The sequence below is a fragment of the Sphaerodactylus townsendi genome, linkage group LG01, assembly GCF_021028975.2.
Source record: "Sphaerodactylus townsendi isolate TG3544 linkage group LG01, MPM_Stown_v2.3, whole genome shotgun sequence".
Classification (NCBI taxonomy): Eukaryota; Metazoa; Chordata; class Lepidosauria; order Squamata; family Sphaerodactylidae; genus Sphaerodactylus; species Sphaerodactylus townsendi.
Window position 1 is genome coordinate 54,631,770 of NC_059425.1, and position 72,089 is coordinate 54,703,858.

Genomic DNA, 72,089 nt, shown 5'->3' on the forward strand with positions numbered 1-72,089 from the left:
CATGTTAACCTGCCCAAAGTTCTCAGGATAAGTCCCTAAATAGAACTTCCACAGTCCATAAATTGGCTACTGATTCACTAACCCTAAAATACCATAAACCAGATTAAATATGCCACAAGTATCAAACATAGCAATTAACTGACAGTTTGTGAAATTCAGCGTAAATAAACACCATTTACCCTTTGCTTTAATTAATAAATATGCACCATGAAATTGAGCTATCGCCTTTTTGGTGACATGCAGCCATGCTCAAGATCTCCTGACTCATAAAGAACTTAACAGGCCTGCTGGACTGGACCAGCAATAGTCAGTCAAATCCTCACAAGCAGAAAGAGCCATTTCACTTAAGTTTTTGGTGGGTCAGTGTCCTGCAGGGCCAGTAACAGCTAGAAGCTAGCAGACACAACCCCAGTGGCTCTGCCATGGTGGTTGCAGGGACCTTCTGATTTAGAACTGACCAGCAGCATCAACACTGAGTGAAGGCTCACCCCTTGTCTCCTCCTTTCTCCTGAGACAAGTGGCCACTGCAACACTGAACGGTAGCCCTGCAGAAACTACTCAACCTGGCCTGCTCCTGGTGGGCTATTTTGATTTCCCAATCTGCCCCTGCAAGACTTGCGGAGCCAGGGAGCAGCCACCCTCCCCCACCCGTGCGGCTGGGATTCCGGGCTCTAATGCCTCCCACACCCAGCCTGAAACACTTATCTGCCAGATCACAGCACCTCGGCTAATGCCTGGCCTTCCAGTCCGTCATCTGTTTCCTATCAATGGTGCATTCGCTGGGAGAGATGAAAGGGATTGCAGGCTAAAACTGCGAGGCTCCCTGAACAACAATGGGCTCCTTGATGAGGACAAATTAAGCCCTTTGCCCATTCAGCAAGAGAATGGCTTCCGCTTCTCGGGAAAGGGGACGAGAGTGGGTGAAGGGTCTCTTAACCTATGGCTTTCCTCTCTGCCCTTTCTCCTCGCTGGACCCCGAGCGTCGGGAGGCAAAGACAGGAGCTCTGACTCGCGCGCTCTTCTCCCTTCCCTTAGCCAGCCAGCTGCAGCTGCAGCAAGGGCCAGAAAGCCCTGGCGCTTGTCATATTCCCTTTCTAACCCTGGGGGCATCCTGAAAAAAACACACAACCTTTTTGCTATTATATTCAGGGGGACATGAATGTGCAGAAACAGGACTGACTGGTTTCACACGCTCTTTTGCTTAAGAGCGACCGAGCCTCTCTCTTCATTATCGTCAACCACAACAGCACGCCTGCACACCAGCCAGAGCAGGAGGGAGGAGACCGCCCTCACACCCCCCGGGAGCAGCAGCGGGCATTGAGGGCAAGCCTCAAAGAGGCCGCCAGCAGCGGGATCCTGAGGGAGGGCAGCGCCGCCGCCGCCGCCGCTTCTAGGCACACAGCACCGCGGGTAAGGAGAAGGAGCTCTGAGGCGGCGCTGGCGCAGCGGCCGGCGTAGCCCTTCAGCTGGGTCTGGGAGGGCGCAGGGGGACTGGGGGCTCCCTTTAGATTGGCCGCGCCGCCGCTCTGCAGGCTGGACGGCTCTCAGGCGCTGGCGATGGGGCGCAGCAGGCGGAGGCGGCTGTGGTGGTGGAGAGGATGAAATCGCGCGCACCTCCAAACTGGTGTGTGTATGTGTGTGTTGTGTAGGCGCGGTGTGTGTGTGTGTGTGTGTGTATGAACTGTGTTGTGTAGGCGCGGAGTGACCGACCCGCAGGGAAGGCTGTCCCGCTGCTGTCTCTGGTGCCGTTCCTGGAGAGAAAGGCGGGGAGGGAGGGGTGAGGTGGCCGGTGCCTGCTTGTGTGGGGTCTCGACTCGGCACCTTGGCTTCGGGTGGGTATGGAACGGGGGCGGACGGGCGGACGGGCTGCGGAACAGGAGGCTGGAAGCAAGAAACCGGCAGTCGCTCTCGTCTTTTGCGGAAAGACGAAAAACTAGCGGGAAATCGCCTGCTCTCCTAGCCCTTCCCCCTTCCTTTCTGGCTCGCCTGTGCCAGAGATTTCACACTGTGCCAAGCTCTCCATTAGGGAGAAGCTCCCGACCCTTTCCATTGGGTTATAAATAACCAGGCCACTTTAGTTTTAATTACACCCCACCCACCCCCCGCTCCGCCACCAGCCCTGCCTTTCAGCATCCTCCTCCTCCTCATCCTGATGGCTCTTTATGCTCTAGGCGGATAATACAAGCAGGTTCCCTTGGGGAGGAGAGAACTGCCTATGAGCTCTATCCTGAGGCTCTCTGACTGGCTGGCAGAGCCGCTTCGGTGCATTGGAGATGGCTATAGGTGTAAGAGAGTGTGTCTGCATCGATATAGAAAATATGTCTGTAGGTATACCTGTCTCCATATTTAACTTACACAAAAGCGAGTGCCCTCATTCATATAATCTGCATAATCAAATGTATACATTTAACTCCTCTATAGGGGAGAAACCCCTTTTCAGGTTAAAGTCACTCACAGCTCCCAAATGCAACCAGAGTTTACCATTGTCTTAAATGGGAAGTGGATTGTGGTGCCCATAGGTGGATATTTAAACAGCCCTTCCTAAAAGTGGAGAATGCTTACTATTTCCTGTCCAGAAAGAAGAATGCATGTAGCAAGTGGATGCATGCCTTATACATGTATAGAGGAGAAACATATGTAGACACACACAGCATTAGTGCAACTACTTATTAAGTGGTTGTCTTAAGCATTCCTGTTTTGTCTAATTCATGCTTCTCTCATGTAAATAAAGAACAAGAAAAGGGCAATTATTCATATGCATGTATCTTAATTTACTTCAAATGTGAATTATGTGTTTGCTAGATTCTACTTTAGACCTCCTCCCTTTTCTTGTTCCAGCCAGTTTATGGAGGTGTTTATCTATAATATTTTGCTGCAGTGCCTCAGCATATGAAGATAAATGATTCCCATTTTCCCTCCCTGCCACAATAACTCAGTCATTAAAAATTCCCAACTTTGAGCTAAAAATGGCATCTCAAGTAAAGCCCTGAGGGGGTTATAGGGGAGGGTGGAGATACAGAAGAAGCAAGAAACAAGTTGCTTCAGTAGCTCCTATACTTAATTTTCATTTGAAAAGTCTATTTTGAATTAAGTAGGGTTACTGAGCTGTTTCAGAGTTTTGCAAAGACTGGATTTAATTTTTGAAAGCCGGTTGCCAATATTTGTGAGTCATTTCCTTGGAATCCTACCTTTGGTGTTTAATTCCCTTAGAAGGAGTCTTGTAAAAGTGTATTAATAGCTCCTAAACTTCATATAAACTAGTACTGAGCTTAGTTGGAGATAAGTTACTTTTTGCTTCAAAACACTTATTTTGGTTTTGTTTGCATTATTCAGTGGACAGAAGAGAAGTCAGCAATATAATTAACCCATAAAACATCTAATTTATGGTATCAGTGACATTTGTGTACTGCCCCATTACAATGCAAAGCCAGTTGGAAAGGCAACTTTAATTGGTACTTCTTTTTGGAAGAATAATTAAAGAATCAAGAGAACTATCTTGTTATTTTAGAGGTCTTTGTTAGGAGGAGTGGTTGACTTTCTCAACCCACATGGAGTTCCTGACCCAATGTCTCTCTCTTAAGAGTTGTATAATTCTAGTATAATAATTTATATATAGCTATATATATATATATGCAGTGCTTTTCTCCAATATAAACCCAAATTATTGTGCAAGTTAGGATTTTTTCCCATTTAGTGTTCCAGCACTCAGATATATACTTTAAGCAATCATGTGATTTTTCCTCCACATGAAAACATTATATGAAAATTAGCCAACCATGCAATTCTTTCAGAATCGTATCCATAGTTAAAGTCAGGCAAAATTTAGGGAGCTTGCTAACAGATGCTCCTGGGACATGTGCTATTCACATGTACATTTCCACATGTGATGTTAAAGAGGTTGCATTAAAACCTGTGAGCTCAGAACATTTTATCAGACGCAACTTGTACACACATGACAATAATGATATGGCCATTGGCATAGTGGGAGGTTTGGGGCAGTTGAGAAAAAATAATCTTGAAAGAATATAAACATTTTATTGTTTTCCAGTACTGACAGGTTTTTGGCTTTTGCAGTCTCATATGGAACAATTCATACAATAAACTGAACAGAACCCAAGTTGCAGAATGCGAAAATGCTCTGACAATGAAAACGTTGTGCATTTGCATAAATCCTTGTCATGTGGATCAATTTAAGTTCTAAACTATCATAAAAGCATGCCCTCTTCTACATGTCTCCCCCCTCCCCCAGAATCATTCAGTGGGGGAAGTAGTTATCCACATTGGTATGGAAGAGTGATTTATAAGGGCAATCTGTTTATGCCTATCATGTCCCTCGGTCCTAATGTATAAACAATACAAACCTATATTGTATGGTTATTGTTGTAATATCTTTTCCTAATGGCAGTGTCTGAAAAGGCTAAATGGGAATGATGCCAATTAGTACAGCCCATTGCTTAATTATCACTTAATTAACCCCCAACATTTTAAAAAGAAAGTGCAGGAAATCATGATATTTAAAACAGCTGTTTCTAGGGGTCTCAGAAGAGTGGTAATGAGATCCTGGGGCCGTTCTCTGGAAAACTAGAAACACAAAACGCTGCTTAAAAAAACCTCACAGAATGATTTGTTCTCTAAGCTTAGTGAGCAAAATGGTAGCCTAAGGAAGTAGCTTCAAGATATATGAACTCTTGCATCCAATTCCATGTACATACAGGTGAAAGATACAGTTTTTTTAAAAAAAACTTTTCTTTTGATCCTGGGGACTACTGGTAATTGAAAATTTATTGGTTTGACTGTAGTTTCTTACACCTTTGAAAGAAATCTGAAATATTCCCATATTTAAAATACAAAAATGTGTTATGTGAATGCCAGTACAATAATTGTAAATGTAATACAGTGTATAAAAAATTCCTGACAAACCCAAGGAATTATGCTATGGAGCACTTCAATGTAAATGCTGTTTTTAAGCTTGTATCATTTACTTATTTCATATGGTTTTATTTTATTTATTTTATTTTTGTACTAAGCCATTCAACAATATCAGTGAGTGACTTGCGTGTTCTTGATAATGATCTAAGACTGTAGATGTCAAAGAAAATACTGAACTTCCTTAGAAGTTTATGTTTTTCAAATCACTGAAGCATTACATTTGATGTACTGACATCTGACTTGGTGATTCCGTAAGTAATTGCTCACACCTGATATAACCTTCTTGCTTTTTATAGCATACCATACATGTTATTAACTATAACTCCAGTGCAGTACTTAACAGGGAATGAATGGAGCAATGATTACATTGCCCGTCAGATCTTTGATATGGGAGAACTGAATAACAGGTGAACCTCCTTCACATATATTTACATTCTCATTTCTTTAGCCTTTTACTTTATAATCTCCCTCATTTCTTTGTTCCTATATCAGGTTCATGCTACCTGTCAAGCAGTGTCTACCTTTAAAAGATCTCCTTGTCTCCCGCTCCTCCTTTAACTTACTCTTCTGACTGGCATAGCCCCTCCCACCTCTTCCCACATCCCAACCTGTTCTTACTTGGATAGTATTATATATTTTCCCCAGAGTGTTGTTTCCCATCTTTTAAAAACCAAAAATACTCACTAAGAAGAATGTCTAATTTTTTTAAAAAAATTAAATACTCAGAGGCACAACATGTTTCTTTATTTTTAAAAAATAACAGCAGTAAAGATAAGGATCAGACCCAACATATTTCCATTTTGAACCAACTGTTTCATCATTCAGCACCACATTTGGGTCAGTCTTATTGCCCTTAACCCCTGGAAAACTTCTAATGACTTTATATTTGATTGAATTGGTTAACTAAGTATTATATAAATAACTTGGATGGTAATTGTACCACCTTGGTTAAGCTACAAAGGGAGTTCTTTTCATTCAGTTTTTGAAACTGTTTTACACAATGGTAACAAAGCAAAGACCATGTACAGCAGAATTGATGCATTATTACATATAATTGATAACATATTTGTATCTAGTACTCTATCAGCCCCATCCAAAGGAGGGGGAGAGTGAATCCACCACTGGAAGTGGTAAGGCAGCCATGCTGGCAGATTTGACCTGGGGCACTTACCCTGGTGGAGGGGTGAAACTGCTGCCGTGTGGCTGTCGCCACCCTATCCTGGTAGTGGGATGCAACGCAGGATGCTGCAGCAGTGTCCCTGCACCTCTGCCACCAGTGCCGGGATATCAGGAACGGGACAAGGGAGGAACTAACTCCTGGTCTTTGCCAGTGTTGCCACAGCTGCACTTAGGCCAGCCTTTTGGCTGGTATAAGTGTGATGTAATCCATTGAGGCTTCTTGGAGGCAGGGAGGCTTTTTGCCTTCCCCATGCCACTGGGAAGCCTCTTTGGGGGCAGCAATGGCCAGGTGCCTAGTGCATAGATGGGGCTGCCTGCCTTCCAATAATCTCTTTACCACTGAGTTATATATTTATATGAATTGCTACAGCCAGATTCAGCCAATCTTCTACTTTCCATTCTTTCTTAAATATTTTAGTGATCATTATGTGGTCACTGATACTTTTCCAGTCCACTCTTAAATCCAAGACCTGTGAAATAGATTGTCATGGAAATCTCTGGAGAATTTCTTTAAAATAAAATTATAATGGATCAGGACATACCAGTGAAGTTTAAATCTAGGAAACATTAAATCTAGGATCAGTCCATGTTTCACTCTCTATGCTCTGTTGGTTATGGCATCTCAGAAAGGCTGTTCTGCTTGTTATACAAGCCTTCCTACGGCATAGAGCTAGTTTTTTGCTATTCACCTGAAGGCACATCTGTGTAAGATTATCAGAACTTAAATGTACTGCTATAGGATATCAGAACTCTATGTAGATGCCCCCAGCATGCACAGCAAACCAGTCCATTAGGCTCATAGGGTTAATATTGTGTAATACGGAACTCAATGGAAACTATTACGGTCTGGTTATGTGTTTCCAAATAACTTCAAACTGGGAGTACCTGAATTTCTCCTATGGGCATACCCTGTGTTTTGGTCATAGGAAGAAGAGCAAGGATCTATGATGGGCACTCATCAGAACCTGACCACTGGAAAACTTACTCCATCCCTTCATCCTTTCAGTTCTGGGAAAGCATCAGGCATTGTCCGCAAACCTCTGAGTCTATCTTCATAGCCATAATTTTTTAAGGTGAAAACCAAGAATCTCAGAATGCCCAGTCCTCTGTCCCTTTCTCTATTCTATACAAAATTCCCCACTTGTGTTGAAATATGAAATAGATGTAGTAAACTAACTGTAAATAACCAAAGGTCATTAACGGAAATACTTGCTAATAGCAGTTTCTTTCCTAAGATTATCAGGTCTTGATGTACTGCTATGCAGATACCTATGTAGATTCCTTCCACCCTCCCGAATTCATAGCAATGAGAGCCAGAATGGCATAGTGGTTAAGAGTGGTGGACTCTAATCTGGAGAACTGGGTTTGATTCCTTACTCCTCCATACATGCAGCAGACTCTGGATTTGTTTCCCTGCTCCTACACATGAAGCCTGCTGATGAACTTGTGCATGAATGCAAGGGGAAAGGAAGGAATGCCAGGATTTTATGTGGTGCACTGTATGCAGCTTCCTCCATCATACTATTAAAGTCATGTACATACTGACAATTAACATTTCTGAAATTGTTAAAGGAGCAGCATCCCTGTTCCATATAGAATGTGGAAGTATTAAAAAGAGAACTTCACTGGAGAACAAGTCAGAATCCAGCTAGGATGACCCAGATTCATACATAGCTTGAAACCATTATTAAGAGCATTTGTGATTAATAAACAATTGTCAGACCATGATTCCATGTTGTGGTTTGATGACCCTAACTAACCAAAATACTTTAATAAGGCTTTCCAAAGGTACATATAATTTCTTCATATTGCTTCACCCACCCTGGGAGTTTCCTCACTCCTTTCTCAGACATGATGACCACACTGTGACCCAGACTTACTTGTTCACTCTGACTTCTCTGGTCGACCACCTTTAAAATCTAAACTAGTATTTTGACCCACTCCTGGGAACAGGGTCCACGGCACTCATTCTGGCGTTGCCATGCCCAGCATATACTCCCCAGCTGCACCTTCTCATAAAAGCCTCATCTTATGAGCAGGAATTGCATGTCAGTCTGTAACCACTTATACATCACATGTACTGTGTCAGTGGTATTGCTGTTATATTTTCTGTGAGCGAGTCTACTACTGGGCTGGAAGGTGGATTATAAATTTAAAAAATAAAATAATAATGAATATTAGTGTCAAACAATTATTATTTTTCTAGCAAAACAGGCCTGCTTTAACCCGCAGGCTCTGTTCCCTCTAGCCCTCTTCCAGGGTTTCTCAACTCCTTTTGGAGGGGTTTCTCTCTGTCTCTCTAGGGTAACTGCTTCCACCTCCTGACCTTTGTAGGAATTTCCTACTGGGGAGGGTCATGGTGCCCCAGCTTCCTTTCCAATTCTGGGGCCTTGCCTCTGTGTCTTCCACTTCCCCACTCCTGGGTACCACAGGGATGGTTTATAGCCTGGTGTGTGCCCCTGAAGGAATAGCTACTTGTCAACTGCCAGCATTCCTTTCTCTTGGTGTCCCCTTATTTAAATAGTGTGTCCAAGGTGGTAGAGGTCTATGTGGTGCAGAGAAATGCTATCAGCATCCTGCGTTAAAAAAATATTAGAAAGAGAATGTTTACAAGCATACAATGTAGAACAGGATCAGATGGAGAAAGGGATTGAAAAGAAATAAGAGAAAAACAAATTCCTCTGTCCCTTCCTCTATACATACCCTATCAGTTGTTAGAATAGACTAGGCTCTTAGGCTTAGGATGTTACAGCTGTCTACAGATTCTCCATTACCTGGAAGATGCCCTTCAGCTCCTTTGGCAAGCACATGGTCAAAACGGCTTCATCCTCCAGAACTATGACAAGAGCTCTGTCACCTTCAATGATCACAGCTTCCCCCTTGCTCCTAAGAATGTTATCAATTCCCAGTGCCCTGGTCAGTCTGGGTCAAGAAAGGTTAACCTGCTGGCTCCAGGTATCCTCTTCCTGAGGCACTTGAAACCCCAAGATCTGTGATCACCTGCTTGGAAAAAGAAAAGGAGGCTTAGAAACATAGAATCATAGAGCTGGAAGAGACCACAAGGACCATCAAGTCCAACCCCCTGCCATGCAGGAATACACAATCAAAGCACCCTTGACAGATGGCCATCCACTCTCTGTTTAAAAACCTCCAAAAAAGGAGACTCCATCAAACACCGAGTCAGTGAATTCCACTGTCAAACATCCCTTACTGTAAGGAAGTTCTTCCTAATGTTTAAGTGGAATCTCTTTTCCTGCACCTTGAACGCATTAGTCCTTGTCTTAGTCTCTGGAGCAGCAGAAAATAAACTTGCTCCATCTTCAGCATGACATCGCTTCAAATATTTAAACATGTCACCCCTTAAGCTTCTCTCCTCCAGACAAAATATACTTCCTAAGTTGCTCCTCTCAGGGCATTTGGGTTGCCCTCCTCTGGACCTGTTCCAGCTTTTCAATATTCTTCTTGAATTATGACACCCAAAACTGGACACAGCATTCCAGGTGAGGTCTGACCAATGCAAAATAGAGTGGTACTATTACATCCTTGATCTCTAGACACTATATTCCTGTTGGTGCAGTCCAGAATTGCATCAGGCTTTCCTGGCTGCTGCATCACACTTCTGACTCATGTTCAGTATGTGGTCTACTAAGACTCCCGGATCCTTTTCACCTGTACTGTTGTCAAGCCAGGTGACCCCCATCCTATATCTGTGCATTTTACTTTTTCTGCCTAAGTGTAGTATCTTACATTTATCTCTGTTGAAATTCATTTTGTTTGTTTCAGCTCAGCTCTCTAATCTGTCCAGGACATTTTGAATTCTGACCCTGTCCTCTGGGGTATTGGCTGCTCTTCTTAATTTGGTATAATCTACAAATTTGATTAGCATGTCCTGTATTCCATTATCCAAGTCATTCATATAATTATTGAATAGCACTGGGCCTAGGACAGAATCTTGTGGAACTCCACTACTCCTCTCCAGGATGAAGATGAGCCATTTGTGAGCACCATTTGGGTTCAGTCAGTCAACCAATTACCAATTCATCTAACAGTAGCATTGTCTATCCCACATTTTGCATACTTGCTTACAAAAATGTCATGGGGGACCTTGTTAAAGGCCTTACTGAAGTATGCTACATCCACTTCATCTACCAAACTCTATAAAAAAAGAGATAAGATTAGTCTGGCATGACATGTTTTTGAGAAACCCATGTCGATTTTTAATGATCAAGACATTCCCTTCTAAGTGCTTACAGACTGTCTGTTTAATTATCTGCTCTATAATCTTTCCTGGTATTGATGTCAGGCTGACTGAGCAGTAATTATTTGGGTTCCTTCCCCCCCCACCACTTTTTTTTAAAGATAGGGCCAACATTAGCCGTTCTCCAGTCTGCTGGGACTTCTCCTGTTCCCCAGGAATTCTCAAAGGTTATCACAACTGTTTCTGAGATTATGGTACTTTTGCCAGTTCTTTTAATACCCTGGGATGTATTTCATTAGGCCCAGGAGATTTGCATTCATTTACAGTAGCCTGGTATTCCTATACTACCTCTATTCATTCTGTGTTGAATTTACCCTACTGCAACTTCTGTTCTATTTCCCCAAGGGTAAGCACTGTCTTCCTTATGGGAGAAGACTGGAGCAAAGAAGCCATTGAGTAGTTCTACTTTTTCTCTCTCTGGCAAGCCTGTGCTCATTCTACAATTTAGTTGTTCTGACTTTCTCCCTACACATTCTGACTATTTGTTTGTATTCCTCTTTCGTTATTTCCCCCTTTTCCATTTCTTGTACATCTCCCTTTTAAATCTTAGCTCAGTTAAAAGGTCCTTGAACATCCATGCTGGTTTCCTTAGACCCCCTCTCATTTTTCCTCATTGGAACTGTTTGAAATTGTGTCTTCAAGATCTCACTCCCATCCATCATGCACTCCCTTCTCTTTTAATATTTTTAACTATGGGATCACACCCAGTAGTTTCTTAAGTTTACTGAAATCATCTCTCTTAAAGTCTGATGAGTGTCTGACTACACTTGGCATCCCCTTTCCACTGTATAAGGAGCTCCAGGAGAACATGAACACCCCACCTAAGGATCCTACCACTTCCATCCCATTAACTAGGATTTAAGTAATGGACTTGCTAACAGGTGTAATCATCACTGACATATAATACTACTCTCTTTTTTTGGCAGTTGGTATATTTTTCTGAAATTGGTTATACCCCTCAATTGTTACATTCTAATCATGCGACTCACCCCACCTATTATATAATATTTTGCCTATTATATAATATTTTCCTATTATATGCCTATTATATAATATTTTCTGTCCTGTGTTAACAGTTCGAGTTCATCTTGTTTATTTCCGATGCTCTGTGCATTAGTGTAGAGACATCTAAGGCCATGGTTCATTACTACTGGCTACTTATTTAAGGTTTTTTTTTCCTCCCACGGTTGGGTTCTTGAAGTATTTGCTCAGTTCTCTCTATTACCTTTGGTCTATTATCTCTAGCACTTTATGAACTCCTGTCCACTTGAATACTTTCTCCCTCCCCCACATTAACTCAGTTTAAAGTCCTCCTGATCAGTTTTGGAACCTCCTAGCAAAAATGTTCCTACCCACAGCCATGAGGTGCAACCCATCCTTTACCAGTTGTCCACCTTCGTGAAATCACAGACCATGGTCCAAAAAGCCAAAATGTTCCTGTCACCACCACTGTGAAGCCAGTTGTTCACCTCCACTATTCTTCTTTTGCTACCTGGGCCACATCCTTCAACTGGGAGTAGAGATGAAACAACAACCTGTGCATCCAGGTCCTTCCGCTTCATTCCCAGAGCCTCAAAATCCCTTGTGATGCCCCAAAGCTCCATCCTGCAGTGCCATTTGTTCCTCTGTGGATCAAAATGAAAAGATTCTGGTCAGTGGGCTTGACAAGTCTAGTCACTGTGACATAACTGATTTTTGCCCCAGACCTTTCGAGACATCTTGTGAGGTCTGCAAATCACTGCTTCTGTTCCCCTCAGCAGGGAGTCTCCTACCACAACCACTCAACTTCTCTGGGGTTTTGGAGGGGCCATTCCATGGGCTGAACCTTCTCTCACTTGCACAGTCTCCAAAGGCTGACTGATGCCCATGTACCTGTTCCTTATCCTCACTTTTCTTCATGACAAGGGAGAGAATTTCAAATTGATTCTGTAACTTCCCTGGCCTCTCTACTTCCATTTGTCACATTCTTCCAAATGCCCACCTCCTGTGTTTGTTTGGAGAGGAGCTGCCCTCCCTCCCTCAGAGAACCTCCTTGTGGGTGGTTCTCCTCCACCACTTCGCTGCCATCTTGCCTCCACTCTGTCCAGGAAACCCTCATTCTTAATGTGCTGAAGAATAGAGTAAATGCTTGCACCTCAAGCTGCTGGACCCTTCTCTCTTTCTTTGGTGAGAGATTCTCCAACTTGCACTCTCAGGCCTATCCTCCTGCAAAAAAAAAACCAAACATGGCTCTACTTGTGCTTATTGTGAGACTTGAGCAAGTCCCTGACCATCCCTATTTAGTCTTAAGTAGGTCTCCCTTTCAAAAAGTCTCCCACTAAACTCCTCCACAAAATGAGTGTTTGTCTTGCCTGTTAGCCAAGCTCCATCTCCCTATGCTCCAGGAACTGAGACCTAGTGGCTGATGCCTCTGCTCCCAAATCACCAATTCTTAACCCATCCCCTTGTCTCTCGCTACCTGTATTAGCACTCCTAAAAGATGGTTGGGCCAGGCTGCAAGCCCCCTGCTCAGAGGGAAAAGATGCTTAAAAGTTCCCTTCAAACCCCATAGGAGCTTTATTTCTTCTACAAATTCAAAAAACATTCCGCATCCGCAATTCTAGCGAAAATTCCAGTGCATTTTTTTTGATCCTATTATAAAATTGTGTAACCACAATGGTGTCATACAACTATATTCAAAATAGTTTCAGAATCAGCAATACTACATGGGCTGCATCCATACACGGTTGAATGCTGCACTATAGCAATCAGTTACAATTGGTTTCTCCTTTGCAGACAAGTCAATCTAGTTGCAAATGATTACTATAGGGCAACTCTAGCACAATATCCAATATGTGGATGTAGCTTTGCTATTTGTACAGCATATTGGGTAACTAATGAAGCCCTACCAATACCCAGTGCTGCTTCCACCTTAACTTTATTTTTGGCCTTTAGGGATTTTGGTCTGATTTTGCAGTATTATTGTAATAAGCATTTTAAATTTAACTTCTGTTTCAGTGGCATTTTGCATAAAGACTCTTTTTCATTGACATTGTGAATGGCATCATTACAGCTCTCTCATTAGCATCATAATGACTTAAAGGAATAGTGAGTGTAAAATGGAGTAGTAGTTGAAGGAATGGGTGAGCAAATGGAACAGTGTAGCATTGCACTGTAGCCTCTTACTGTGCAAAACTAGCTGCATGAAATAGAAGTCTGATGTTTTAACCTTCAGGCTACTTTCGATGCCTCAGGGTTTCCTCATCATGCATGCATTTGGCTGGCAACATGGAAAATCTATGGTAGCCTAAGGATTAAAGGGTGTGCTCAATAAAAATCTGGTCTGGCTTCCACAGCACTGAAGCCCACACCAAGCTTTGCAGATTTTTTTGATTTTAAAATATGGATGAAACCTACAGAATTTTAGATTTTTAAAAAATTGATGAAACCTACAGAATCTAGGCTTTCCTGCTGCAGTCCTGTACTGCATTCAGTTCTCACACTTTTTCATTTATTATCACTGCTTTCATTAAATGATAAAAAAATTGAAAGCAACATTAAGTTATATTAAGGCCGTTTCCGCACGGCCCATTAATGGCGCCCTGGGGACGGGATAAACGCCGTCCCCAGGGAGCCATTCGCACAGCGCCGACCTGACTCCGCTCCCCCTCCCCCAGGGCGGCGTCAAGCCGCCCTGAAAAACAACCCTTTAAAGGGTTGTTTTTCCTTCCACAGCGCATTCGCCGATAAAAGCGAACAGCACCGCTGGAACACGTTAAAGCTTTCTCGTTTGATTACCAGCCAGCCGGCGATGAAGCTCGCTTCGACGCTGTCCTCCGACCCTGGAGGTCGGAGGGCAGCGGCGGGCTGCAAACGGCCAGCAGGCCGACGACGGACACGGGTGAGTGGAACGGTAGAGGCGTCTATGAGCGCCTTCGCCATCTGCCGTCTTCTGGAGGCCGCCTCGCGATGCTTGCATGTTCGCTTCCACGCCAGCGAATTCTTGTCGGGCGTGGAGGCCTCCACGGCTGTGCAGAAACGGTCTAAGAGTAAATAAATGTAGAAAATGGAATTAACATTTGATAGAAGTGATGAAATAGCCATAAATCTGTCTCTGTTATTTTTACATTTTACAAATGAATCCAGGACACTAAGATGAAGGGACTGTCTCAGATGAAAACAGATGAAGAGACTGTCTCTGTTCTAAGTGATTTCTACTGAACAAATTACATAGGCTTCCATCTCTTACATTAGGAGGGTAAAACTTGCCTTTCCCGCCAGTCACTGGTTTCATCAGGCATAGGACACAGATTTAGTTCCAGGACAATAATAGTGTACTTTAGTGTGCTCCAACTCATCGAATTCCATGGAACCACAGTAACTTCAGATATTCCAGAAATAGCTTGTGTTGTCTTTGGCATACTTTGGCATACAATTGTGCTCTACTTCATCAGTAAAATTCCTTGGAAACTTACCTCTGGCTTGCACATGCAAAGAGAATGAGGTGGTAGCATGCTGAGGTGGTAGAAAGGACTAGAGCATTTCATACCGCAGATGGAAGATTTCAACTTGGAATGTTCCTTCACCTAAAAAACTCAATGCAGGTAAAAAAACTTGCACAGCAGGGGAAGATCTACCTTATCACTTTGCCTGCTGTGGTCCTTTTTGATTTTCAGGTTTTTTTTAAAATACAGTCACATTCCAAGATGAGAGTCTCTACTTGCTGTCTAAAGCAATGGAGTTCATTCTCATAAATCTCAGGTTTCTGACCTCTGATGTCCCTAAATGTGTGAAGTAAGAATTTTTTTTTTAAAAAAAGGTGAGGTTGACATCCACACCTAAGATAAAGTTGCTGACTTTTCTGGTACTCATTGACCCGAGAGACCCTATACAAGGTATTACTGTATTACTGGCGCTTCTTGCCCCTAGTCACTTGGAACAAGCCCCCTTCTTCAGTGTCATGCCTTAACTATAGGGGCTTCTGGCTGGTGCTGCTGTGTTAATGACTGCTGCTAAGCTATTTTAAATGAGGCTGCCAGAAAACTGCTACCTGTTCTGCTCTGGCAAAGGGATTGTAGACAATTTCATATGCTGACTGAACATTTGTGAAAGATTTTCAAACGGCGGTGTTTCAATTTGGGTGCAGTCAATAAACCCAGCCCCAGTTGGAAGGTATGTATGGACAATAAACAAGACATATTTGGAAATCCCACTTGTTTTCTGGGAGACACAAGTGTCTCCTGGAATGCCTGAGCTTCCATTTATTTTTAAACAGTTTTAATGTGGTCAGTTAATATTAATGTGGTGGGCCTGTGCCATGATTTTCCCCATGAATGTAGATCTGTCTTTCAAGTCCTATCTATAAAATAAGAATTGCATTCTACCTCACATGGCTGTTGTGAGGATATCAACAAAATCAGCAGAAGAGACTTGGCCAGGAAGAGCAGAGTGACCTGCTGGTGTTCATTTTGGAAGGCTTTTCTCAAAGCCACAGCTTTTAAAACAGTGTATTTTAACAGGGGTTATCTCTTTTTCTCCTTGTAAGGCTGCTGAATCTGAATCTGGAAGGTGGGGCTTAACAGAGGTTAACAGAGTTCATCTCTTGTTCCTCTTTGTCCTGAGAGGTGGGGCTTTTGTCCTAGAGGTAGGGCTTTAGTTCAGTCTCTGGAACCAGCAGCAATTTTAATTTAATTTTTTTGTTTTTTAATTAATATGACATACTTGACAGATAGTACGCAGATAGCCCAGGGGCAGTGACTAAAGCTTAATAATATTTAAATATTCCAACAACCAGATAAGGAAGGTAGAAAGCCAGCAGGGGATGGGGGCTTTCCCAGCGTTTTGCACTGAGTGTCACATGTATGACTATCTGCCAACCAGGACAGAAGTCGGGTGCGCCCCTCGCTGCAATGAGCTCCTGGCACTCCAGGAACGCGGTAGCGTTTCTCTTGAAGCCTGGTGGCAGAATCTGGAGAAGCTGAAAGAGGCAGAGAGAGGGTGACAGATTCAGGCTTTCAGGGACCTAACAGCCGGTCCTGACTTCCTGGCTGCGGAGATTCTTCAGGATGGCCAGTGGAGAAATGGGAAGGCCTGGATGGAGGGTGCCAGTTCGAGGGGTGGAAGATGCTCCTTTAGATGGGATCCCTTCCTTTAACTTCGGGTGATCAGCTTATCCCTCTCTCGCGACTTCGAGGATAATTCCTCGGGGAGGTGGGGCCCTTTGTAGTGGGGTGGATCTGAATTTCATTAGAAATGGGGAGAGTTTCGGCTTGTGAGAGGCGGATGACCGCATGGTGACTTACCTGCCTGGTGCGGGTTGCGATGTCACGCCGCCTAGGCTAGGCTTTTAGACAGTGCTGGGTGGAGTCAGCAGTTGTGGTCCACATTGGCACCAACGCATTATTGGGAAATGTAGCCGGAGGTTCTGGAAGCTGAATTTAGGCTGCTAGGAAACAGAGCTGGAAGTCCAGGACCCTCGGCGTACGCATTCTCAGAAATGCTACCTCGCTCCACGCCAAGAAGTAGCCAGGGCAAGCTGACATAGCTACAGGGTCTCAATGCGGGATGAGAAGGTGGTGTAAAGGCAGAGGGTTTCAGATTTGTCAGGAACTGGGGAACCTTGGGACAAGGTAGGCCTTGTACAAACGGGACGGGCTTCATCTTAACCAAAGAGGAACCAGGCTGCTGGCCAACATTAAAAAAAAAAAAGGTGGCAGAACAGCTTTTAAACTGATCACTGGGGAAAGCCGACAGGAGCCGGGAGGTGACTTCGTCTCGAATACAGTACTTATGGGGATGCAGACAGAGAGGGAGGTTTTTTCTAAATCAACCACATACAAGCAAGGAACATAGCAATGTGCATGTGGCAAGGGATAGTGTCTACAAAAAGACTTGAGGGTAAAGGCAACATAAACTCTGGTACATGAATAGTAGACAGGGTATAAGCAGGTGTCTCTATGCTAATAGTAGAAGCCATCTCACTCCAAAATGGGGAGCTATACAGAGTTTTGAAGGAGGACTTTGATATAGTGGGCATTAAGCAGAGACATGGTGGAAATGAGGAGGAACCAGTGGGATGCTGTTATACCTGATGGGTCACAGGCTCTATAGGAAGCTGATAGGACAGGGCTTATTGGGGGGTGGAGCTACCCCTTTACATCAAAGAGAGCATAGTATCACATAAAAATAGACAATGCAGAGTTGGTTCCCCTACAGAATCACTGTGGATATCAATAACAGTGTGAAGGACAGTTTAATATTAGGAATATATTATCGCCCCCTGACCAAAGTGCAACAAGAGGATTCTGAGATGGAAAAAAGAAATTAGAGAGGCCAACAACAAAAAATGTAGTGGTAATGGGTGATTTTAACTATCATCCCTATATAAACTGGAAAAATGCATGTTCAGGTCATAGTAAGGAGAGAGAGCATTCCCTGGATATGCTAAACGACTGTGGTTTAGAGCAGATGGTTGTGGAAACCAAATCCAGGGAGAGGTGATCCTAGGGATTTAATTCTATGTGGGACCCAGGACCTGGTGCAGGAAGTCAGTAAAGGTTGAGTTGAGCCAATAGGGGAACAGCCACCACAATGCTGTCAACAGATTCAGTATCTCAGCATGCGAACAAGTGGCAACTACTAAATGTAGTTAAGATTCACTTCAGAAAGGGAAATTTCAAAGATGAGGGGATAGCGCAGGGAAGCTGAAAAGGGAAAAATCAAGAGAGTCAAAACTGTCCAGGATGCTTTGGAGGTTATTTAAAACACAGTAACAAAAGCTCGTTTGAAAATGTGTTCCGGCGAGGTTAGAAAAAGGCAAGCTAACCCAGCTCCAAAAAAGAAAGCCACCATGGTTAACAAGAGAGGTTGAGGAAATTATCAGAAAAAGAAAAGGTAATGTCTTTAGAAAAAAATGGAAGTCCAGTTTAGCCTGATGAAGAATATGAGAGGGAAATCACAAATGGTGGCAAAAGAGAAGCAAGTTAGCTGTAAGGGGAGGCAAAAGGATTATGAGGAACGCGATGGCCATGCTTAACATCAAGAACAAAACAAACAGTCTTTTCAAGTACATCAAAAAGCAGGAAGCCAGCAAGGGCTGGTAGGCCCGTTAGATGACAAAGGAACAAAGGGTGTGCTAAAAGATGGCAGGAGATTGCAGAGAAGCCGAATGCAATTCCTTGCATCTGTCTTTACCCAAGAGGAGCAGTGAGGAACATCTCGCACCTGAACCAAGCTTCTTAGGAGGCTTAACTGCAGGAACTGGCTTAAGATAGTGATAGGACAAGGAAGAAGTTCTTGGCAGCCATTGATAAACCAAATGTTACCAAACTCCCTGGCCCAGATTGCATTCGCCACTCCAAGAGTTCTTAAAGAGCCTTCAAGCTATGAAATTGCTGATCTTCTTCACTTTAATATGCAACTTATCCCTCGAAATCAGGCTCCATCCCTGAAGACTGGAAAGATGGCCAATGTCACACCAATCTTTAAGAAAGGATCTAGGGGGACCCGAAATTACAGGCCAGTCCGTTTGACATCTGTTCCCTTGGTAAATTAGTAGAATCTATCATTAAAAGATAACATTAAAAAACATGTAGAAAAAGCAAGACTCTGCTGAGAAAGAGAGTCAGCATGGCTTTTGCAGAGGCAAACTCTGTCTTTACAAACTTCACTTCAGAGTTCTTGAGGGTGTAAACAGGCATGTGGACAGGGGTGAACTCCTGTGGACATTGTCTACTTGATTTCCAAAAGGTTTTTGACAAAAGTTCCTCTACCAGAGACCTGTTGGTAAAACTCAGCAATGAATGAATAAGAGGGGAAGTCCTCCCATGGATTAAAAAACGGTTGAGAAACAGGAAACAACGAGTGGGTGTAAATGGGAAGTTCTCACCAAATGGAGAGATGTTGGGAGTGGTGTCCCCTAAGGATCCGCTTTGGGACCTCAGTGCTCTTTAACCCATTCATAAAATGACCTGGAAGTAGGGGTGGTGGTAGCGCAGGCCAAGCTTCTGCAGATGATGTCACAATTATGTAGGGTGGTGAGAACTCATGTAAAGGATCATTAAGAGCTCCAAGCTGACCTTGATAAATTAGAGGTGAGAGTGGGCCTGGTGAAATGGCACCGCAGTTCAATGTAGCAAAATGTAAAGCGATGCACATAGGGCAAAATCCAAACTTCACATACACGCTTACAGGGTTCAGTGCCAATAGTCACAGACCAGGAAAGGGATTTAGGCGCCTTAGTTGATAGTTCCATGGGAATGCCAATTCAATGCACGGCAGCTTATAAAAAGGCAAACTCTATGCTGGGGATCAATTAGAAAAGGCGAATTGATAATAAAACTGCAAAGATTGTCACTGCCCTTATATAGTGCTGCAGCGACCGCGACTTGGAGTATTGCGTCCAGTTCTGGTCGCCACGATCTCAAAAAAAGGATATTGAGGAGATAGGAAAAAAAGTGCAGAGAAGGGCAACGAGGATGATTGAGGGACTGGAGCACCTTTCCCTATGAGGAGAGGCTGCAGCCAGCTTTGGGACTCTTTAGTTTGGAGAGGAGGCGGCTGAGGGGGGATATGATTGAAGTCTGCCAAAATTATGGCATGGGGTAGAAAATGTTGACAGAGAGAAATTTTTCTCTTCGGCCAACACTAGGAACCAGGGGCATTCATTGAAAATGCTGGGGAAGAATTAGGACCAATAAAAGGAAACACTTCTTCACGCAACGTGTGATTGGTGTTTGGAATATGCTGCCACAGGAGGTGGTGATGGCCACTAACCTGGATAGCTTTAAAAGGGGCTTGGACAGATTTATGGAGGAGAAGTCGATTTATGGCTACCAATCTTGATCCTCTTTGATCTGAGATTGCAAATGCCTTAACAGACCAGGTGCTCGGGAGCAACAGCCGCAGAAGGCCATTGCGTTCACATCCTACATGTGAGCTCCCAAAGGCACCTGGTGGGCCACTGCGAGTAGCAGAGAGCTGGACTAGATGGACTCTGGTCTGATCCAGCTGGCTTGTTCTTATGTTCTTATGTTCTAAAATAACTGCTAGCATTTTGCAGATTAAAGGTACTATATAAATGATAAACATTAATATATTGTTGAAGGCTTTCACAGCTGGATTCAACTCAGTTTTTCTGGTTTGTTGTGGGAAAAGCTGTGGTTCAGGGTCTTAACGACAGGTTGGCCAGATTTGGCCTGGAGTTGGCATTTTTCAGAGGTGTATCCCAGACTTCCCTCTGTGATACACCTCTGAAGATGCCAGCCACAGATGCAGGCAAAACGTTAGGAACAAGATCCACCAGACCACGGCCACACAGCCCGGAAAACCCACCAGAACCAAACATTAATATGTTTGGAGATGATAAGCCAAAGGGAATGAAATGAGACACAGCTGAAACATTGTTGCTAATGAGCACACTGAACTCAGTGAAATATGCTTCTGAGTAAACATGATGAGGGTTTCAGTTTGTGGGTGAACTAGACATCCCAAATAGTTATAGAAGAACAAATTTCAGAGCTGAATTGAAACACCAGAGTCTTTTATGGGATCTCCTAAGATATCTCACATTTCTCCATTTAAGTTACAGGAACAATCAAACATTTGAGAGAAATAAGTTGTCATTTGCATACTCAGACAGACATGTATGTGCTAGACTATGATACAAACGTGGTGAATCATCCATTTTCCCCAAACCAGCAAGGAGATCCAAGCATGAAAACAGGTTTTTGCACAAATATTATCTGGACTCCTCCCTTCCTTCTCAAATTCTGCACTGGGAAACCCCCTATGTCCAATCCCAGAGTTAAATATGTGCATTTGAGGGTGGGGGTGGAGATTAAATCCTGGTTCATTCCAGCCATGTCCTCCAAAAAGTGATCAGCCTGATAATTTGTTCAGTGGGCGAGATGACTTCAAGTGTCCTTTCTTTGGCATTTTCAAAATTCTTCTTTATCTTATTTATAGCACCTTTCTTACTGACTCAATGAGAATTGCAGAGTACAAAAGAAATTTAAAACCATGAAAGTAAAAATGTAATAATACATTATGGGACATCTTTAGTGAATGGTCTGCTATATGAGACTCTTTCTGTAAAACTTGTATAACACAAATACATCAAATCAACCCCCCAAATAGGAATCCAATCTGGGAAAAGTTAACTCAAAACTAATTTTCTCCACCCAGCCCAAAACAGTGAAATACGTTAGTTGCAAGTGGTAAAAGACTTAGAGATTTCAAAGGGCTGAGGATCAAGATCACCAAATAGTCCTTAAGCAAGAGAGACTAGACTGCTGTTCAAGAGACAGGAAGGAAAGGAATATATTTCACATTAATAGCTTCCTGTGTGGAAAACATCCCTAGAAGTATGCAGTGAGTTCACAGATAAATGGGACTGCCACAGTTTTGCTGGAGAACAGAATAACTGGATTAAATAATATTCTGTTTAATCTGCAGTAGTAAAGTTGTCCTGGTTCCATTTTTCATCCTGAAATTATGGGAAATATTGCAAGTGCTGCTGGCTTGGGCTGCCCTTTCAACCATTGGCTTCTGGATAGTCTGAGAAATAGTCACGAGGTGGACACAGGATTCTTGCATCCCCTCTCTGTTTCCAGACAGAAATAAAGTGTGAAGTTCCCTAGATGCTTGAAAACCGTTCTCAGCTTTAAGCCTCCTAATTCATCAGTTCTATGCAGACTATAATTCTAAACTTGCTGCTGGCTTTCCATCTTGTGCCCACCCCTACCCATGTCTTCCTATAGTGGCATTGACTTGATTAGTGTATGAAAAAGGAACGAAATCCCTTTCTTGGAGAGCACATTGAAAAACGGAGGAGGCGCTTGGCTTGTGCGGCAAGGAATAGGTGAATTATTGGGAAAAGTGGATGCTGATGTGGATTGCCCGCCTCTTTTAGAAAGTTTGCTTGCGCTCTCCTCTGCCCCCCCCCTCCCGCCCATTTGGGTTTTTTTGCTTGGGACTGGATGATAGCTCAGGCAGCCCAGCTGCAGCTGTGGAGCCCCTGCTCCTGTTTAACATTCTACTTGCTCCACTGATGTTGTGCTTGGCTCCTATGGGATTGCAACTCACGGCTTGAAACCGGAGCCAATTTTCTGTCTTAATCTCAGTGTTTTGACTGGAGGCAGATCCAGTTCAGCCCAATCGGGGCTGATGGAAACAACTACCTAAGAGTCTCGCTCTGTTTCGCTTGGGGAGGGAAAGAAGAAGGGGGGAGGAGAGAAAGCCAACCAGCCACGCACAAGGCACACGCATACAATGTCGTTGCCGAGGTCGCTGTGTTTTTGCAAATGAGACCGGCAGAGTATGTGGAGCGAATAAAGTGATCCTCTTGCAATCTGGGAGCAACGGCCGGATCGGTTGGTTTGGATTTACTGTTTTTTCAGCATGGGAGAGGAAAAAACGAACTGAACAGAGTCGAAAGCAGAGGAAGGAATGCGGGTGGGAACAGAAGAGTAAAAAGGTTTGCCTTTATCTGGGGAAAGGTTGCGCCGCTAAGCGTACTTACCTGGAAGTAAGTGCGATTGAAATTAAAGGGGTTTACTTACTTCCAATGACTGTTTTGTGTGTGAGACAATATTAGTTCCCGGTCCCTTTCTTCAGCAGCATGTGGCCCAGGGGATTGTTTTGGCTCTTCTATGGGGTGTGTGTGTGTGTGTGTGTGTGTAATTTTTGGAAAGGGGCTACCGGCGGAAGGTGAAGGAGAGATATCTTGAGCTCGGTAAACAACGGAACAGAGAGAAAAAGTGTGAGAAAAGAACGCGGAAGCCGGAGCTGGAGAGCCGTTCATCTCCAAAGCGGCCGGGCGGGCGGGCAGGCGAAATGCCAGGGGTTCGGAGGGTGGGCGGCGTGGCTTGGCTGGGTGATCTGACGGGCCGCCTGATCTTTGTCTCCCGCTTGCAGGTCGGAGGCGCAGCGATGACTCTGGTGCTGCCCCTGAGCAGCTTCTGCGAGCCCATTGTCTCCTCCGAAGGAGCCGCCGAGTACCCTCCGCTGTGGGAGTCGCGCTGCTGCAGCAAGAGCAGCCCCGCCTCGGATGCAGCCGTCGCCACCGGCAGCTGCAGCAGTAGCAATCAGGGCCAGGCGCTGCAAGCTCCGGGCGACGGTAGGGCGGCAGCAGGGCAGCCTCCGGAGCCGGGTAGGTTCGAGTCTCACCTTCGGACTAATTTGCGAGATATGGAAACAGCTCACAACATTTTTTTAAAAAAAGCAGTAAATAAAGACGACTAAAATAGCAAACCCACAGCAGTTGCAACAGCAAAACTCCCCCCGCCCCCCCATCCATCTGCGAGATTGGGTTGTAATGATCGCAAGAAGGTACCCTGACCAGGGGCTGCCTGATCTTGTCGGTTCTCAGAAGCTAAGCAGGGCTGCCCCTGGTTAGTATTTGCATGGGAGACCGTCAAGAAAATCAAAGGTTGCTGCACAGGGGCAGGCAATGGCAAACCGCTTCTGAAGGTCTCTTGCCTGGAAAACACTGTTAGGTCATATAAGTTGCTGTAACTTGATGGCAAAAAAGAGAGCTTTGAACAAAACAGGGAGTTCTATAAATTATGGTGAGTACAAGGCACTAACACTGGCAAGAAGAATAGGGGTCCTGAGCTGATTCCACCCTATTCTAGACCTGCCACAACACTGGCTAGTTGGGTACCTCTGGAAGGGTCACAAGCAGGGCATTAAGGCAACAGCTCTCTCCTGTTATTTCTCCCCTGCATCTGATGGGGTACACTGTCTCTGTACATTGAGGTTCAGTTTAGCTAATGTGGGCAGTGGCTGTTGAAAGAGGGGGTTTAACTTCAGGGCTGAAGACTGTTTTTTGGGCAGAAGTCCCTTCTAGTTGTGTTAACTACTATTAATTCCCCCATTTACAAGGCACTTTGCCATGCCTGGTTGAAGACATTCTCTTTTTTGTTCATTCCAGATGGGCAGGGGTGTTAGCCTGCACTAGAAAAATCAAACAGGAATCCAGTATTGCCTTAAATAGCAACAAGGTTGGAAGGACCTTTGTTATATCTCTAAGGTGCTACTGGACTCCTGTTTTATTCTTTGTTAGAATTTCACAGACCTCTTCCAGGAAGCTAAAGTACCACTTTTGCAGTGAGAGAGAGAGAGAGAGAGAGAGAGAGAGAGAGAGAGAGAGAGAGAGAGCGCTATCACCAGCACTGGTTGTTTCTCATGGGTTAAAACTTACTCTTGTCTGAAATTCAACTCATGTTCTTAGAAGTAGGGCTGAATTCTGGAAGCAATGTTATGATGATGATAGTAAATGAAGTAACACTTAGGTCTAGTTCTTACTAACAGCAGGAGGTGGTAAACCTGTTTCTGTACTGTAATACTTCACACTACAGATGTGGACTCATGTTAATGAATGCTTTTCCATATGGGGTGGGGGGAACAAAACAAAAACCAAGAAATATCACTACACAAAGGAAACAAGATGCAAGGGAGAAGGGTAGCTGTAGCCTAACCTTCTATGTAATATGTTACCTTTCTGCGCACAGAAATATTTCCTCCCTTGGGGAGAGCATTTCAGCATGTGAACTCTCACATTTAGTATGAAGTAGAAGACCAGTCCAAATACAGATTAACTGCCTCATTTGCTACTATGAGACCTGTTCTGTGTGTACCAACGCATAGTACAGGGTGACATTCACTCTGAATTCAGGGTGAAAATTCTTGATTTTCTAAGGAAGAGAACAAGGCAAGTTTGAAAGATCTTCGGTGCCTTGATTTCGGAATCTAAGAAGTACTGCTTACATACCCCAGTTCTCTGAAGGGGATTATTTGATATTCATAAGACCGGGGTTAAAAAGTGAATTTACTTTGTTCATAATACCTGTTGCTGTGGTAGCAGGCATCTAATATGGTGTCTTTGATGACTGGCTCAGTTCAAACTAGCATCATTTCATGTAGTTTTACACAGTGGAAACTGTTTTATCTTTGCACCTGTGCAGTTCATCATTCAGAGATGCTATTCATGCTAAAATTTGTTCAGAACTTAGCAGATTGTACTACACTTCCTAGAGGGCTATGTGAGAACATATAACTGCAATCCAAAACTGGATATGCTCAGCTTTGTGAGTCAAGTATGGAGGTAAAATGAACAGGGCTAGAATAGAGGAATAAGCAAGGCAGTTATCACACTCCACCAAGATCAAAACTCTTCTTTTTAATCCATTAGGTTTTTGCTATATAACAAAGGTGATAGGTGGGAATAGTGGAAGCAGTGTGAGAGTGCACATGCATGTAGGTATAGTGATCCAATCTCAAAATGTTTGGGAAGGAGTGAACTTTGGGAGGAGAGTTCATGGGTTCTGCTCACACTTTTTGATTCCATTGAAGTTGGAGCAAAGGGGCAGTTAATAATCCTTGATTACAATGTGTGGCTTGTGATTATTAGGTGGAGGCAATTTATGGAATCACTCATGAAGCAATCTTATTTTGACTCTAAGGAACAGGATAACTGTTGTCCAGTAGCTCATATCCCTTTCTTGGACAAGATGCTTAAGTGACTGGTGGCCCAAACACCTCCAGGTTTTTTTGGGTGGAGGCGGTAACCATGTTAGAGAGAGCCAGCACGGTGTATTGGTTAAGGTATCTGACTGGTATCACATTCAAATCCCTACTCTGTCATAGAAACTAGCTGGGTGTTTTTGGACCAGTCACACTGTCTCAGCCTTGACCCTGGCAAGTGTTTATATGGGAGACCTCCAAGAAATGCCAGGGTTATGACGCGAAGGCAAGCAACAGGAAACCACCTCTGAATGTTCCTTGACTTAAAAATCCTTTGAGAATCACCATAACTGAGTTGTGACTTGCTGGCAAAGCCAGGTAGGCCATGTTAGTATGTAGTAACAGAACAAAATGCAAGTCCAGTAGCATCTTAGAGACCAACAAAACATTCCAGCTTTCATGAGTCAATGCTCACTTTGTCAGGGACAAGTAAGAATAGAGATCAATCAATCTTTATTTTCAGTTCAGAAGGTAGGAGGGCTGTTACCAAGAAGGGTAAATTGGAGCTTGAGTCCATGGCACTTGGGTTGTAAGATCCCACAAGATTCCCATGCTTTTCAGCATCTACATGAATCTAACAAGTGAGTTGGTCCAAGAATGTGGAGTGATGCAGCACATATGTGGACGACCCTGAACTGTATCTCTTTTACATCAGATTCAGATGAAGAAGATCTGAACAGTTCCCTAGAGACCGTAATGGGTTGAATAACAGCTATACAAATTGAAGCTCAATCCAGATCAAATAGAGGTGCTGCTTATCAATAACAGGGCTGTTCTGGATTGGGTTTCTTTCCTCTTGAAGGAGTGAATTATATCACATAATCCTTTTTATTGGCTTTGGAGGTAGACCATCTATGGCACTTTTATGAAATGCAGGATTTGGACATATCCATACACCAATAATAACTAGGTTATGTGTGTGTAAAATGCCCTCAAGTCACAACTGATTTAAGGCAACTCCATGGGGTTTGACTTGCAGAGGTGGTTTGCCATTACCTTCTCTGCATAGAGATCCTGGTATTCCCTGGTGATCTCCCATCTAATTACTAACCAGGGATGACGCTTTTAGCTTCTGAGATCTGTTTTAACTTGTGGCATCCCAGATTTTGAACACTTTTCCTTCTTTTATTTGCCTGTTTCAGAGACTTCTGAACTGGGGGAACTGGTTGATTTTTTTGACCACATTGTACTTTTTGTATTTAGTCTATGGAAAGTTTATTTACTGATTTTATATTTTTAAGCTACCCTGTGTTTTTAGATATTATCTCTACTTATGTGTGTATATGTTGGCATGCATATATTCCTAAAGCTGATTGTTAAAAAAATTGTTGATAAGGATTGTTTTCTTCTGTTGATGTTGTATGATGATGCAGATTTGATTTTAATTGTAACCATCTGGTTGGGGGCCAGAATTTAAATGTTTAAAATATGTAGTAAAGCAAATAATCAGAGGTACTTTCTGCTGTTCTATGTTTTGGAATGCCATTCTTCCAGAGGTCCAGCAAAACCTGTCTGTGGCCCCTTCCGCACACGCAAAATAATGCATTTTCAAACCACTTTCACAACTGTTTGCAAGTGGATTTTGCTATTCTGCACAGCTTCAAAGAGCACTGAAAGCAGTTTGAAAGTGCCTTATTCTGCATGTGCGGAATGAGCCTGTCCATATGTAACCTCTATCTGTGGGTTCTGTGGGGCAGAACTTGGAAGGAGTTGCAAAGAACTAAATTTTAAAACAAAATGGTTTACTTCCTTAACAAATAACACTTTTAACATTAACATTTAACATTGACAATTTACAGTCCTTCTAGGTTGCATTTCAAGTCCTTATCTTGACAATCTACTGATAAATGCCAAGTCCAATTCTTCCTGCTGGTGGTTGGCTTATGAAGACTTCAGAGGCTTGGTGAATGGGATCCAAGATGATGAAGGTCCCTCAAACAAACTCCCCATCAATTACACATACATAGTGCTAAGCTCCTGAAACAATAAATAAATCTAACATTTTACAAATATAGCAAAAATAAACAACTCCCTTCCCACTAGTTCCCAACAATCTTTGCAGTTACCTTAAACAAGGTGTTACGAGCTTATAAAGAATTAAATCAAGGTCCCAGCCTGGTAGCCTCGCTTCCTCCAACTTCTCCAGTTTTTGCAGCCTTCTGCGGCTTTGAGTCTCCACCCCCTTTCTGGGTCAACCCATTCTGAACATAGGGGTTACACATACATTTTGGGAGCAAGTCAAGACCCTTTTTATACTGTATGGGCAAGAGGTCTTTTAGTTGTATGTGTTTATATATGCTTGCTTGCTTGGATGTTGTTGCCGACTTTGAGCCTTCTAGGAAAAGGTAGATGAAAAGTCAAAATAGACCACAACAGTTAAAGGCTGGTTTGCTGTTGGTCTGCTGTTATTCAGAGGTTTTCATGCTGTTGATTGTTTTAGATGTTTTATTATTTTGGCTATTAGCTGCTATGAAGGCCATTGTTGGAAAGTTGGCAGCATATACATTTCTATATTCACACATTCCATGTCTCAGCTCCATCATCGGGAAGTGGGGGGAGGTTCTGATGCTAACTGAGACCAAGAGAACTCTGACTTAAAAGGAAGCTTTATGCCACACAGTTTGTCCTGTGCATCATTTGCTGGAGGTTTAAATCAATACTTGGGGAAAAAATGTAATAAAGCCCCAAACAGGTGGCCATATTAAATGCTAGACAATAATTAAATTTTCACTCTCTATGGTAGAATATGGTTTGATTGGTGTACCATGACCCACGCTAAGTTATAATATCCATTGATCTCCAAAGAGCTCAAAGCAATTAAATTTTCTGGCTACCTCTTCCAAATCACTTCCTTTCTATGAAGCTTAAGGAGCATCACATCAACTTGGTTATTATAGCAAATTATGCAAATTTTATACATTACTTACAAATAGGATTTGGTCTTCCGATCAGGCCACAGTTCTTCCTTGTAGGGTGATGTAGTATGTCTTCTGTATAAGATGACTGTTTTAAGAAAGAAATTTGCCAAAGGGAAAAAAGTGCCACAACATCTTAGGCACTAGGAGTTCAGTCTCCCTGTGCCACAAACAACTATCTCTGTTGAAATTTACTTCCTAGAAAGTTGGTTTCTGTGGCTTGCATTTTCATAGACAGCAGTCTAACATAACTGGATGCATTTATTATTTCCTCTGAAAGAACTTGGGCATAGATACTATTTTGACAGTATTCCCAAGAAAAGCAACAATGTACGCCATGAAAAGATGTGTTGTAGTGTCACCAAAAAAAGTTGTAGAAAGTTTTCATCTGACAAGTATATTTGTCTGAGTTATCCTTTGTTTTACTGAGCATAGTTGATGTTAAGACTGAACTTATTTGAAGTTAAGTAGTTAAGCAACTACTGCTAATGGATGCAATCCTAAGAACACTTTCCTGGGAAGAACCTCCATTAAATAAAAGTTGGCCGGCTGTACTTGACCAGGACCAGGACTTTCTCAGACCTGCCCCCAATCTGGTTCTTTTCTATGGTGAAATGTTCCATCAAAAGGATCAGGGCCCTGTGGTATCTGGTACAGTTCTTCAGAGCCTGCAAGACAGAGTGTTGGGATTTGCAAGTGTCTTGTCACTTTTCAGACATGAAGGGGTTAACTATGTGCATGCTAGTTAGTTACTGAGGTTATGGTTGAGGACAATAATGGCATTCCATCTATTTGGTATTCCATCTATGCCCTTCCCTTTCCTGTTTTTCCTTTTCCTTTCTCTGGTCCTATCCTTTTTAGACCAGTAGAAATGAGGTTGTAGAAATGGTTTTTATTATCCTTTCCTTAAATGGTTTTACAGTGCTGTTCCTTTTAATGTATGAACTTTAATGAGATTTTACTGTATTTATTATGTTTGATTTTGTACAACATCCATTTGGAAAAGGACATTTCATAAACTGAATAAAATAAATAAGATAGGACTTACTTCTCTGTACATATGCTCAGGCTTCTTCCCAGTGAGTCCTGTATTGTAAAACTTTTTGTTATATATATACAGATATATAGATATATAAACTTGTAGTAATCCCCAACTCCTCAAAGTAACACAGAGTGCAGTGATGGACACTATGAATTTATTAAATGGTTAGATGTGTGGAATGAAAGCATTCTGAGAGCCAAATACACAGAGTGACAAGTATGCTTAAATAAACAGCCTTGCTTCCTAATTTGTCTTGTAGCAGAGCCCTCCATTGCCCACAGTATTTTTCACGTGATCTATTAAAGTAGATTCTTAAAACCATAAACACATACAAAAATGTGCAGCAGAGATCTGCTGTACTGAAGAGGAAAAAGCTAAGTATTTTCTTTTGGAAACCTCAGGCAGACCACATATCACTTGTCATATGTAATTTATTTTCCGCAGGATCACACCACAGAGGAATTTCAAATCCTATAGCAACATCCAAGATCACATACTTTAAGAGGAAATATGTAGAAGAGGAGGACTTTCATCCACCACTCACCAGCTGTACACCCAAAGTAAGTTTTAAAACCAAACCTTACGTGATTCTGATATGAAGTTGCACTTGCTTGAAACAGCAAAATACTCCACCCAAAGTTATGACAGTGATTCAGGTGTTCCCATAAGAATTGATATTTTACTACCCTTTGAAATGTCTGGATTTTTCTATAGTTGCACCAAAGTGCTATAATGAACAAAGTTGCTTATCACTGATGTTTTATTACCACAGTCAACTAAAAGCAATAATGATATTGTGTCTGCTCTAATGAGTGAGAAAAGATAAGAGGATGAACATTTTCAGCTCATCAGTCAGTGTGCGTGTCTTCCTCCACAGTTCTAGGCACAGTGAGGTCATCCTGCAATATGTAGAACATAAAAACATGTAGGTTATGGTTATAATTGACCTGAATGTCTTTTTTACCCTGGATATTGAATACATGTTTTCTAGCAGGCAAAATTAGACATTTTAGTTTTTAAGGCAAAAAATCCAAAGTCTGCCAAACTGCCAAATTGAAGTTTATGAGAAGAATATTTTGTCTAGTCCTCAACATGTCAGATTATGTGACCAGTTTTAATAGGCGTTGCCTGCATAAACCCAGTATCTTTATACTGACTCTTTAACAACTTAAAGATTTCTTTTTTTGTTTGACTGTTAACAGTCCTTAACATTTAAATTCTATGGCTTTACATTCATCCAGTCTCCAAGGATAGAAAGGCATGCCTGATATTGGGAAGAGGGAAAGAGAGATTTCCCCTTCTTCCTGTGGGCAAAATTTTGGAGGACTCTGGGTGCAAGGAGAAGATGATAAAGTCCAACAACTCAATTTCACTTGCAGATCTTGTGAGGAACAAGTCAATAAATCTTTCCCACTTCTCTTCCCCCTTTTAAATAACAGAATCCACCTTTTTTCTTTTACTGAAAATAACTTTCAAATTCCAGTTGATTCACACATTTAGATTTCTAATACATTGAGAAGGATTCCTTTTTTTGTACTTTGACCAATGTTGTTCCGTTTGCCCTCAAATGTTTACGTTCTATTTCTCCAACACTGTGAGTTACATCAGTTATTTCTATACTGGCATTACCAACTAACTGCTGCCGAAAACAATAAGAAACAGATTGAATTTTGAGTAGCTTCATTTAAAGTAACAGCTTCAATTTCATAAGAGTCAAATTGTTTTAAAAACAGAAGTGCTTCTTCTGAATTTTTAAAAAATTATAATCCATTGCTGGTTAAAACTGAAATGCAACAGAAAAGGAACAGTCCACTTAAACTGAATACTTTCTTTGCTTTGTTTATGCTAGCAATTTCAACCATCTCTTTTTGCACAGTGAAATGAAAAAGAGCTCATTTCGAAAATGAATCAGTTTCCACATCCATTTGGTTTAATGATTCATGAATAAATGTTTAAGGTTGGTATTCTGAATAGTAACTACAACACATCTTCCAAGTTTCTTTTTTTTCTGGCAAAGTTAAAATTAAAATGGAAAGCATAATAATATATTATCTGAATCAGGACCAGCAAAAGCCAGAAATCTCGATCCAATTGCTCTGCCCCTCCCTCAGTCTGGAAGAATTCACAGTGACCAAATCCCATACATTGGGAATACCATGACAACAACTCTCATTCCTTCATCCCAAACCATCCCATCCTTCATCCCAAACCATCCCACCCAGCAGGCAGACAAGTGGGCCAGCTGCTTTGGGATCCCTCTAACAGAGCTGGCCTGGCTTCCTGCAGCTCAATACAAGCTGAGAGGGAAGGAAGCACCCATGCTTGAAATCACTGGCTTTCGACCCCTTCCAGTCCGGCTTCCGTGCTGGGCATGGGACGGAGACTGTTCTCGTTGCCGTCACAGATACACTCCGTATGCAGCTTGACCGAGGCGGATTGGCGCTGCTGGTGTTAGATCTTACTGCAGCGTTTGATGTGGTCGACCACGATCTTTTGGCCCACCATCTGGCCATTTCCGGGGTGCGGGGCACTGTCCTTCAGTGGATTATCTCGTTCCTCCAGGACCGGAGTCAGCAAGTGTGGTGTGGGGATCAAGCCTCCCGGAAGTGCCCGCTGTATTGCAGTGTACCCCAGGGGGCATTATTATCCCCACTGTTATTTAACATCTATATGCGACCCCTTTCTCAGCTGGTACGGAGTTTTGGGCTGACCTGTCATCAGTACGCTGATGACACTCAGCTCATCCTGTTGATGGAGGGGGGAGCGGTCGCCGCCCCTGTGGCTCTACAGCATTGTTTGGAGGTCGTTGCCAGTTGGTTGCGGCAGAGCAGGTTAAAACTGAATCCATCGAAGACAGAGATTCTTTGGCTTGGCCGCGAGGGAGTGGTTGGGAATTTTCAGCCACCAGTGTGGGAGGGGGTCTCATTGGCCCGGAGGCCTCCCTCTGATTCGCAGCGCCACTGGGGGGTCCCACGTGGATCTTCGATCTCCTTTCAATGGAGGCCCAGGTGGCCCTTACAACCCGGGCTGCTTTTTCCCATCTCCATCAGGCCCGGCAGTTGGCTCCCTTCCTCTCCCAGACGGACCTAGCCACTGTTATCCATGCAACGGTCACCTCCAGGTTAGACTATTGTAACTCGCTCTATGCAGGCCTTCCCCTGCAGTTGATTCAGAAGTTACAACTGGTCCAAAATGTGGCGGCTCGACTGCTCGCAGGTGGTGCCTTCTGAGATCATATCCAGCCTGTGTTACGCCACTTGCATTGGCTCCCAGTCGAGTTCCAAATCATCTTCAAGGTATAGGTTTTGACCTTTAAGGCCTCACGCGGCCTCGTACCTTCAGGACCGTATTACCCCATATGTCCCTACTCGGCCTCTGCGTTCAGCAGAGGCCAATCTGCTGGTGGTCCCCGGCCCCTCAATGATGCGGCTGGCCTCCACGCGGGCCAGGGCCTTTACGGCCCTAGCCCCGGCCTGGTGGAACACTTTCCCTCCAGCTGTCCGGGCCCTGCGGGACCTTGGTGAATTCCGCAGGGCTTGTAAGACTGAGCTGTTCCACCAGGCCTTTGTAGTAACCAGCCGCTGAGTGGTGTCCCCTCCTGTTCCCACCTCTGCTTTTATATCTGGAACTCTCTTTATTGACGGGACCCGCAGTCTTACCGTTTGGGGAGGGTTTTAAATTTGGGTCTTGCTAGGCGCCTTTGACTTTAAAATTTTTGTATTAATCGCTGTTTTTAAAAGGGATTTAGTAGTATATTTGTATTGGAATTTACTTGTTTAGCTTGATTTTGTTGTTTAGCTGTATTATGATTTAATTTTGTTGTACACTGCCCAGAGCCCTTTGGGGATAGGGCGGTATAGAAAATCAATCAATCTCAATCAATCAATCAATCAATCAATCAATCAATCAATCAATCAATCAATCAATCAATCAATCAATCAATCAATCAATCAATCAATCAATCAATCAACAGACAAATTAATAATTCAGCAATGGTTGGAGGCATCAAACTGGTTTGCTGGAGAGGCAGGAGGTGGATATAAACATGCCTGAAGATGCAAGGTTTCAGGGAATGCCAGATAATTGAGCATTCCTGATAATCAAGTACCAGATAACAAAGCTTTTTGTCATGGGCTGGTTGCCAAAAAAGCAGTCTGAAGTTAGCAAATGTCCACAGTCTTTATTTATCAGGCAAAATAGTCCCAAAACACTAGGCCAAGCCATGGTCAGAGTCCAGTCCTACTTAAGCAAGAAATCTCATCAGCCAACCAAGTAGTAAAAGTCCAAAATGCAAATCCAGAGAGCAAGTCTGGGTGGCAGAGTCCAGGGGTCACACCAAGAAACAGGCTTTCCGAAGTAGCACACAGGTCCGAGGCAGAACAGCAGGTTGAGGTGACATGTTGCCTTCTGCAAAGAGTTCGCTGCTGCGCTTTCCATCTTATTTGCTGTGGGGGCAGGAATTGTCCTAAGTCTTGCCTCATGGAGCTCATCCTGCAGGCTACTTACAGATGGTGCACAGATGATCTAGCCAAACTTCAGTGCTCAGCTAGCTCCAAGAACAGTCTTTGGCAGTGTTGCTCTAAGGGGAAAGGCAGGCAGAAGGGACTGCTTTCTTGAGGTGCTGGGGGCGGGCTGTGAGAGTGCACCAGATCACTGGAGGGCCAAGCAGACAGTCCTGGCACTGGGCTGTCAGCGCGGGGTGGTGCTTCCGGGTTGAGTTGCTGTGTTTGCACTTCTCTCCACTCTTCTATTGGTGGATCTAGGTGATCTGATGCTGCTTTGCTGCAGCCAGCTCCTCCTCCTCATGTGAGCTGCAGTTGCTATTATTCTCAAAGCCAGGAAATGTTCCTTTGCTTCTGGTGGAGAGATTGAGAGGGGTGTGAGGTGGGCTGCTTTCATTTTCAAACCCTTAAAACATCCCCTCACTTTCCGGCAGGGGGTGGGGACGAGGATGGAGGAGGGCTGGCCATGTCACTTTTACTGCATTACTTTACAGTGCTGTGTTCATTGTTGTTGACAATGTTGGGGAGTTCCTTACCATGTGCATTTTCAGTTGTGTATAAAATACGCATGTCAGAACTGCTGCTGCTAGGGTTAATGTGGCCCTAGCATGCATACTGTACATGCTGCTAGAAGGAACAATTTGCACTGCTTAACAGTTTGCTTCCAAACTGAATATGAGGAGCTTTCCTTTAAATCCCCTGGCAGCCTGGGGCTCACTTGCTTTAGTAAGTTCAGGTGAGTAGCTGTGTTGGTCTGAAGCAGGAGAAAAAACTTTGAGTCCAATGCATGCACACAAAAGCTTATACCAAGAATAAAACTTTGTTGGTTTTAAAAGTGCCACTGGACCCATTTTTCCCCTTATTAAAGAACACACCTCCCTGTATGAGACTTGCACCAGATACCCTTTGGGCAATTGCCTGGAGACTCTGGAACGCTTTTCCAACGTAGTGCAAAGTTGCTTGTCCCTCAGGGAAGGTTGTACCTGTTTCAGAAGGCAAATGATCCTTGTAATGCATTACATTTAACATTGTTGGTTGAAGTCTATCTTTTTGCTTTTAATGTTGTTAATTGCCTTGATTTGCTAAAGGCAAAATGAAATGTAGAGAAATAAACATTGCTTGTCTGTAGGGTACCAGTATATACAAATCCATTTCAGTAGCCGCTTTTACTCTGGTCACCAAGACAGTTGCATTTATTGTGAATGGATTTGCAGTCCAACTGGAAGCAGAATCCCTGTGAAAAGGGATTTTTATTGTATTATGTGGTTTTACTGAGTTTGCCTGAGAATCCTTGATCCGAAACGATGAGTAAAATAAATCGCTGCTTTTCATTGTCGAAGGCTTTCATGGCCGGATTCAACTGGTTCTGGTGGGTTTTCTGGGCTGTGTGGCTGTGGTCTGGTGGATCTTGTTCCTAATGTTTCGCCTGCATCTGTGGCTGGCATCTTCAGAGGTGTATCACAGAGGGAAGTGTAGCAGACTTACTCATGAGCCGCATTTCTGAAGATTCTGTCTAATCCCCAAATGCAGTATCAGGAAGAAGATCCACCAGACTACAGCCACAAAGCCTGGAAAACCCACCAGAACCAAATCATGACATTGTCTGGTTTGCTGTTCCTGGATACATGGTCAGAAACCTTAATATTTGCTGGACAATTGGTGACAATCTGTCTGTGCTCTGGTTCCCTCTAAGCAGATTTCATGAACAAACCTAACGAATAATGTTCAGGAGACTCAGTTTTGCAGAATACTTCCATTCAAGATCAGGCTTTGTAGTTTCACTAGCTGAATACCTGTCACAATTCAGAAGCCACAAAGCTATACAGATAATACTTATTTGAGTTTTATTCATTTGTCTATTCATTTTCTCTCTCCCTCACTTTTTTTCTCGCTCTTTCTGTCCAAATTAGTATGGGGAAAAGGTACCAGTATAACAGTTTTTGTGACTGAGAACTTTCTTTCAGCCTACAATAAAATACAGATAATATATTAGAGCACTGCAAAATTTCCATACCGCCTGGACATCTGGAAAATCAAGTTTTAAGCCCAAGGGAATGTCATATTCCAAGGTTCATATGTACTCATGACCTTTTTGCTAAGTGAGATTGCCAAATCTGATGGTAATTTTATTTTTTAGATAGGTTACCACTGGGAGCTGGACAGGGACCAGCAGATCATTTCACAGAAAGCTCGTGCCAGATACTTATCAGCTTCTAGTTACAGACAACAGTGATTGCAATTGAGCCAGAGACCCTGGGGTGAAAGATTATGCCCTTTTTAAATTGCTGTAACCATTCAGTCTGTCCAATGAGCTCGCTTTGTTGGAAACAAAACGCTTCATTTTTAAATAGGATCTGTTTCAGCTAATGATTTAATCCTGTCCTGTCATACAGCTACAAAGACCCAACTTAAATTGCCTAAAATATAAACCTGTACTTTTGAGCTTTTGAAGCTATTTTATCTATACTATGGGATATCACTAGCTGTTTGGAGAAAATATACTTGCTTGTAATCATACTATGATCCTTTGGTTGATTTGACACAACCTTTTAGGAGATGCTGAAAGATAGGATTACGAGATAGGTTTCAAAACTATGTTGGGAAATGTGAGGGTTGGGGGAGATGGCTATCAATCAGTGTTTTATTTATTAACATTTTGGATTTCACATATAAACCTGCTTGCAAATAACTTTCTTCAACCTAGAAATGTGCCCCTTATGAGCAAGTAAGTAGTGTGTTTCATTACGCTGTAGTGAGAACAGGAATTCTGCACATGCCCAGAGTACTCTCATCCCCTCTTTGCAGTCTTGGCATTAAGAGCAGGGATTATCCTTGGCTGAAATTTATTTAGAACCTACTAAAGATTTTTTTCCTCTCAGTAAGAGGCAATAGAGCTGACAGAGTAGTAAGCTGCACGCAAAGCTCTGCCCATGACCTCAGTTTAATCCCAATAGAAGTCAGTTTCAGGTAGCTGGCTCAAAGTTGACTCAACCTTCCATCTTTCCCAGGTTGGTAAAATGAGTGCCCACATTGTTGGGGGTAAAGTGTAGACAATTGGGGAAGGCAATGGCAAACAACCTCGTAAATATAGCCTGTCTAGTCAGTGTTGTGATGTGGAATCATCCCATGAGTCAGTAATGACCCTGTGCTTGCACCTTTTCCTTTAAGAGGCTTGGGACCTTAAGATTGCTTTGACAGTATGCATCCTTAACCCTTTGGGCCTCTGCAGAGAAGAGGTCAGCAGTTTAGGGCAGTCCCAGCATTATTTCTTTAGTCCTCCTCTCAGATTTTAGGGGGAGATCAGGGACCTGACAGTGTTTATTGATTGGTGAAGAAAAGGTGTCCTTCGCAAGTTCAGACTCATTCTTTCATGCAGACAGGTTGTAATAAGATGGCTTGTAGTTTTTAAAGATGGACACTAGGCTCAGTAAGACTGGGCACATTCGTTTTTTCTTGCTTTCCTATGATCCCACTCAAAATAGTGTTAAGTCTCACCCAGATTTTCTGCTCATTGCTATCATTTGTCATTTCTAACATAAAGAAAAGAAAGAAAGGTAGGTTAATAGATCTGGAACAAGAGACATGAGGATGAAGTTGATCAGTAACAGTCAACCAAATTGAGAGTTCCACATCTGACTGGCAGCTTCTGCGCCCTCATTGCAGTTACAAGACAGTAGGATGAAAAATTGTGCTTGCATTTCCCCCCCACCCCCATCAGTCTGTAAGTTAAAGGGCTACAGACTTGCCTTTTAAAAGTTAAAAGTGGAAATTCAGATATGGCCTTATGCATTCCTAACAAGGACATTGCCTTCTGCAGCTGCGGACCTGCTGGTTACATGGTATTAAACATATTATGATAATACTTAATTACTGTTAAATGTGGACACAGTTTTGAAACAACACTTACTTTTGTACATGCCATAAAAATTAGATGGAAGGAGCAGGGTGGAGGCCCAAATATCATAGCTACACCCCTGTTCTTCCGTCCTCATAGGACAATTTTTTTCACGGCTGATATTCTGTGGTCAAAAGATAAAAGAGAGAGAGAAATGGGAGTTTGAGAAGCTTTTTCGTCTTCACATATTGACTTATGTTTTGGCCTACTGATGTCCATTAAAAGAGTGAGTAATGGAGGTGTTTAATGTCTAGCCCAAGTGTATTCCCCTTCTTGGGGGTGTCTGACCCTGAAGAAATTTTCTGAAAACTTACTTTTTTTTATTTAAACTGCTGCACAAATGAAAGACTGTATTTTCTATGCTTTTGTCCTTTCTTTGCTTTAGTAGAATTTTCAGAAGGCCTTTCATTGCTCATGTAACAAAGAAAGGTCTTCTGTAAATGGAATGAGACACCTTCTGTGTGGCATCTGGAGTTGGGAGATTTTGGGGGAGGTGAAGCCTTCAGAGAAACTTCAGCAGGATATAATATCATAGAGTCCTCCAAAGCTGCCATTTTCTCTAGGGGAGCTGATTTCCGTAAACTAGTTGTAATTCCAGACTCCAGGCTCCACCGGGAACTTGCCAACCTTAGTGGTATTTTCATGCAGCAGAAAAAAACAAATGAGATGCCAGATGGCCTACAAGTTAGTTACAGAAGATGGTATGGGTCTGTATCTCATATTTGGAAGGCAAATTACAGAGCACCTTGCTGAAACTAAGCCAGTATGGGTGATATGTGCTGGATGGGAGACCTCTTGGTAAACCACTTATAGTTCCACAATGGAAGAAAGGCAGGATGAAAATGTAATGAATAAAGAACAAAAATGTATCTATTCAGAAGGCCTTACAGAAAATTGAGCTTGTCTTATGTTGAGCCCTATGGCTCTTGGAGAAAGAATATGTCCTCCATAAAGCTAAGCTGCTAAGGAAATTAGGTAGACCTGAGTTTTTCAGTGATGAATGAATTCTCAATTTGATTTAAACATTGCCTCAGTTCATTTATATTCCTGAATGTCTCAGAGGAAGTACTGTTGGGTGAATTTCTCTTCCCATAAAAGTATGGCGCTATTAGTTTATTTCTCCCCCTGTCTACATATACTATTCTTCACAATAACACAGTTTGGCTCAAATATACTCCATGCAGCTGTACTAGTCATAGAAAAAATAAACATTCCAGTTCTGGTTTCCTCCAGACTCTGACTTCTGACTGATTTTTCTAAATGGAGAAAACCCAGCTGTAATGAGAAGTATATAAGCTAGTAAACCACCCAGTTATTTGATGGGATTGTAGAAGATAAATAGTTGGTGGGTTTGCTTTCTAAAATATCAATAAAAGCAGTTTTTGGTGAGTGCCAAGCTTGACAGGCCTCTTTCAACTAACCCAAGCCTGCACTCCACTTTTTAGACTGCTGTTGTCTCCCCCCCTTTTTTTTTTGCAGACAATCTCTGTCTTTGAGGAGCGGGCACATATCCTTTACATGTCTTTGGAAAAACTAAAGTACATTGATGACCCTGAAGTGTACCTAAGACGGTCAGTTCTCATAAACAATTTAATGAAGAGAATTCATGGAGAAATTATCATGCAAAACAACTGGTGTTTCCCCACTTGCTCTTTTGGTAGCACCTCAGCCCAAGAATGGTTCATGTCTCATGACTGTCCTTATAGAAAACGTCTTCGGATGTCAAGGGAGGACTGTGAAAAGATCCATACCTGCTGCTTTTATCAAGAATGTGGCAGCCACTATTTAAGTTTACCATTATCTACAAATTCTGCAGTGGTAAATTCCTCTTCCTCCCCCTCTTCCTCCTCTTCTTCTATATCGTTGCCAAGCTGTTCTCATCAAGTGGAATATAGTGTCAGCAGTGCTCCTGTTTACCGGAGTGACGATCATATACAGGCCAATGACATTTTCATTACTAGTGCCGGGCCACATGGGAAGGCAGTGTTAACCAATGAGAAAGGAAGTCATGAACTGGAACGAGAACTGGCAACAGATTGGGAACCAATGAAAAGCGATCACAACCCTGACTGTAAAAGTAAATATTATGATTATTTTGAGACAGGGCGTGGTGACAAGAGCAACATGAATGAAACTTGGAAGAAATCCTTACGGAAAAGGGAATGCTTACCAGGTGGCAAAATATGTTGCAGTAAAGGAAGTAAAATATGAAGCACCTTTCCAGTGAGTGCACTTCTGAAGCATGCACAAAATATCCAGTTTATCAAACACTGTTTCATTCCAGATGGATTTTCTTACAGTTTTATACTACCAATACAGTCATGTTTTGTGGATAGTTTATAACAAATAGGGAGCAGACTACATCAAAGAGAATGTATGGTCTGCATCACAGAGCTATTTATAAATATAAGGAGTCTTCATCAAGAGCACAGTTGAATTGCAATGTATGAATATATTGTAGCTTTTGTTGCTGAAAGAACCAATCAACCAGACGAAGGAAACATGACCCTTCCCCAAAGGAGGCTGACAAGAATTAAGAAAAACCTCCTTTATGCTTATCAGTGGATTATGCATTTGATAAACAAATTGTTCCCAGCAAGAGAGGTGGTGATGGTGGCGGGGGGGGGGGGGGGGGGGGGGTCTGTGTCTTTCCCTCCAATAATTGCTGTTAATAAGACTGGATGTCATTGAAGAAGAAAAAGCCTATGTTATATGCTAGCATCAAAACTACTCCAACTATTAAATGTCTGGTTCAGTTGGCCAAGTAGGGTGCAATAATCTTTGTATGGAACTGTAATCAGAGATACCATGTGCAGCTCCAGCACACGGACAGTTTTTTCAGCAACGTTGTAAGAATGAACAAGCCTCATGGTAGTTTATTGCTATACAGGGCGGAGTTTCTTTGGTGCCTTACTTTTTATCTTAAATTTTCCAGGGTGAAAATTAAGTTTAAAAAAACAGTACAGCAGGGATGTAACCTAAACAGGAAAAATAATAACAGGGTGGTTCAAATATTAGAAACCTGTATCCTTTGAAATACTGAGTTTGATTTCTTATTCAAATGCTTCTATTCTTCCTTTTTGCTCAATTGCTTTTTGATTTGCCATCCTTTAGAAGGGATTGAAGAAGAAACAATAGAGAGATGTCTCTTGTAAACAAGCATTAGCTCCTTGAATATTTCTATGGCAACTGTCTGTTGCTGTGATTTTTCCTTCTTTCTGGTATAATGAAGCTCATGAACCAATGGCATGCTTTATACTTTATTCTATTTCACATCATTTCTCTCTTTAAAATTGTAAAGAGCATGTACTGGAGTTTCATATAATGTTAGGGTTCTTTAATTTTGGGGAAAAAGCACAATGTTAATAAATGATGTGGTGATAAGATTTTTATCTGAAATGAATGTAAAGATTTTCATGTTTTTAAAAAGATTATCTTGGAGAAACAGGGGGCATAATTGTCACTTGTCAGAAACAAAATTTGGTAGGTTTCAAGTGACTTCATTTGAACATGACCATTCAAGCATAGGTCATCTAAAAGTGAAACACTCTCAACAGCAAAAAGAGGGTTCAGCACATGGCCTTATTTTTTGTTCAGGACAAATTAAGAATTTCCTCTTACCTGGAACTCAACTGTGCTGTGGCCACCACAGTCCCACAAGTTAACAGAGCACAGTAGAGCACAGTAAATTTTTTGCTGTTGATTTTCAAATTCTATCTGTCCCCTTGGTATTTTTTTTTTGCAGTTGACACATGAATTCCTCAAATATAGTAGCCTTCAAATTCCATTTCTCACCAGCAAGTTATTCTTCCTCTGTAGGTATGCTTCTGCATGGGCATTTCCACATGCCCCAACTTTATTAGCAATCTTCCACAGACAGCATAGACACCTCTCCCACTCAAAGTTGTCTTATATTGTATCAAACAGTCTACCAAGATCAGTATTTTCTCCTTTGACTGGCAGCTGGATCCCAGGTAGAGGCCTTTTCTATCAATTACCACCTGATATTTTTAGTTGGAGATGCAGGAGACTGAAGCTGGGACTTACTGCACACTAAGCAGATGCTCTACCACTGAACCAAAGCCCTTCTTTTGGCCACCACTTTCCTCCTTGCTTGCTTCCAGAGTGCTTTTGCTGGGAGGAGGTGTTAATCAGTGGCATGGTAGTGATATATTACTACCAATTTTTTTAAAAAGCCATCAATGTCTGGGGTAAGGGGGGGATGTGGGAATGAGGTGATATGGAGGCATATAAAATTGATACGGAGGGAAAATTGTGGTAGATGTGGGCAGCAAGGTTTGGAAATATGTACCTTCCTGTGCACACTGAGGGCAAACCCACTTTGACTTCCACGTTTCTGGAAAGATCAGAGGAAACCAGGTCCCAGAAACATTTGAGCAAAACAGGGGAAACCATGGAAGGAGAAGGGTTGGAAAACAACATTGTGTGAATGTTCTGAAAATAATGCTCCAGTTTAAAAGTCAGGGTGGAACAAATGCTCCATGTAAAAGCATCGACAACTTAACTTGCAGCACATCAAAGAGGAAACCAGGGGAGTATAGATTGTGCGAGCCAAAAGTCCGTCTTCACAATCTGTCATCACATTATGTCCAGCTATGGTTTTGGTTTGGCATTATGTAAGAATTGACCTTTCATCCTGATGACAGATATGTGGGGACCAAGTATGCACCCTCACTAGTGAGGGAACGGCACTCTGTGCTAATCCAACTGTATTTTTATCAGACATTATATGTAACTCATTATTTCTGAGGAATCTCACAGTTTGTGTATCCCCTACCATTATTTCAGTAGTTTGCCATCTGGTTTGTACTTTTAATGAAAAAGTTTCTCAGCTCTGAGTAAGCATGTATCAGAAAAGAGTGCAGCTCAGTGGTATCTTTTCCTGTGTCACTCTTAGGCAATTCTGCAGTGAAGAACATGCCTCCATCCTTTTCCTCCCGAGAAAACCTGCAGCATCCACTGCAGACTTAAATTGGTCACCTCAGAATTTATCTTCTCTTTCTGTTGTGATACAAACCCAAGGATCTTCACCTCCAAGTGTACTCCTCCTGCCTCCTCCTGCATTCAACTCTAATTAGTTATTTCTTGGTTAGCCTAGAACTGTAGATTGTCATTACATCCAAGCCAGTGAACCAAACAAGGATTGCAAAATTGGAAACACATCATGGTTTGTAATTCATATTTGTGGGGAAAGCACAAATATGAATGTAACAACAAACTGTGGTTTGCCTCAAACCAAGCATTAACGAATTACATGGCAGTGCCTGAGGAGACCAGGCAGAAGAGGAATGAGTACACAAACCCAAGGAGCCCTTGTGATTGTTGAAGTAGTGCCAGGCCAAGCTTTTGGGTTCCAATGCCTCATCCAAGGCCTTAAGTTGTTTTTAAATTGTGCATTCAATAGATACATTTGAGATTATAACACAGACCTGCTGTTATCATCCTTAAAAACTTGTTGTTTGCCTCTGATGTAATTTTGCCAGGTTATCTCCACATTTGTAGCATACTTGGAAAATGCATAGTGACATTCTACAGAAAATTAACCCTAGATAGCCTATATCAAATTTAGAGAATTTGCGAAGATTATCAATGTTAAATATATCTAATTAAAATTATCCTACCTTATTTCTCCAAGACAAAAACATTTTTAATTATTGCTATCAATATTAAATATAGATCTCATTCATACAGTGTATGAGTAGGATCATTTAATCATTTGTCCACATGGACCATTTTTTAAAAAAAAACGTTTTCTTATGTTATATTCAGTTGAGAATAGACTCCAATGTTCCCCCCCCCCCCCAGTATATCCAAATATCTGATGTTTTAAGCTTAGATATTTAGGTACTTGTATACCAAGGTGGTGTTGTAGTAAAGTGAGTTTTTTTCTTGCTATATATTTATTAAAATGATTTAAAATCATTTTGATTTGATATCTTTCAAATGTGGTTATTGTTTTTCTTTTTTCCTTTGCCATCCCGAAAGAGCATTTAAGCAAAATGTTCCCATGATCAAGTGATACCTCAGTCTCTTTGTTAGGCCAAACCAAGATCAAAATCAGTTTCATAGCACTTTGATATTGGATTATATTTTGAAATGCTCACACTGTGTACTGATGTAAACATAGGTCATTTCTGTGTGCCATTAGAATAAGCCTTCCCTAGTGTGACAGTTATTAAAGCTCATTGTGATGTGTAGTTTTTCTAATTTTGGATTTATAGTTGTGGCTCCTGCAAAATGACATTTCCCAAACATCAGAACACTCATAAACAGAGGTGCATGGAAGAGTCTGTTGACTTCGATATGTAAGCAGTCAGATGCCCCTCAGATAGTTTTGGGATCCATTTTGTGTGTCAAGTGTGGGCTGGAAGGAGGCTGGCAGCTGAACTTTTTTCCTGGCCCTAAGGTGTGCCTGGATGGGCAATGGAGCTAGCTAATCTCCACTGCAATCAGCACTCTCAGCAGACTGTTACTTATCCTATCTGCATCCATCCCAGCTACCAATCAATATTCAAGAAAATAGTCCATGCATTCTATTGGGTCCTGATGACTCATCAAGCCTCTCTTATCTTATTGTTGGAACCCTGGAAAAGCAATCAATTCTTTGTCTCTGACTTTCCTGCTGGCTCATACCACCTCAGGACCCACTTTAGGTTATAAATATTGGTTATTCATAGTGTGTGTGTGTTCTGGATGCTGTGCATCCTTACTTGTGTGTAGGCTCTTTCTTTTGCCCATGAAAATGCTGGTAATTTTCAGTGCTTCTATTCCTGGATTTCTCTTCATGACTGGTAACTATCATCCATCCCTGAAATCCTATCCAATTTCCTCCTTTTTCTCTTAGTCAGTTCTTGTATGATGTCTGTGTGTATGCTCATTGCTTGAGATATCGTTCTTGTTTTACTACTTAATTCTTTAAACAAAAACCCCTTTCAACTGCCTGCTCATTTGAAAGTTTTCATCCAGGACTGTCCTGGTATACATTGGTTATCAATCCCAGTTATCACCCTCACTCTTTGTCTTTAGCTAATTACCCCCCCCCCCCAACTTAAGTGGAGATTATCTGCTTAGAATAACAGATGTTTTTAGAAGGGTATATCTCTGCAATATTTTTGGAACTACTGTAACTCAGTATTCTATCTGTGCTTTGGTTACCCATGTGCTGAAATGCTAACTAACTGCTAGAGGAAACTGTTGTTTTGTGTTTCAGGAAAAGAGGAAAAATTTCTCAGATCATTTTTGTAACAAAAATATCTTGGGACTATGTAAGCAAACTTTCACCCCATTCTGTACACAAAAACAGGCTTCTATGCACTGTCTGGATTGGTAACACAGGCATAAATAACACATTAATGGAAATGCAGATATATCCTATTCAAACTGTGATTTTCAATGGTGTACACATATGAATTCACATCCATCTTTTGATACAACACCTGATGTATAAAGGCTATTTCTACCCATGGCTAGGGTTAGATTGGAGTGTTCTGTTTTCTATGGATTATAATAGTTCTTTAATATTTTTGAGATATCTTAGGCCCAAACATCTTCAGGGACTGAGAAAGATACTATACAATACTGTAATGTACTCTGCTCTGCTCTACTGTACTAGAACATTAATTAAAATTCAGGTAATTTCAGTCTGCAAAGTAAAAAGACTAATGCTGGGGGAAATCCTCATTTGGAAAATTGAGTTTTGTTTAAAAGAGAAACGCTGACAATCTGGGACAGTTACAGCTATTAGAAAAGCATGCATGTACAATCAGTGGGGAAAAGCTGAATTAATTAGTAATGTTTTCCTGTTTTAAAAAATTTAAGAGGAAGCATGTCATTTTTAAAATATCAGATACAATAAAAGGGGACAATACTCCATTGTATCCATCAAAGGTATCAGAAGAGGTTCTAGATTCAAATTCAGAAAAACAGAACAAGGTCAAACATTTCAATAAACTTTCCAGATATAACAGTACTTACACCCAGCATGGTGTAGTGATTAAGAGTGGCGGAATCTAATCTGGAGAACTGGGTTTGATTCCCAACTCTTCCACATGAAGCCTAATTGGTGTCTTGGACCAGACACAGTTCCCTCAGAACTCTCAGTCCATGTGCAGCCAGGTAGTGGCAAACCACCTCCAAATCTCTCTTCCCTTGAAATTCCTATAGGGTCACTATGAATCAGCTATGAATTGATATAACTTTCCACTTCAGAATAGAGTATAAAAAAACCGAATGCTTTCAAAAATTGTTCTGATATGAGTAACTACACTCAAATCAGAATACCAACATGTCTTTATACACAATTTTATGCCTTCAAGTCACAGCCAATTTGTTTATTTTATTAGATTTCTATACTGCCCCTCTCCTTTTGAGTAACCCTGTAAGGTTTCCCAAGTAAGGGACATTCGTAGATGGTTTGCCATTGCCTGCCTCTGTATAGCAACCCTGGATTTCTTTGGTGGTCTGTCTTCCAAGTACCAACCAGGACTGATCCTGCTTAAGCCTCTGAGAGCCGTTAAGATTGGTATAGGGAAAAATGAAATTAAAAACTTTCATTAAAAAAATGACTGAGGCAAAGTTGTAGAATGTACATGACCTTTCTGCATCTCTTTTAAACATAACCAGATCTATACTCATTTCCTGTGCTAATTTATTTGAGATGGGGAAATGATGAATGACATCAGCACTGCAATTGGGAAACCAATAACAGTATTCTGATATTTAAAGCAACACAAAAACTGCAGTACATACTAAACAAATTTATTCTTTTCAGATTTAAAAAATGGAAGGAAATATAATCAAAACTATAACTAATTCTCAGTGTGGACAAATCTGTGAATATTTAAATCCGAAAGCTGGAATTGCACAAGATAGTCCTTTCTACAAACCTGTGGAAACCCCCTTTAATCTTTTAATCTTTAATCTTTTAAAAATGCATTTTTAAAAATCTGACTATTCTGATCAGAAAGCGGTGGGTGGAGAGGTGACCCCCCCCCACCTGCACACCATTATCAAGAGCTCAAATGCTGTGTGGGTTGGACTCTTGAAGATGGCACTGTAGGAAACAGGAGTCCCTCCCCCCATGCTGTCATCTTGATAAGGCTCAGGCTCCCATGACTTTTGTAAACGAAGGAAATCTCATCCCTAAAATGGTGGAGGTGTTACCAGATGGATCCACAGTGGGTGGGTGGGGGCTCTGTTTTAAGTCAACAGTGTCTCTACCCATCCTGCCAACCCCATCCTGCCAACCACAGATTCAAATGGACGTCATAGGTCCTTTGTCCCTTACTTTGTGTGGAAATAAATACTGTCTCACAATAATAGACCCCTTCAGTAAATGGATAGAAGCCTTTCCCTGTAAAAATAACAGCTGCCATAACTGCTAGAATCCTTTTTAATAATGTTTGGAGTCGTTGGGGTATCAAGGAGGTGCTACACAAAATGGTTTGTTGGGAAAAGACTGGGATGAGAAACATGGCCCTTAGAGGCACAAAAGCAGTTCATGTCTACACTCCTCACTTGGTGATAACAGGGCATAAAGTGATGCTACCTGAGAATTTCTGGCTTGACACTGACCTTCCCCCTGACCTGGAACCAATAGTCATTAATCTCGAATGGGTATGCTCCCTGATAAGCAAGGTTTCCTCCATTCACAAGAAAGTGGCTATCCAACTTGACTCTGCTCAGCAGTCCATGGACAGGAAGTTGGGCTGGGTCAGAAACTCTAGGGAACGTGAGGAAGAACAGCTAGTTCTCAGAGAAGGAGCATGTACTGGGTGCAAGATGGCCTGTGACTCAAAATATCAGCCTACCAGATCCAGATTCCCATGGAGGGGGGGGGGGGGTCTGGAAAAATTCCTTCCATTTGTCTCAGCTCAAGAAGTGGAAGGGCAAGTCACCAGGCACACCAGCTGCCACTTCCCCCACACAAGCTGATAGCTGAGATTCAGCATCAGTCAACTCAGTAAGGATGGTCTCTGGATTCTTGACCTGGACTTTTGTAACCTTGTAAAAAGAATAGGCACAATGGCATGCATTTTGAGGATTTTCATCATTTATTGAATATTTATCATAGCCTCTTCAGGAAAAAGGTGAGAATGTTCCTTGTTTCCTTCTGGATGGTTGTTTGTATGTCTTTTGGGGTAGGTAGGTCCCCTGGAAGGAACAGTTTTTGTTCGCTATTGGAGCTGCACTACCAAGTAGTCTCCCTTCAGCTCTACCATTTGCAGAATGACCAGACACTATCTAAACCACAGAACCCCTAATGTTTTTAATGGTCATTATTGATTCCGTGGGTGGGAAGCCACCACTGATTATTCCCCTGAATTTTTGGCTCACTGTATTCACAAGGTATCAGGTGAACCAGAAACCTCTTTGCTGTACTTGGAAGGATATTCCTTCCCCTCATAGTTCCACTTTTTTGTAAACCTCTGCAGGGCCAAGTTGCCCCAGGAAAACATCCACCAGCATTGCAAAATGCCACTAGTGTCAGCCACAGTCTGGAATGCAGCCCCGCCCCCTCAAAATTGTTGTTGTTATTGGTATCAGATACAATAAAAGGGGACAATACTCCATTGTATCCATCAAAGGTATCAGAAGAGGTTCTAGATTCAAATTCAGAAAAACAGAACAAGGTCAAACATTTCAATAAACTTTCCAGATATAACAGTACTTACACCCAGCATGGTGTAGTGATTAAGAGTGGCGGAATCTAATCTGGAGAACTGGGTTTGATTCCCAACTCTTCCACATGAAGCCTAATTGGTGTCTTGGACCAGACACAGTTCCCTCAGAACTCTCAGTCCATGTGCAGCCAGGTAGTGGCAAACCACCTCCAAATCTCTCTTCCCTTGAAATTCCTATAGGGTCACTATGAATCAGCTATGAATTGATATAACTTTCCACTTCAGAATAGAGTATAAAAAAACCGAATGCTTTCAAAAATTGTTATTGGTACATTTGAACAGCATTCCAAGGAAGATCTGTTAGCTGTTTTCCAGACTCCTCCCTCAGGCCTGTTACCATACCATAGTGTGTGTGTGTGTGGGGGGGGGGGGATGCTCATGCACAGGTACCCCTGCCCACATGCCAACCTAGAAAGGTGATGCTGGCATTACTTGTTGTCAGCATATTTTCAGTTTCACAGCTAAGGAAGAATGTGTTCTCAATACGATACAGTATCCCAACCGAATGAATACTCATTTTCAGCACAAGACAACTCCTGATGTCATTTCCTTCCCTGATTATCTTAACCCAAATACTCCTTTCTGAAACTAAGTTCTTCTGACCACCTCACAGTACACTCCATTATTTCTCAACAACAACCACCCAGTTACCTCCCAGAGGCTGTCCAGCCATCCCCTAAAGGTTGTCCTAACACTCCCAGAGGCAGATTTTACTATAAGGATCCTAACCCCACCCCCCAGAAGCCTTTGTCCAGCACCATTGATATCTTTCTATGGGCCTTTCCCCACTTTCAGTCCCTTCCCACCTGCTAAGATCGCAGCACTGCTCTCAGCCAAGCGCAGCATCTCCAGGCCTTGCGCACCAAGCATGTCCCCACGACCCCGCCATCCTGCTGGCTTTATCAAAAGGCCAGCACTTTGAGAAGAGCGCCTGGGATGCTGAAAGTGCGTCTTGAGGGAAACAGCACTGGCAACAGCAGCCAGGCAGACTGCGCTGTCGCCGCCCCCTCAGTGGGAGTGCCGAGGGGACCCAGCTTACTCTCCTCAAGTAGCCTTTCGGGGCTTAAAGCGGAAGTGGGGAAAGGCCCTATGCTTTGCCGTTGCTGTACCCACACATGCAGTACCCCTCGGAACCAGACACTGGCCGTTTGGCTCTGAACTTTGGATCTTTTTCACTTCACTATCAGGTTGTATCACCCATATACCCCATACCATATTTCTATTCCAAAATCTATTTTTCCAACCTATCTATATCTTAGGAACTCTGTGTGTGCATGTTTGCTGAACTGAATCAGATGCTTGTGAACCCCTTCTCCCTACAATAAAGATTGTCAAATTTGTATCATATTCCTCTCTGTGGATTTTCTTCTGAGAGCTGATCACTGTATACATTGGCACTAAAAATTCCTTACCCAAGCCTCTTGCAAATAAGCCTCTTGGAAATAGCTCTAAGCTATTTCCCCCACATTATTGAGAGACTGTGTCTCCACCTTAAGTAACAGGCCCCACTCACAATCTATTCTTTGTTGATTGGTAGTCTCTGTTATGGTCTCTCTCTGGCAAGGATCTTTTCAGACAAGATCCTCCAGACTGGGTGGTTGTCATGGTGAGATGAGCAGTCTCCAGCCATCCCCTTCTGCTCGCTAGGTATCATCACCTTTAATTCCACACACCAAGAGGGCAACTATACCCTCTCATTTGGCTTTCACAACCCTACTAAGCTCACTTTTGATCCTTTCATCTTAAGTGCTGAGTTCCACTGCAAAGCCGCTTACCTGGTGGTGGGTTCTCATGTGCTTACTACCGATATTCAAGAAACCATCTTTGTTCAGCCACAGATGTCCATGAAGGAGGTGTGAATCAGTCTCATCAGATTCAACACTTCCCTCATGCTGTCTGAATGCCCCCTACCTGCGTCCTAGTGAAAGAGGCTGGGAAGAATGGGTCGTCATGTGAGACAGCCCCAGCTCCCCTAAGCACCAAAAGCATTACCTGAAAGACTGGTTAATCCCAGTCAGAGCAGGAGTCTCTCTCATAGATGCAGCCAACATGGAAATCCTGGCAAACTGTCATATGCCACAGTGTATATGGCAAAGCAAGGAGATCCCATCACTCAATCTCTTAACTTCCTCTCTGACATCCAACATTTGGTGAGCTCTAGCTTGATGTAAGAGCAGCTCACTGCCACAGATTTCTCCTTGTTAACCCATGGTATCTTGTCCCAACAGCACAATATGTCTCAAGTGCTAGTATGCAAACTTGAATTTAGCCCTTGCTATGGATCTTATTAGACATTCATATGATGGACATACTCCAAAAGAGATCAAGCAACTGATGAAATTCAACCTCATAAAAACAAAAACTGAATTAGAGAACTCGTGGAGAATTGTTAACACTTCCTATGATTCATGCAATCATCAGTTGGTATCGTTCATTTCAACTGCTTCAGCCTATCAGTCTTTTCCCATTTACCTGGTTGTGCCCTTAGGCTTGCAAACAAACACAGGGGACATCCTCTATTTCTGTGTTTTTAGATAATAGTTTATAGTTTTAATCAATATGTTGTGTTTTAATTAGCCATGAATCTCCCTATGAGTTGCCTTCTCCCTTTCATGAAACGTGTTTTAGCTTTTTATCTATGAATTCTTTCTCCTCATATGAATTGTGTCTTGACCTAGTGTAGTTGTCAGTTTTACCTATGAAACTCTGCTCACTCCCGGGCACTCCCGGGCACTTCTGCTCACTCCTGGGCACTGAAACGACTCAACACTTAAGGATGATGTCTGCCTCTTTGTCTTCTTCTTTCAGAAGGTAAAGATTACCCTTTTGGCCCAACGTTACCGTACACTTAGGCCAAAAATAATGTGTTTTCAAACCACTTTCACAACTGTTTGCAAGTGGATTTTGCTATTCCGCACAGCTTCAAAGAGCACTGAAAGCAGTTTGAAAGTGCATTATTCTGCATGTGCAAAATGAGCCTTCATCTTGGGAGATTAAAGGCCACTCTGCATAACCCTGAGGGTTCCTCTTTCCCTACAAGTAGCCCCCTCTCCCAGTAGCCAGTGTTCAATATCTTGTTGATATTGTCCCCAATGTGTTGTTCTTTTTCTGCCAGGGCTATCACTGGTCACTCCAAGATCAGGTGACTATAACCTTTACTTTCCAAATTCCCTTAATGTATTTCAAACCTATTTTCTCAACACTGCTTTTTTTTATATATATATATATATATATATATATATATATATATATATATATATATATATATATATATATATATATATATATATATATATATATATATATATATATATATATATATATATATATATATATATATATATATATATATACACACACACACCCAACACTTTCTCAACACACCTCCCCACTCCCTTGCATGCCACCCCTCACTCACTCCCCTTCCCTCCCTCTCTTCCCCTCCCTTGCTTGCCACCCCTCCCCTCCCTCCCTCTCCGTCTGCTAGGGTGGGTGGGCCATGTCCAGATGTCAGGCCCCCTCCCTCCCCTCCCTTGCATGCCACCCCTCACTCCCTCCCCTTCACTCCCTTCCCCTCCCTTGCATGCCACCCCTCCCTCCCTCTCCCTCTGCTAGGGTAGGTGGGCCATGTCCAGATGCTGGGCCCCCTCCCTCCCTCCCCTCCCTTGCATGGCACCCCTCACTCCCTCCCCTTCCCTCCCTCCCTTCCCCTCCCTTGCATGTCACCCCACCCCTCCCCTCCCTCCCTCTCCCTCTGCTAGGGTGGGCGGGCCATGTCCAGATGTCAGGCCCCCTCCCTCCCCTCCCTTGCATGCCACCCCTCACTCCCTCCCCTTCACTCCCTTCCCCTCCCTTGCATGCCACCCCTCCCTCCCTCTCCCTCTGCTAGGGTAGGTGGGCCATGTCCAGATGCTGGGCCCCCTCCCTCCCCTCCCCTCCCTTGCATGCCACCCCTCACTCACTCCCCTCCCCTCCCCTCCCCTCCTTTCCCCTCCCTTGCATGCCTAATATGTTACCTGTCCCAATCTAAGTCTTTGTGTTCTGCTGCTTTGATTATTGTGTGCTTATATGCCCCTATTACCCCCAAATAAAATTATTAAACTTTATTTTGCTTTCTTATGAATTTCTTGCAAAAGCTTTGTATACATAGGTAACAAAGATCTTGAGCTTGCCTGATTTTTTGCTAAGCCAAGAGTCTGCTCTCTCTAATTCCCTCATTCTAAAAGGGACAGACTTCCATCATTTCAAGTAACCGATTGGTGGATTTGTGTGGATATTACCCTGTACTCCAGAATAACATGCACTATTCTGTATCACTGATGTAGAGAGATGCTTTTAAAAGAAACCAGTGTGTGTGTGTGTGTGTGTGTGTGTGTGTGTGTGTGTTTGTTTGTTTGTTTGTTTGTTTGTTTGTGTGGTCAAGCTCTGAGCATTTGCACCTTGTGGTGACTATCTTGGGTTGGGAGGTTTTTCCTTCACCACCTGAATCACCTTGTTCAGCCATTCACATCTGGCCATTAACTTTGTCAGTGAGCCAGTTTGTATTGCAAGGGGGCAAGTGTCAGACATATCCTAGCAATCCTTGCTGTTGGGTGGTAGTTCAGTTTAGGAGGACCGCGTGTGTTAAGTTTAGTAATTAGTTTAGGAGGACCACATGTGTTAGGGTTGCCTTGTAATTTGTTAGGGGTTTTGTAAGTTGGTAGTTTCCTCAGTGCTGTCAGAGATGTGCAGCCTGTGCACTGGGAGTGGTGATAGGTCTGTCGTAATTAGTTTCCTCATTGCTGTCTGAAAAGAGCTGTCTATGCACCAGAAGCAGTGATAGACATGCCATAATTGTAAAGGTTTGCGGATAATCCCAGACTGTGGAGCTTAGATACCCCTCCCCTCTGAAAATCCAGCCACTTTTAAAAGGACTGTGCCTCAGCTTGGCTCCTAAATCCCTCTACCCCTTCTGCTGTTCTGAAGTAACCCCCAGACAAATGGACATAAGTTCCAGAGTGTTTGTTTTTCCCTCTAGGTCATTCTAGTGTGTGTGTGTTCTGCTGCTTTGATTATTGTGTGCTTGTGTATCCCTATTATCCCTTAATAAAATTGTTAAACTTTATTTTGCTTTCTTGCAGATTTCTTGCAAAAGCTGATCTGAGTATACATAGGCAACAAAGATCTCGAGCTTGCCCAACCTTTTGCTAAGCCAAGAGTCTGCTCTTTTAAATTCCTCCCACTCTAAAAAGGACAGACTCCTGCCATTTTGGGTAATGGAGGCATCCCCATGGTGGACTCAGGGACACTGTTATGTCTTGGTTCTGTGCCACTGGAAAGCTTTGAGAACTAGCACCACAGTGAATGTTGTAGTACTTCAAAAACCCACAGTAGTTTTCTGTCTACACTTTCAGCACCAAATGTACAATTCGTGCCAGCATGGTTTTCAAACAATTGTGTCTTTCTGCTAAATGTGTGAAGCCATTATTTAAAGGTTTACTCCCTATGGTTAAAAAGTCATGGAGTCTGAAGGGATTCAGTGGATCAATCAAAGGACAAAACTAGGTATGATGGCAGAAGATCAGTCAACAGGTCAATAGTTCTCTATAATGTCTAGGCTTAAAAGAAACCATGTTTGGCAGGAAGGACTGATTTAGATAAGTACCATTAATGACTACTAGCTATGTCGACTAAAGGGAACCTGTATATGTTGAGGAAGCAAATCTCTGAATATAAGTTCAGAAGGCAGCATTGGAGGAAGTCTTTAGTCTCAGTGCCATGTGGTTTGCCCCCCAAGGTAATAGGTAGGCAACTGTGAAAGAGGATGCTGGACTAGATTGTCCACTAGTCTGATCCAGCAGGGACCTTCTTATGTAATACATGTTCCAATATGGTTCTTGTATATTTTTCCCATGGGGAAAATTGTATCTCTGGAAATGGGGGTTATTTGCACTGGCAAAATGTTTAACGGGAATAAAATTAAACCTCTCTATACCAGCACCACAGCTACTATATGAATAGGGCCCTATCACAGCTTCCATTTAAATAATGTCCCCTAGAGATCCATTCATGAATTGCCTAGTATCACATCTAATTTGGACCTAATACCATTCTCAATTATAAATTCCAAGGTAGGTATCCATAATCTTCTAGTATGACTCTGTTGTACATTTTAGTAATGAGTTGCAGGATAATTCTTACTCCTGCTTACAACAATCCTTAGTGGAGATGTTTGCTAGCACAGACAAAGGCTCAGATTATCTTTTAGCTTTTAAACATATATTTAGTTTAGTTTGGGTTTACTCCTCTAAATGCTATTGGCATGCTTGCTGGTGCCTGGGTAAAGACTCACACATCCAGAAGTTATTCATGGGCACGTTGTGTTCAGAAACTAGTCAAGGCCCTAATTAAGACTGAAATGCCCTTATTAATTACTGTGAATCATACTAGCATTTACAGGGTAGGTATAAAGTCCAGTGTTACTAAAATTAGATCATGAAGGCAATTTTTAAACAGATACATTATTTATATATTAGGAATTCCCCAAGCAGCATGCAACAAAAATATGTATGTGTCATTTTGAGAAAGAAGACTGGGTAAACTCTTGTAATGCTATGCCTCTATTAGAACTTATTATTTAATCATGATATGTATGCCTTGACTTTTCTCCCCTATGGGGTTCCAAAGTGACTTACAACATAATTCTCCTCACAGTCCTGTGAGGTAAAGCCAATTGAGGATGACTGACCCAAGCATACCCCAGGCGTTTTATGACAAGGTGGGGATTTTAACCTGGTCTCACAGACCCTAGTCTGCCATTCTAACTACTGTGAAGTACACTTTCAAATAAATTGTATGAGGGACTTTTAAAAATAAAAATTAAAGGTCCGAGCTGAACATGCTTTATTTCAAGTGACTCTACGTTTGAAGAGTGGATTATCATGCAAAATGAAAAGGCAGGTGAACTTGTTAAAATAAAATCCAAATGTGAGAGAGATAAGAAAGAAATGCTCGTGTTGTTCAACTACAAATTATTCATATAACACATACATATTCCAGCGTGGAGGCTAAGTTCAAAATGCATTTAAATAGATGCTTTCCTAAAGTTATTAAAACACAGAGCTCTTACAAGCTGTCATCTATAGGAATATTTAGCATATACAGCATTTCCTATAAATATATTATAAAAATAGTTTTGTTGTTGAGGCAGATGGAAAGAATCAACTGAACTGTGATACAGGGAGCGAGGTTTGCAAACTAATTCTCTGAGGTCCACTTTTACTTTAATGTAAACACAACCCTGGCAGTCTGCCCTGATCTTCTGAAGCAGTTAATCCAGCTCAGATTGATTTTGAGAATGTGAGAGATGCATCCAATACCATGTAAGGCTTGGTTGTAGCCTTAGTGAACTTAGGAGCTACTAACACTGGACAGGCAAAGGTCCATTAGGATGTCAGAAGAGGATTTCCCAAGGTTTTCCAAAGCATGAGTAATGCTGTGACTTCAAGGCCACATTGAATCAATTCATTATTAAAGTGCTGTCACTCAGATCAGACTTCCAGTGTAAGCAGATCATTATCTAGTCACTGATAATTCCAGGAGAAGTCCAAGTATGTTGCTTTCTTTGCCTTACCATCTCCTGCTCATTTCTAGCACCATGGTTGTGGTTTTGAGTGCTTTGTGGCACTTTTAATTTCCCAACTATCAAGGCGTTAGTGAGTTGAACTGTGATCATAACCCTTTTCAAACCCAGAGGGGAACAGCTATGTTCAGCAGCATCCTCTACGACTGGACAACAAAGTCAGTATGCCTGGTGATGGGGTTGCCTACTCTGGGATAGAAAATTCCTGGAGATTTGAGGATAGACCCTGGGGAGGGAATCCAGCAGGGTACAATGCCATAGAGTCCACTTTCCAAAGCAGCCATTTTCTCCAGGGAAACTAATCTGTGTAGTATGGAGATCAGTTGTAATTCCAAGAGATCCTTCTGTCCCACCTGGAGATTGGCAGCCTTACATTGTGTCAGCATAGCAGACCAGTAAAGTCAAGAAATCCATAAATGGCAAAGTAGCTTCCTTTATAAAGATAGAATTTTGTTCAAACAAGGAGAATAGGATCTATGAAAACAAATGCAGGCTAACAATAAGGCAAACAAAATTTGATAATAATATTTCTAAAATAATTAAAACAAACTAGAAGACTTTCTTGCACCAGAAGTAGAAAACTAGCTAGGGAGATACTTGAGCTGTTGGACAACAAAGGAGTAAAAGGATTGCTACTGGAAAACAGGGAGATTCCAGTGAAGCTGACAGAATTCTTTGCATCTGTCTTTAGCCATGAAGATATTACTCACCACAGTAATTAAAGAACAGAGTCAGCTGGGGTATTTGTGAAGTTTTAGGATTAGCTGACAAATTAAAAACACACAAGTCAGTGATCTGGATGATATATACCCAAGGGTTTTTAAGGAAATCAAATGTGAACTTGTTGATCTCCTAAAACAACATACAACTTTGTCATTAAAATTAGCTTTCCTACTAAAAATTGGAAAGAGGTATACTTAATGCCAATTTAAAAAAAAGAATTGGGGAAAATTCCAAATCAAATAGCTTAACTGCTGTCCTAAATAAAATAATTGAAACTATTACTAAAGATAGATGTATTATGTTTATAGAGGAACAAGCTCTAGTGGAAAGAAGCAGCATGGCTTTTGTAAAGGGAAGTCTTGTCTCACTAGCTTTTCGGTGATTGTTGAGTGTATTAACAGCCATTGTGGATAGAACTTCCAAGAGGCGTTTGAAAAGCTTACAAGTAAGCCTAACAGTGAAGACTATAAGTTAAACAATGCAATTACGGTATATGCTCGAGTATAAGCTGAATTTTTAAGCATATTTTTAATGCTGAACCCCCCCCCCCCCCGGCTTATACTAGAGAGAGGTGGGGAGGGGAAGCTGGCCAGGCTGCACCCTGTGCTGGGCTCGGATCCAGGCTGGATCCGAGGCTGCACAGACTGCAGCGATTCCCTCTCCACCTCCATCAGAGACCCCGCGGGGCCTCGGATGGAGGTGGGGAGGGGAAGCCGGCCAGGCTGCAACCTGCGCCAGGCTTGGATCTAGGCTGGACCTGAGCCCAGTGCAGGCTGAAGCGATCCCCTTGTTGTCCAGTTCTCTTCGCAAATGGTCAACGGTGATACTGCTGCCAGTGTCCTGATCCCACAGTCACTTATTTTGCTCCTTCTTCAGTTTCAGCTCCATTGGAGGGACACACAGACAGGTGAGCAGATGGATGGGGAGCAGCAGAGCAGGGGCTCTAAGTATTTTTTGCCCATAGATCCCTAAAACCTGGCCCTGGCCCAAATGCTTTGATGTTTTAAAGCAAAAGTCCCAAGACCATCTTCTAAATGTTGGAAGTGAAGATCTGCACAATGTCTCTTTGTACAGAACACGCCAGTACTTCAGGGGAGAAAGTTCTTCTGTACCCTTATATTAGATCAGGTTCTTCTGTACCCTTATATTGTCTATGCTGGTCCTGTTTCCTTGTTTTTAACAAGATCACTACTCTTGTGGATTTTCCTCTTTCCAGCTAACTCCCTCTTCCTTCTTCTTTTGTCTAATCACCATGAGGACAAGATGTGTTCTCTGCAATGCCTCTCCAACTTATCCTAGACAGATACCGAAAATGCTTATTCTTTACCCTAATATGTAGCTCCTGATCAATAAAGGACTTTCATTTCTTTTCCAAATAACAAGCCTCATGTGCATTTCCCACCCTAGGCTTATACTCAAGTCAATAAGTTTTTCCAGTTTTTTGTGGTAAAATTAGGTGCCTCGGCTTATATTCGGGTCGGCTCATACTCTAGTATATACAGTAAAATACTTTAATAATATTGATCCCTCTAGTTCTGCTTCTTAGAACAGGAGTTCCCTTCTGTAATACAAGAAAGTGGCTGTTACTAAAAAATGATTGTCAACTAGACTTGTTGATTTGGTAAAACTGAATCTGAAAAGACAACAATAGAAACAGCCGTATTCAGCTTTTTCAGATTTGATTCAGTCCTGAATACCAAGGTTCTCAAAAAATCCCAAGCTGAATACTTTAAAAACACCATAACCCAAACTGCTATTTAGATTATTGTGTTTTGTCCATTTAAAGTTTAAAGAGACTCTTCAAACAGTGGCTAGTCACTTAAAGTCACTAAGTTTAAAGTTCCTTACCATTGGTCTGAAAGTTGAAGTTGGTCCAGAATGCAGCGGTGTAACTTCTTACAGGTAGTCTATCGCGAGATCGTATCTTGCCCGTGCTGCACTGCCTGCACTGGCTTCCACTAGAATTCTGAATTGTCTTCAAGGTGTTGGTTTTAACCTTTAAGGCACTCCTCGGCCTGGGGCCTTCATATCTTAGGGACCGTCTGTCCCTATATGTCCCTGTTCAACCTCTGCGTTCGGCAGAGGCCAATTTGCTGGTGGTCTTGGGCCCCTCCATGATATGGCTGGCCTCTACCTGCCCTGACCCCAACCTGGTGGAACACTCTCCTCCTGGCCATCCAGGCCCTGCGGGACCTAGGACAGGTCCGCAGGGCCTGCAAGATGGAGTTGTTCCACCGGGCCTTTGGGGAGGTTGACTATTGAAGGTGCAGTCCTCTGTGTCCCATATTCCACCTTGGGGGCTTGTCCATATTATGCCGCCTGCCCGATGAGTCCATTGTTTGTGTCATTATCTGATTTTTAAAAATTTTTAATTGTATCATTTGAATATTCTATTTTATATTAATACTCTTCTTCATTCATTTTCAAACAATACATTTCCCCCTTTTCCCCCTCCCCCCTGTATTTTCTTCATAATTTTATCAAACAGCAGTAAGTTCATTCTTTGTAATCTCTTCTCCCATATCTCCTCATTGACTCCAGCTTCTTTCATCCAATCCACATATATTGTCCGTATCTTTAAAATTTCGCTCTGTTTATCTTGCCACAGTTTATTTTTTGTTATTATATCGAAAATGTCCAGTGTCACTTGTTCCCAGACATATTCCAACCATTTCTGGATTCTCCATTTTTTCTTTTCTTTCCAGCCTAAAGCTATTGTTGCATGTGCTGCTTTGATCATTATTTTATACATATACCCTGTTTCCCCTAATATAAGACATCCCCGAAAAATAAGACATGGTAGAGGTTTTGCTGAAGTGCGAAATATAAGGCATCCCCCGAAAGTAAGACATAGCAAAGTTTTTGTTTGGAAGCTTGCCCGATGAACAGAACACAGGAAAAATAAGACATCCCCTGAAAATAAGACATAGCACATCTTTGGGAGCAAAAATTAATATAAGACACTGTCTTATATTCGGGGAAACACGGTAGTTATATTTTTATCTACCCTTCTATCCTCCATTACACCCATGAACATTAAATCATTATTTATCCCAATATTAATCTTCACCAGTTTCTCAATATATAACATTATGGTTGTCCAAAATTTTTTCACTTCTATAATGCATTATATGACTATATAATATGCACTCCCTGGTCCTCCATACAGTTGCCAGCATTTAGGAAACCTGGGTCCCTTTTAACTTCATATATGTGCTACTTGTTTTGGTGTTCTATACGATTTCAATATCACTTTTCTTTCCAACTCTATATATTTCTCAATCTTTATATTTTTCCAACTGCTCTATTAAATTTTCCAGTTTTCCCAGTGTCTAAATAAAACCTTCCTTCTCTCCATTTTTTGATTCAATGTTCTTATCATAAAGTCTTTGTCATCAACCATATACTTATATATATGTCCCAAAATTTTCCCTTTACATTTTTCATATAGTTCAAAACATTTAGCCGTTCTACATTCTCCTCTTATTGGTGAAACCTTTATCCTTTCCCAAATGACCCTCAAGACCAACCAGTACTCATTACCTCCTAACTCTATAAAATTTTGTAATGTCATAATTTCTCCTCCTTCTCTTATCAGATTTGCAACAATTTGAATTCCTTCTCTTTTCAATATTTTTATCACTTTTTTCCATCTTTTATTTATTTTATTTATTTATACTTTGGGCTTCTAGACCGCCCCATCCCCGAGGGGCTCTGGGCGGTGTACTTTTCCGGCCACACTTGCCAAAGGTGCCACGTCTAGAGTGCCGGGCATCCATTTACCTCTCCATTTTTTCCATATATCTAGTAACACCTTTCTTGGCCCTATTGCAGTTTGGTTCCCTCTCTTCAACTCATTATTAAATATTCCATAAACACCAATCCCTTCATTTATTTCATTTTCAAACTTAACCCATCCTTCAACATTTTCCTCATTTATATTAATCAGACTTTTAATCTGGAATGCTTCATAGTACTCTTGCATTTTAGGTATCCCACAGCCCAAATAATTATCTTATTCATAATTCTTGGATTTTTTTGATTGAACACCCAAGCTTTCAGCTTTTTATCCCATTCCTCAAATTGCTTCTTCTTAATTTCTAAAGGAAGAGTTTGAAATAGATAAAACATTTTCAGCATTATACACATTTTTAATGTTTTGATTTTTCCTGTAATCGATAAGGTCTTCTTATCCCATTCTTTTATTTGTTTTAATATTTTTCCATCTTGCTTCATAATTATATTTAAACATCTTCTCCTTTCTATGTGTTATTATAATACCTAAATATTTAATCTTCTTTTTACTAGTCTTCTTTCTAATTGTCTTTTTTCCACATTAATTCCATTATTTCTTTTTTTTTCCATATTAACTTTTAATCCAGAATATTTCTGAAAATCTTCTAGGATAATTTTTAATTCTTTCATTGTATCCACTGGATTCTACCTGTTAAAGGCATTCCAAAATATCATACTGTGAATAAGTTTTAATCTTATTTCTTCTCTTGGATTCTCACTTCTTATAACTTTTTTTATCCTTCCATTATTATTAATCCTTTCTGCCAGAAATTCCATTGCCATTATAAACAAATGCGGTGATAGTGGCCATCTTTGCTTTACTCCTCTTTCAATATTTATTATTCCTGTCTGTCCATCATTTATTCTTATCTTTGCCTTTCCTCTTTGATATATCTCTCGTAGAGTATTTATAAATAGTTTTCCAAATCCAAAATTTTCCAAAGTTTGAAATAAATAATTGTGACTAACTGTATTAAACGCTTTATATACATCTAACTTTATCATTGCATATTTTTTATTCTTACCATGTTCTATTATGTTTAATATGGTCCTTAGCGGGTTGCTAATATCCCTACCTCTTATAAACCCATGTTGCTCTTGTCTTATTAATTTTGGAAGTATATTTTTTAATCTATTTGCAAATACTTTCGCAAAAATCTTATAGTCTTGATTTAATAAACTTATTGGCCTATATGACTCCACTTGCTCTGGATTCCATCCTGGTTTCACAATTGTTATTATTTCCGTCTCTCTCCATGTCTCTGGCACCTTCTGTACTTTTAGAATTTGATTAAACAATATTTGCATCTCAGGAATTAATACTTCTGACATTTCCTTGTAATATTCCGCTGTGAACCCATCTAGACCTGGGGATTTATTATTTTTCAACTCTTTAATTACATTAGCTATTTCTACTTGTGTAATAGATCCCCACCCACCCAAACCTCAGAAGTTGATTGGTTCCTGTGAGGATAGTCAGCAGTAGCTGTGTGCCAAATTTGATGCCCCCTACAAGCCACACCAGAGGCCCCAATAAAATATCCAGCTGAGTGCACGTGGAGCAAAACAGCAGGTCCCATGTAAGTCAATGTTGGGGGGGGGTGACCTTTTCCCCACACATGTATTGCTATGCTTGGAAATTTCCCCACACATAGACTTTGCTGTAGTCTGCCTGATTCTCTTGTTGTAACTGACTTGGCTCTATTGTAACCAATGGGAGATTTCTGGGGGTGTCTACAATGTGTGCATTTTAAGGTAAAGGCACCAAATTGGCAGGGTGGCTTTAAGAGACCCTCCTGATAAAAGCACAAAGGTTTGATGAAGTTTGGTTTATAGGACATCAAAGGGGTAGCCCCCATCTTCCACTAGAAACCCACTGGAAAGAATGGGAAATTAGACACCCCCTTTGAGGGTCCAGAAAATTTGATTCCTTGAACCAAACTTCACTGAACTTGGGTTCATCAAGAAAGTCTCCTGAAGCTATCCTGCAGTTTTGGTGGCATTGTTTTGAAAAATGCGCCCTTTGCAGGCATTAAACTGAAAAAAATGCCTGCAAAGGGGGGGGGGGTGTCAGGATTTTTTTTTCAAAATTCAAGTTTTTCAGGATTTGGGTTTTCTGAACCAGATATTCAGGTTCTTCAGGTTCTTCAATAATTTTAAAGCCAGAAAAACCTGAACCTGAATTTTACTGATTTTTTAAATATGCTCAAGCCTATTGTCAACTGTACAAACCCATTAAATATACTTAAACTGATGCAGGATGTACACACCTTAGCTGGTACCTCATTACTCAATGACTTGTGAATGTGTGAATTGCTTCCATTGAAAACTACTTTGTAATGGTATTAAATGATACAAAACTTCAGTTTGCGGTGTTTAAGCTAATGGCTAAAAGTCATCATTTTCTATTGTATTTAGTGAACTACAAGCACACGTGAATTCATAATAGGTATAACCTTCCCTAATGTTAATACTGGTGATGTGTATCTTTGCATCCAATAGCTAAGAGCTGGCTTCTGTGTGGACCAAAAAAACTGCTCAAAGGAGCCAGTCATATCATTGGCCCCTTCCGCACACGCAAAAGAATGCGTTTTCAAGCCACTTTCACAACTGTTTGCAAGTGGATTTTGCCATTCCGCACAGCTTCAAAGAGCACCGAAAGCAGTTTGAAAGTGCATTATTCTGCATATGCGGAATGAGCCATTTAGATTTTTGGACAACTAAAGAAACCTACAGGTTTGCAGAAAAATATGATTTTTTTTAAAAAAAATGGATGGGTAACACCTTTTCAAATGTTAAAATTGATTCTATGCAGACATAAACAAACCTCAGAGTTTGAGTGGCATACCTGGTTGCTAGGGCAATGCAAAATGGTACCTGGAAGAGGAGGAGGAGATTAGTTCTAGAGTCAGCCTGCTGAATATGGGGAAGGAAAACCAACAGTTAGGGAGGGATACTGGACTGGGTGACAGGGAGAAACAGAGCCAGCAGAGAAAAACAGGATCTATACTCAGAGGAGTGGGGATCACTTCAGAATAGTATTTTCCCTCCCCACAAGTATTTTTCTGTCCTCCTCTTGTGAACTTTAATTTCAATAAAAGGAAAATAATAATATGAAGTATGCTTGGTTGTAATTTTTATGGTCACATTATTGTTTCACTTTTATTTTTGAGTGCTATTTTTATGGCTTTCTGGTAAGATATTTAAAACGTGTGCCATTTTTTAAAAAAAATATATAAGGCAAATATAGTTCATTTGAGTCGTCAGCAGAACATGAGACTTTGAAAGCTGTCCCCATTTAAATTTTGTACCAGCTTTTGGGGAGGAGGGTAAGGAGAGAGGGAAAGGGAGAGAGAGATTAGGCTCTCCTTATATTCTGAACTCCATTGTTTTATCAGTGCTTTAAACACATTGCCACTTCGTTGTGTGTTACCAGTCGAGACTAGACCCATTCCACTTCACAGCAGCCATTCTAAGAGCCAACTGCCCTGTGGGGAGAAGAGTACTGGTACCAGGCAAGATTTCGGCACTACCATCAACAACTTTTGCTGCTTTTGCCAGCTGGGCCTGGCCTCCTTTCCCTCATAGCAGCTGCAAAGACCATAATGAGTTGGTCCCCCTCAATCAGTATCCTTTTGATGAATTCCCACCACTTTTTAAATTACCAAGAAAACTGAATATTGGTGTGTATATGTGTGGGGTGGGGGGAAGGATACTTATTTGAATCCATTGCAAAGGACTGCAATTTTAGAAGTGGCAGAGTCTTTTTAACAGAAGGTAAAGAAATCTGCCTTCTTTTTTTCACTTCTGTTTAATAGAGTTGGCTGGCTCTTGCCTATGATTGCAGGGCGGCTTGAAGCAGCTGGCAAGCAATTATTAGCATAACAAAGAACTGTACTGTAGCATTGTTCTGTACACTTGTGAGCATTTTAAATATCTTCAATCTGATGTAAGATTTACACACATTTGAATTTATATCCAGGCAAGTTAAAAGTACATTTTGAATATCTATGTGAGAAAAAAAATGTAAACTTTGCAATGTCATCATTTTTTCATGGAGATATTCTCCCCGCCCTCAAAACATTTGCACAAGACATTACCCCTCTGCTGATGCAACGAACTAAACGACATGTCCAAACTGATCTTCCCCCAAGTTTTCCTTTCCTCATTTACTATCTGTATCTATTGATGTGGCCACCTAGTAGAACCAGCATAATAGAGTAGAACCGACTTTGTCTTCTCTGTCTCTTTTGCTCCACAAATTCAGCCTGTTACCAGGTCATTTTTCAAAAAATGTGCAAAAATGTGGCCCCTCTACTCTGCCCCCTCAGCAAACAAATCAGTTTTACTTTCTGGTAATCTCTTGTCTTGAGATCTGCAATCTCTTTCTCCATCATTCTGACCATATGACACCTTTCCCTAAATTGGCTTCTGTCTTTTTCCAAATCCTGCACAACTTACTTGTTCTTACTTTCAAAGCCTTCGATGGTTTGCTCTTTGCTCTTAATATACTATGATCTTTTCTCCTCTACTTCCATCACCATCATTAGCTTCTCAACTGTCTCCTGCTCCCTCAATTGACTCTACCCTTTCCCCCTTGTTCTCTTTACTTAAAAAGTTTTTTCAGGACACTTGTATGATGTCATCTTTCTCAGCAGCTTCAAAACCCTCCTTCAAATTCATTTTTCCATTCTTTGGCACTAGTCCCTTAGTTCCCCTTTCCCTCTGAAATGAAACCTGAGCAGATTAACTATAATGAAGACATGGCGCTGGACCCAACCAGCATTACTTCTGGTAAAAAAGGAATGAAGGGTCCTTTTTGACCACTTCCTTCCCAAAAGATAGAGCTCAATGGATTTAGATGTACTAAAGTCCTGTGGAAGGGGTGAACAAGGAAAGAGAACTGCATGAAAAAGCTGACTGGATCCTGCCCTTAGGCACCCCCTATTTATTCCCATATCAGCCTCTTTCTTCTTTCTCTGTTGTCTTCCCTATGTCAGTCATTGATTATAACTTCCTTGGGACAGGAGCCTGCCTACTTCACGTACCATACATATTTGATGGCACTATACAAAATAGCATTATCACATGCAATCTGAATTGATTATTTTACCGTGCTTCATTTTTCCAGATCTCATAGAGAATGATTAGTTTATAGAAGGAAAAGTCAGCTTTGGGATTCAGATTTAGACAATACACATTCTCTGTGAGTGTGTGAGCAAGCATGTGTAGCCCTTTTTAAAATAAATGTATTCACTTCACATATTCTGGGACTCAGTCTTGGCAATCAGAATAGGATCCTGGTTCAAATTAAGTCCTGCTCACAGTGGAATCAGCTAATCCATTCACGAGACCATCAGTTCATTGTGATTAGCTCCCCACAATGATAGATATTACCTTATGTATTTGAAAAGCTTTCAAGGATGTATCAAATGAGTTTCTTAGAACTGGCTGACTATGGCAATTGCAATCAAAACTTGAAAAACATTGTGGATTAGCTTTCTGTGATTAAGGAAAGGTAAGTCTCGTTGAAATGTATAGTCATTTTTAAAATGTTACCTGAACCAGAGCAACCAGAACAGGGATAGGCAAGGTTTTTGGCCCAAGTATTTTAAAAAACCTGTGAAGCTGTTGGTGTGAGAGAGACAATGATTATTCTTGTACCCAAGCACTCTGGGAATAAGCCAAGGCCAAGGGTGAGAGCTGCCGCTTCATGGGCACATCTTCATGTGGTCCAAGTAGTGATAATAGGAGGCATGCCTATCACTTACCTCTTGCCACTGGCCTCAGCACTACTCGAGTTATTACTTTGGTTGCTTGGACAGAAAACCAGACCTACAGTCAAACAATATTACCCAGTGTGCTGCAATTCAGCACACAAAGTCACAGGAAGAGCGAGGGGAAACTGCGCCTGGGGCACATGCATGCCCTGCGCCCCTGCCGCAGCCCCACCCACCCCTGCCCCGGAATGCCCCCATAACACCCTCGCCACAGCCCGGCCACTCCTCCTCTGTAGCTCTGCCCAGGGCATCCCCCCGCCCCATTGGCGCTATGCCACTGGGTCTACCCCTGTTCTAGAAGTTCACAAATGGAAACTTTTTGAATATATGTATTGTCAAAGGCTTTCATGGCTGGAATCACTGGGGGTTGTGGGGTTTCTGGGCTGTATGGCCGGGCTGTGTTCCAGTAGCATTTTCTCCTGACATTTCGCCTGCATCTGTGGCTGGCATCTTCAGAGGATCTTTTGAGTACAAGTTTGCTAAAAGCACAAGGATTCGCTTCAAGATCAGATCAAAGGCTCATCACTTTGTCTCCAAGGGTGGCCTGGCCTGCTAGATGTTCCTTGCAAGCTAACAAGCAGGGCATTATGGATTCAGTCACTGCATGTTGCTTTTTCTCCAGTGTCTAGCAAACAGCCTCCGAACATGTGTGTTACATGCCTTAAGCTAAATCTAACCTCCATTTGCTTATGTAATCCTTTAAAAAGCCACTTATTCTGTTAGTAACATAGTATGCTGTTGCAAATAATATCACTGCTCACCATTTAAAAAAATCCAAATTGCATGTCAAAGTGGATTCTGACTTGCAAAAGTATGCAGTTTTTGACATGCAATTTGGATTTTTTTTAATGGTGCGCAGTTTTACCTGTGAATGTTCATGCTAGTTCATAATAAATTCCATCATCTGCCTCTAAGCCTAGACACCCTATCATGACTGCTAGCCAACACTAGCCATATCCTTCATAAATCTATCCAAGCCAGTGGCCATCTCATCTTGTGGCAGTAAATACCAAAAGTCAACAACCTGTACAAGATGGACTGCTGGTCCATTTATCTGAATGTTTTCTTCTATTTGGACTGGCAGAGGTTCTCCAGGAACTGTCCCAGACTTGTTTTCTCAGATCCTTTTAACACGATATGGTGAAAATCAAACTCAGGCTCTTCTGCACACAAAAAAGGAACTTAACAGGTGTGGGGTTTCCCAGCATGAAAAAAAATGATAGAAATCCAGTTTGCAGGTTTGAGGAGGGGATAGGTGGGTGAGGCATGGGGAGCAGAAGGACACACAAAACATATTTTCTTTGGTAAAATATTGCTGACTACAGCTTGTTTATTAGATCTAGGTGAAGGAGCAGAAGTGTTGCATGGGGACAGATCTTGGGATTCGACAACCTGCTTGCTGTACAATGAACCCCCTCTCTGGTCCACCTGCTGGAGGAGACCCATGAATGGCAAATAAGTGGGAACCAAGCAGCCTCTCCATGGTCTCCTTACCATCTGGAGGTGTATGACAGATGCTTGTCCGCCCTTGGGCATGAGGCTCAGTAGCTACACACCCCAAAGTCCCTTTTGGAGCTCCCAACAATGGTGAGGCAGGTGAATTGCAGCAATCTGTAGAGAGGGAAGGGTGGAAGTGGGGCAAAAAGTTAGAGCGGACAATAGGATTAAGGACAGCACTGCTCTTTGACCAATCAATGAAGGTGTTTTTTGACTGCATTTCTTTCACATTTCTTTTAAAGTACTAGGTAGTACTTCCCCATGGGGAGAGAGAGGCTTGTGAGGTAGCCACTCTGAGACTATCCCTGGTACATGTGCTTTTCTCACACCATGATGAGTGGGGATGTGATGCCCTCATTGTACAGGGCTAGTAAGGACCATGTGAAGTTGTCTTGCACTCACAGGAGGACTGTGCACAATGATATCACTTCCGATGCTTCCTAGATATGATGTCATCCTGTAGGATATGGTGCTTTAGCGGTTGCCCAAAATGTATGGTTTAACCATAGAGTTTTGGCAAATACTAAAGTGTTACCTGGCCTGATGACATCACTTCCAGGTTGCACCAGAAGCAAGATCATTGACAATCCTATTAAGCACTCATCTCCAAATCTATAAGAATTTCCCCAAGCCACAGTTGGCAACTTTTAATGGGGAAAGAGACTTAACCACCCCTTTCCAGGGTTTTGGCTTGATCCTTATCAGTCACATGGTTGCTTTTAGAGCTAGATATCCTGTCTGGCATTCCAGTCATGGGACTGTAATGTCAGGGGTACTTTGGCCTTAAGGCTATGTACAAAGTCTGCCTAAGGGAATTGCTAGGTAGTGGGAATCTAGGTTACACTCTGTCAAGGCAGCTGCTAAGGGAAATTACACATATCAGGATTTAGAGATGCTGTAGGAAATGAAGTGAGAGGAACAGAGCGATCAATGGCACAGCTTCTTGAAGCTGATCCTCCCCTGGGTCCAATGGCTGTCAGATATGTTCGCTGCACACAGACTCTTCATGCGTTCAGAATGAGAGATTTAAAAACTAAACCCCCATCTGAGACTTTTCTCTTCTGCCCCAGATCAAGAGTCTCTGACAGGGCAGAAAAAAAGTAAATCCCAGATTAGGCGACAAGTTCTGTCAGCCCCACCGAGCCATGAATATAGCAGGCGGGTGTGTGTGTGTGAAACTTGTCACCCATTCATATTAGTTATTCTTGGCAGGCTGAAATACATTTAATCAAAATTCTTTCTGTATAAGGGTAACACAGAGGCATGATTTAGTTGGAGTTCACAGCATGATAATGGGCTCAAGTACCCTTTATAGCAAAAGAGGAAGACTGTTTTTAAAAGGACATGTTTTTAAGACTTAATTTCTGTCAGGGTTAACCTGAGCTCAGTTCCATCAGTGTCAGATACTTAAGCCTACAATGCCAGAAGCAAAATTAGAACACATTCAAAGTTAATTTCTCTTTCTACTAAACAAGTGAAAAGATACCTAGGACCTCAGAAGTGAGGGAACTGGTTTCCAGACCAGGGGGTGTTGCTTCCTCCAAACTGAGCACTGCATAGTTTAAAGACTACTGTGAAAAGCAGATGTGAATGTAGCTTTACCAAGGAAGACGAAAAGAGCCAGTACTTTGTACTGGTACCTGGATTGGATTGGGTTGAAACCCTTATTCAGCTGTGAAGCTCAGCAGGAGACCTTGGGCAAATCGACCTGTCTTCCCTACCTTCACAATGTTGTTTACGTGCAGAGGTGTGGAGACTCGTTCCATTAATAAAACAACAACGTAAGTGTTGGAAAGAAATCGGCCGCAGCCCAATTTATTTAACTAACAACCATTTGAAGCTGGGTGAGCAAACCGAGCACATCTTGGCCCCCAGGCAGTGAACCGCTTAACCTGGTTAGAGGGCAGCCCCCAGCTGACCCCTCAGGCCCTTCGGACAGAGCCCCTGTCCGGCGCATTCCCCCAAGGGAACTGGAACAGGAAGTTACTAGGTGCCACATGGGCGGAAACCCAATTTGTGACACCCCTTCCTGCCGGGTGGCGAGCTCTCGGCGTGGCCCCAAGGCTTGCCTTATTGAGCTCTATCACCACCTCAGACCTTATACAGAGACCCCCGATGTGGAAGGTCCGGCATGCAAGCTACTGCCTTCCCCAATAGGATGTGCTGTTATGCCCAAAAACCGCCACAGAGCTGCTAAAAAACAGTAGCTCTCGCCCCAGCTTCAGAAGCCCACCAGAGGCACAAGCTCAATGCATGCTGAGTAGCCACTGCAGTAGAAGATGTCTAATGTCCTGTAGCCAGAGGTCCTGGCCCCAGTCTGACAAGTGCACTCCATCGGGCAAATACAGCGCTTCCAGCGTGTGGGATATGTCGCTGTGGGGAATGACACCCCCACCCATATCCATGACCACCCAGGCTGCGGACCGACAAGCCTTCGCCCTTGCCTTGTTTACTTTGGCTGGAGCAACCGCATCCCTCCAAGCCCTACGTTCCAATAAGCACGACCAGAAAAACTTGGTCTTAGGCAGCTTCCAACACAGGACGTTCAAGTCAGCCTTCATGGTACTCTGCAAGGCCAATATGTTCAGGGCCGGGATGTCATTCTCATCCAACTGTATTACAACTGCATCAGGGACGTTTCAGAACTGAATCATGAAAGGCGAAATAGAAATACCGCCTACCATCTCATGCGCCCGCCTTGGCAAGCCAGCTTAATGGAAATGCAAGCCGCCCGGTACCCAAGTTGGCACCCCAACTGACTCTGCCATATAACGGTAATTCAGCCCAGAAAACTATGCTGTGGCCCGTCAGGCAAACTCTGTGTCGACTTGCTGCCGGAACTAAAGGAGAACAGAAGAGAGTTATAACGAGAGGTGAGGGTGAGCATATACCCGGTACACTAGGGACTTCCAGCGGCCTAAAGCCCAAATCTTGGCTGCAGACCGGCTCTCCTGGGCAGCCGACGTTGCTGCTCCAATCTGGAATGAGTGGGAACCAAATTGCTTTGCTGGGAGATCCAGGGACTGTAAACACTTACAAAGAACTGTTGTAAACTGATATTTGGACAATGCCAACCCGTCCCTATGGATGAACAAGGGACCCGGATGATCTGGACGAATGGCTAAAAATACAGACATGGTAGCCACCGGACAGGGTGACCTGTGGGGGGCAGGAGACAAAGTTATTCGAGTCCCCTGGCGCCGCTGGTCTGTCTTTGAGCCAGCCAGCCAAACCAGCAGCCCCCCTTTTCCTATGGACATGTCACCTCATTGTAAGGCCAAAGGGGTGAGGTGGACAGGGCTACCATTTCACTGTATCGGAAAGCTCTGTAAAATGCCAACGTAAAAGTGGCCTGGAACAATATAGCCTCATAGTGAGAGTCACAGACCGAGGAGGTGACAGTCAGCAAGGTCTTGAGGAGCTCCCTTGTGATGGGCCGTCTACTGTCCAGCACCCTGGGGGAAGACCGCTGCCAGCCTGCCACCACCCATCGGGCTTCAAAGGAATGAGTATGATCAGTTATACCAGAGGCCTGACTAAAAAAGGATATGGCCGCCAAATGAACCTTCATGGTTCGAACTGCACTTTGACGGTCATGTAAGTCAACTAGGTACTGGAGCAGAAGGTCCTTGGAGATGCCTTCTCAAACTGACTCGTCAATGGAATCTTCAAAGTGAAGGAAGGCATTTAATGCCCCACCGTAAGTGTGACGGGTGCCCGGAGCCAAAGACTGTAAGACACCTTCT

The 72,089-nt window shown here is 42.3% G+C and overlaps 1 protein-coding gene across 4 annotated transcripts; it reads left to right on the plus strand.

The window, feature by feature from the left end:
* The first annotated feature begins 1,070 nt into the window (after positions 1–1,070).
* On the plus strand, positions 1,071–44,167 carry SERTAD4 (SERTA domain containing 4). 4 transcript variants are annotated; one of them, XM_048484429.1, is made up of 4 exons: positions 1,071–1,410; positions 23,261–23,495; positions 30,272–30,387; positions 39,704–44,167. In XM_048484429.1, exons 2-4 carry the CDS (start codon positions 23,276–23,278, stop codon positions 40,433–40,435), a joined length of 1,068 nt encoding a protein of 355 aa, XP_048340386.1. In that variant the 5' UTR covers positions 1,071–1,410; positions 23,261–23,275; the 3' UTR covers positions 40,436–44,167. The 4 variants fall into 4 exon arrangements, with proteins under 4 accessions (XP_048340386.1, XP_048340529.1, XP_048340302.1 ...); XM_048484572.1 differs by lacking the exon at positions 1,071–1,410 and adding an exon at positions 22,329–22,871; XM_048484345.1 differs by lacking the exon at positions 1,071–1,410 and adding an exon at positions 22,329–22,820.
* Positions 44,168–72,089: the final 27,922 nt, after the last annotated feature.

Excerpts from the sequence above, each read along its gene's own strand:
- SERTAD4 (XM_048484429.1), top strand. The coding sequence starts at position 23,276 with ATGACTCTGGTGCTGCCCCTGAGCAGCTTCTGCGAGCCCATTGTCTCC. Across the intron at positions 23,496-30,271 it reads AGGGCAGCCTCCGGAGCCGG|GATCACACCACAGAGGAATT; the intron begins GTAGGTTCGAGT and ends TATTTTCCGCAG. Across the intron at positions 30,388-39,703 it reads TCACCAGCTGTACACCCAAA|ACAATCTCTGTCTTTGAGGA; the intron begins GTAAGTTTTAAA and ends TTTTTTTTGCAG.